The sequence below is a fragment of the Dromiciops gliroides genome, chromosome 1, assembly GCF_019393635.1.
Source record: "Dromiciops gliroides isolate mDroGli1 chromosome 1, mDroGli1.pri, whole genome shotgun sequence".
NCBI lineage: Eukaryota > Metazoa > Chordata > Mammalia > Microbiotheria > Microbiotheriidae > Dromiciops > Dromiciops gliroides.
In genome coordinates, this window is record NC_057861.1 from 198,204,797 (window position 1) to 198,276,885 (window position 72,089).

Here is a 72,089-nt window from a genome sequence, read left to right on the forward strand (position 1 = left end):
GCTCTCTAGGCAATAGGTAGAGATGGTACAGCTGACAAGTCATGCAGGGCTGGTTCAAGCAATGCACTAAAGTTTTCTCATGATTCCCATGAATGAATATTTTATTAAAAGACAGGAACTGGATTAGATCCATAATTGAACAGAAAGGGAACTGAGTTGTCTCCAGAATTGAGTCACAAGATGGAGTCAGTGTGGTTCACTCAATTCTCACAATTCACTCAGTAGTGATTGGGAAATTCAAGGAGAAATCAAAATTTCCCAGCTAAAAGTGGGTCATATTTCTACCTGAAAATTACAGATTTAGCCTATAGGTAAGTGACCAAGGATAAGTTTATACCTCTGTTGTTTTGACCCTGGAGTAGGATATTTGAATCTATCTATTTATAGGTGATCAGGGTACGGAATGAAGACTAGGAATATAGACCAAAAGCTACAACTATATCACTCTGAACTTGCATAGTCTAGCCAGTTGACAGGGACCAGGGCTAGCATATGTCTACTGGGAATTCAAGCATGGAGGGACAAACCATTTCCCAGAATCAAATAGAAGTTCAGAGCCTTCAAAACTTTAATAAGGATTTCTGTTCATCCTTCATTCTCAAAGAGGACAAATGACATTATAAAGTGATGTCTTAATTAGTGTAAAATTGTAATGATTGGAATGAAGCCACCTTCTGGAGACTTACTGTAGGAAAGCTCCACCATGAGGAGAAGGCGCCTGAGGGTAAGACATGCGGCTTTTCTTTGGAGTCAGGAAGTGATGTTTGCTGGTGGGAGGAAGAAGGGGCAAGGCTGGCTCTCTCACTCTTTTGTCAGGACTCTAGTGGCGAGTGGAGCTAAAAATGTGCTCTCCCTTTGATAGATAGATGAATCTAGGCCTTTCTCTCTCTTTTCCCAAATTCTTATTCTCCTTAATAAATGCTTAAAAGTTTAACTCTTGCTAAAGCTTATAATTTATTGGTGACCACTCATTAGATATTTTAGACAGACTAACTAGAATTTTAGCCCCTTACAAATTGAATTTAACCAAGGAAGAGTTGCCCAAAGTGGTCAGCCTCACTCTTTCTTCCAGAGACTTTGAAGTCCAGTGGCAAGACAAAAGTCAAGACAGGAAGTGGTATGGGATGGCATTTTCCATGTCTGGCCAAGCTCTAAGCACTTCACAGCGCAAGGTTGAATCACCTTCATGACCGTTAGAACAAATTGTTCTTGTCCATTCATTCTACTTGGGGGGAGTCTTCATATGCTTGGGGTAGACATCCCCCTAACTCACCAAATGGGTTTGAGACCCATAAATTACTTCAAACCTGGTTTAACCCATCTGTGGAAATTGTTTTACCAGGTTGTGGCTGCTATGCATACTACAGCTTCTTGGAACCACATGTGAGAGTGAGTGCCAGGTGGACAACAAAGCAAGCCCTCACAGGTGCTAGTTCTCCTTGAACACCACGTGCATTCCATACCTTAGATGAGGATATTGATCAGACTATGACTTATATCAGACAACTTGTTGTCTGATGTAACTTTGCAGTTATTGTCTGAACTTCCTGTGAGACACTAGAAGAGAACACAGTAATTTGAGTATGGAATGGTAGGAACCCAAATAAAAGAGAGCAGAACCATACAAGGCCCCAACAAGGCTTCCAGAAGTACGAAGGGCAGGTCATAATAGAACAGATAGTCCCAATTCAGGAAGCATGCCTGAAATAATGAGTAAACAAAAAAAGAAAAGACACTGATAATAAAGAGCTACTATGGAGACAGGGATATCCAAGAAAGTAAACTCATAAGGAAGTAATAATTCCACAATATCTACAAGAAAGAAAAGTCTCCAAAACACTTACAAACACAAACATGCACATACATACATTCACACACTCTCTCTGTCTCTCTCACACACACACACACACACACACACACACACACACACACACACACACACACACACAGCCTGGCCACAACATCAGCTAGAATATTTAGAATAAATGAAGCAAGGGATTTAAAAAGAAAAGAGTTTGAAACAATGTTATAAATGAAATGAGAGTTATAGAGGAAATAATTGGAAAAGTAATTAATCTTGGAGGAAAGACTTAGAAAGGTAATTAATACCTTAAGTCAAGAGTTATAAAACCTCACCCAAGTAACAGACACCTTGAAAATTAGAATGGACACAGTCCTCTGACTATAAATTGAACATACATTTCAAACTGTATGAAATTGTGGAAATGAGTGGTATTACCAATGGAGGAGAAGAGGAAAGGGGGTAGGAAAAGTGGAAAGGAAAAGAAAAGGAGAGGAAGAAAAAAAATCAATAATGAAAGTGTATCTGGAGCAGAACTTTCTCTTTCTTTTTTTCTGTCTCATTATGACCATTCCTTGATCTCATATTCCCATCTCCTTCACCTCTTCCTTTTATTGTCTATTACACCCTCTGCATGTCCCCTGCCACTACTATTCTATCATAAAGTTCCTGTCATCCTAAACTTCTTCCTCTATTAATAAATCAATAAACATTTAAGTGTCTCCTATTCACAAGGCACTATCTTAAGTGCTGGAGATATAAAGAAAGGTAAAAGACTGTCCCTGACCTAAAGGAGGTCACAACCTAATTGGTATTGCCCTTTTCCCAAACATCCAGATTGAAAGGCCCCATATATCCAATCAATTGTCAAGTCTTATTTTTTCTCCCTCCATGGCATCTTCTTTCCATGCACATGGCAACCACTATTATTTCTTTTTTTTTTTTTTTTTTTTTTTTTTGGTGAGGCAATTGGGGTTAAGTGACTTGCCCAGGATCACACAGCTAGTAAGTGTCAAGTGTCTGAGGCTGGATTTGAACTCAGGTCCTCCTGACTCCAGGGCCAGTGCTCTATCCACTGCGCCACCTAGTTGCCCCCACCACTAGTATTTCTTGATTGCACTATTGCATTAGTATCTTTATTGGTCCCCTGCATTGACTTGACCCTTTCCAAAACTATCTTCCATTCAGCTAAAAGGGGGATGTTATTTCTAAAGTATGCCTCTGCCTATGTTGCTCCTTTGCTCAATAAATTCTAAAAGCTATCTAATGTAATAGCCACACCCTAGTAAACTGTCTAAGCAGATGGGCTAAACCATGTTGAGGGTATCCAACAGACCACAAAGCCCATCAGTGAATTAGGGGGTTGTCTACCAAAGCATGTGAAGACTTCCCATTGGTGGATTGGGTGTATAAGAACAAATTGTTCCAATGACCATGAAGGTGTTTAAAGCAGGCACTGTGGAGTGCTTATAGCTTGATCAGACATCAAAGTCATCATGGTTATACACTGTATATGAGGTCACTGCCAATCATCCTGACTTTTGTCTTGCCACTGGACTTCAATGACTTTAGAAGAGAGCAGGGCTGACCACTTTGTGCAACTCTGCTTCATTTAAATCCAATTCATACACCAGTCAAGACATCACTCTTTTATGACATTAGTCTTCTTCAAAAACAAAAAAACAGGGGGCAGCTATGTGGCACAGTGGATAGAGCACTGGCCCTGGATTCAGGAGTACCTGAGTTCAAATCCGGTCTCAGACACTTGACACTTACTAGCTGTGTGACCTTGGCCAAGTCAACCCCAATTGCTTCAAAAACAAAAACAAAAACAAAAAAACCTCAAACCCAAGGACAAACAACAGCAAAAATAGTTGTCTTTAACCTTTAGGATCAAAGAAAAATCTGTTCTTTAAAGCCCTTGGAACCTGAATTATACTTTTTGGAACTGATTATGCATTGTTCTCCTTCAAAGGCAGCCAAACTGGTATATTTTCTATTCCTCACATCTCCATCCCTTCTTACAAGATATGCCCCAAGCCTTGAATATACTACCTCTTTATGCTCTGATTATTAAGCTACATAAATTCCTTCCATATTCATCCGACATGCTCTCTTATATGAAGCCTTTCACAGTGCAATTAGGTATTGATATGTGTTTGGACTGCTTTTCATTTGGATGTATTTAGATTGATTTCCACATGGGAAGGCAAAGGGGTTCAAAGCCTGGTGGGAAATCTTGGGGATTGTAGTTTGGAGGGAAGAGCCTGGGAAGATACTGGAGCTATCCTGAAAATGTCCATGCCGAGGAGTTTGAACAAGTTATTCTTCCTGTGGATAGAGAGGAGAGACATAATTGAAGAAAGAATCAAGTACCAAACTGAACTCCACAGAGCAATTGATAGTGGCCTCCTCCAAATACCTTGTAAATACTTTATTTGTCTGTCTGTCTGTCTGGCTAGCTAGCTAGCTATCACCAGTCTGCCATCTCTATCACTGCTATCATCTCTATATCTATCATCTTTTTTCTTTATATGTGTGTATTTAACATCATACACATAAGTGTAGTATAGTTATGTATGTATATGTGTATGCATATACATATAAATACACGCATATACAAATATATATACGCACATGCGCACACACACACATATATATACATATACATATATATATACATACATACATATAATATGCCTTTATGTTTACATATTTTCGCCCTTGATAGAATGTGTGCTCTAAGGACAGTTTCTTTTTTTCCCCATTGTTTCCCCATTGCTAGCAGAGTGACTACCACATAGTAGGTGTTTAGTAAATGCTTAGGATCCATTAATTGATTATGATGCATGCAAGTTGCTCATCTAAACCTATTTTCTGCCAAAACATTTTCCTAGCAGTTTCTGTTAAGCAGAGAATCCTTTTTCCCCAGAATGTTATGTTACAATTATAAAACACTGACTATTCATTTCAATTCAGTCTGATTCTTGCTTCTATAGTCAGTTCCCTTGATCTCCTTTTCTCTCTCTTTTAAGAATAGAAATGGGGACTAGACTGATTTTTTTGGCTCATAAGTGTGGAAGCTCTCTTTACCCATGTACCTTCTCTGCAGCTTAAAGTCTAAGAAAATTGCCTGGAGCACTGAGAGGTTAAGTGAATTTGCCCAGCCAGTGCTACATTTTTGATGATTACTGCTTTATAATATCATTTGAGTTCTAGAAGCATTATAACCCTTTTATTCCTGCATTTTTTCCTGATTTCCCTTGAGATTCTAGATTTTTTTCATTTCCCCAAATTAATTTTTTATCCTTTTATCTAGTATATAAACAAGTACTAGTCACTATAATGCAGTAAAAAGTATGCTGTATTTAGAGTCAGAAGACCTGAGATTAAAATTCTAATTCCTCCATTTATCACATATGTAATGTTTGGGGAAATAATTTAATCTCTATGGGCCTCAGTCTTTTCATTCATAAAATGAAAAGAAGGATTGGTAGGTTTCCTTGCAGTTCTATATCTCTGATCCTATGATCCTTTTTGGTACTTTTAATGATATGGAACTAAATCTGCAAAATGACTTAGGGAGCACCACATTTTTTCTTACATTGGGAAGATCCAACCATAAGAATGAAGTCAAACTGGCCTTAGGAATCATTGCTAACAATAAGGCTAGTGGAGGTAATGGAATTCCAGCTGAGCTGTTTAAAATCCTAAAAGATGCTTCTGTTAAAGTGCTGTACTCAATATGCTAGCCATTTTGGAAAATTCAGCCATGGCCACTAGATAAGAAAATATCAGTTTACATTCTAATCCTAAAGAAGGGCAATGGCAAAGAATGTTCAAATTACCAATTGTACTTATTTCATACACCAGCAGGGTTATACTTAAGATGCTGCAAACTAGACTTCAACAATATGTGAACTGAGAAATACAATAAGTATAGGCTGGTTTTCAAAGAGGCAGGGGAACTAGAGACCAAATTGCCAACATCTGCTGGACTAGGGAGAAAGTGAGAGTTCCCATAAAAGATCTATTTCTGCTTCATTGACTTTATTTTTTTGTTTTGTTTTGTTTTGGTTTTTTGCGAGGCAATGGGGGTTAAGTGACTTGCCCAGGGTCACACAGCTAGTAAGTGTCAAGTTTCTGAGGTTGGATTTGAACTCAGGTACTCCTGAATCCAGGGCCGGTGCTTTATCCACTGCACCACCTAGCTGCCCCCTTCATTGACTTTATTAAAGCCTTTGACTATGTCCAAGAAATTACCTTGTTGACAAAGGTCTATAGTCAAAGTTATGGCTTTTTAGTAGTAATGTATGGCTGTGAAATTTAGACTATAATGAAAACTGAGTGCCACAAAGAAAACTGAATGCTGCAGAATTGATGCTTTTGAACTGTGGTGCTATAGAAGACTTTTTAAAGCCTCTTGGACAGTAAGGAGGTCAAGTCAGTCAATACTTTAGAAAAATTAATTCAGACTATTAATTTGAAGGAAAAAAGGAAGGTAAAGCTTAAATACTTTGGTCACATAATGAGAAGACAGGACTCACTGGAAAATACTCTGATATTGGGAAAGATTGAAGCCAAAAGGAGAAGGCAGAGGATGAGATGAACGGGGAGTGTCATGGAAATAATGAACACAAGATTACACTTTTGGAGATAATATAAGAGAAGAGTCTGACATGCTATTGTTCATAGGGTCATGAACATTTGGACATCATTGAAGGAAGGAAGAAAACAACTATAATAAATAAAGATCTTTCCAATTAATTGCCTTCCTTTTTTCTTTTTTTAATAGTATTTCATTTTTGCCAATTACATGTCAATAAAATTTTTAGCATTTATTTTTACAATATTTTGATTTTCAGATTTTTATCCCTCTCTCCCCCCCTCCTCTCTTCCAAAAATGGTAGGTAATTTTATATAGGTTATACATGTGCTATCATGTAAAACATATTTCCATTTAAGTCACAGATATTTTAGATGCTTGAGCATTTACATATAATTTCTCTGTGTTCTAGCACATGGTTTATTTTTTGGGGAGAGGATATTCCATTTGTTTCTGAGAGTATATGTAAATACACAGAGATATGAATAATCCTATTAAGAAGATGCTAGAGGTCTTTCAAATCTAACTTTCCTCTGAATATATCCAGTGCTACATATTTTTTAACATTTTGTTAGATATTTCAAATTTTGAGTGAAATATATTAAATTCTTTTTTGATTATTTTATAATACTAGCTATATATGTTGTAGTGCAATTAGCTTTTTTTTTTAATTTATTTATTTATTTTTTTGCGGGGCAATGGGGGTTAAGTGACTTGCCCAGGGTCACACAGCTAGTAAGTGTCAAGTGTCTGAGGCCGGATTTGAACTCAGGTACTCCTGAATCCAGGGCCGGTGCTTTATCCACTGCGCCACCTAGCCGCCCCGTGCAATTAGCTTTTATTTTATAAATTTGCATTCTATTCAATTCAGTGTGCATATACACATATACATTTATAACTATAGATGTATATTGTATATCTTTTTAACTTATTTCTATAAATGTATATTTATATATCTACATATATTTAATTATAGTACTTTTTCATTGTCTTGTATTTACAAGGTATTTGGAGGAGGTCACACAATAATATAAATTCCTTGCGAGTAAGGTTTACTTTTGCTTTTTGTTGTTGTTACATGCCCAGAACTTTGTGTACTGTCTAACATTTAATAAGACCTGAATAGAGACAGTGACTGATGTTTTCTGTTAAACAATCTTGGTATTATAAAATTTTATTTTTTCTTTTCTCTGATAGCATAAAAAAATAACGTTTTTGAATTTCTTGTATGAAGCAATTTAAATGTTTTTCTCTTTATGTTTTAATTTTTTAAATGTTTCCTTATTAAACAATTTTGTGGTTATTTTTTATTTTTCATCTTAGTGGAGAGTTTAATGCATTTGCATTCAAAGGTATAAATATTAAGTAAACATTTTCCTTTATTTAATTTTTAAAAATTTCTTCTTTAAGTCAGAATGAACTTCCCATAATTAATTTTACTGACACGAATTTGATTTTATTTTTTTCCTATACCCTTGATGACTTTTCATATGTTTCTTAAATTTTCCTAAATTGTTACTTTTTCTTTATTTTTATTTTCTCTTCTCTTCTGACTCCTACCCCAACCTTGATGAGTGAAATTTAGTATTCTCTCTATCATGTCCTTCCCCATAAAAAAAAAAAAAATCTCAAAATTATCCAAGCTCCTACTTTAAGTGACAGGAATTTTCAATGTCCTTTTCTAAAAAATTTTCATTTATTTTGCCCCATTACTTATTATTTTCCTTATCAAAGCTATTAAGAATCTTCTTTTCTTTTGTTTGATCTATATACTTATGTTTACACAGTCCTTAATTATCTTTGTGTTTCATGAACTGAAGAGCTTCTGAAAGACAAAAGTTGGTATTCTTCCTCATAAGCACAATATAAACTTTAAAAAGGTTCATTGCTCATCATAACAGATATATTGTTATTATATGTTATATAATATTACATATAACAATATATTATATATAATAATATATCATATTTTAAATAATCTTGGTAATTTCATATATTTTCTCACTTCTTGTCAGATATGCTTATTATCATTTTTTTTTATAAAACCTAATAATGTGACTTAATAACTAGCTTATACTGGAATAAGGGAAGCATCATCGCTAATTTGCCAAATGAAGTTGTCAATGTTTATTTCTCTCTCTCTCTCTCATCTATTTATAACCTACCTAATATTAAATATTAGTAAAGGCAAATATGTAAAGAAGTTCTAATATTTTCTTTCTGTAGTTCAATATTTTATCTTGTATGCCTATCTCTGGAAACTATTGATGTATGGATTCTATCAATTAGTACTTTGCTGTTTATTTTTAAAATTTCTAGTACTTTAATTTCCTGAATACGATATTCAGGATTTAAATAATTTTTTCTGGAAATTCATTCTTTTAATATTATTTTAAAGTATCCTTACTCCAAGGACAGTCACACAGAGTCATAGATTATTCATGTTTTATTTCAAATATTTTTTTTGTTTCTCTTCTGGCAATTTTAAAAAAATTCTTTTTCACTTAGGGTCTGGTTAATATTTCTTTAAAATGTAATAGTTATTCATTGTGTTATAGTCTTTTCTAGAAGGCTTGCTCATTCTTCCTTTTTAATAAAAAAAATTGGTGTATTTGCTAAGGAGATGGATTTATTGCCACTGTTTCTTTCACAGCCTTTTGTCTTCTATTCTTGAAAGCATACTTCTGACTTATATCCTCACTGACTAGCTCTTCTCTCTTCCATTGCTATGGCAACATTTTTTTCCTTCTCAAATTCCTCAGGCTAGCTGACCTCAGTGTTAATAATTTGGTAATTGGAGGGGGCTCTTCTTAGGCCAATGTCCTATGTAAAATCAAGTAGAGTATTACAGCTAAGTTTATTGTCTTCCTTTGAAACAAAAACCTTTCCCCTCTAACCAGATCGCACTACTCCTTCTTTTAACAATTGTACCCCTTTTCATGTGACGAGGTGGTATCAACATTTTCTGTGTCTTCTAAAGTTTGTGGGGATAGGAGGAAGGTGGGATGCTGTACCACTGCCATGGAGAGTCAAAGTAAAGATCACCATAGGTAAAGTTTGGAATACAGGTCTTTTAGCTTGTTTGCAACCCAAAGGTAGACCGGGATGAGAATCCTTAGGGTAAGTGTGAGTTTTTAGCTAATTTGGCTCTAATATTATTTCAGAAGACTTTACATTATATAGAAATACTTCTACCTTCTCTCCTTGTGATTTTTATTATTAAAGATTTACTGCATATTTTTTGCTTCTTTTGAAGTTGTATGAGAGAAGACAGTTATGTTAAGAAAACCTGTGATGTTATCTTTCTAAATAACTGACTTTCGGGGCAGCTATGTGGTTTACTGGATAAAGTACCAGGCCTGGATTCAGAAGGAACTGAATTCAAACCCGGCCTCAGACACTTGACACTTGCTAGCTGTGTGACCCTGGGAAAGTCACTTTAACCCTCATTGCCCAGCAAAAATAAACAAACAAACAAATAAGTGACTTTCTCAATAAGCCCTTTTACCTGCATTCCCTTCTTTTATGTCTCTGCAATCTTCTTTCTCTTGCTTATTTCTAAAGTTTCTCATTAATTCAATTTTCATTTATGTAAAGTGAAGTCCTAAATCTATCTATCTATCTATCTATCTATCTATCTATCTATCTATCTATCTATCTATCTATCTATCTATCTATCTATCTTTTTATATGAGGACATTTATACAAACATAGGTATATATGTTTATATATTCCCCATTTATATTTCCATTATATATATATACACATACATGAATAAATCATGAATTATATGAATAAATTGTTTGACTCAACATAATCAACAGTAATATTCATTGCCACGGATGATAAGTAGGTCAATGCATAAGCAAAATAGAGGGTGGTTAATAATCGGGAAAGGTAGTTCCTATTTAATATATGTACCAATCACACAATATGCATTCTTTTAATTTGTTCTCCGTCCCCATAATTTACCCTTTACTTCCCTTTTCCTTGTCATCACTTGAGGCTTGCAAGGTTGACTAAAGAACAAGATATGATTCTATCCTTACTTTGAGTTTTTCTAATGTTCTTTATAGTTAATTCTGAGAGTAGACAAAGAGTAACACTTCCTTTCTATGTTCCTCTTAACCCTTTTTCTTTTCACTTAGATCCTTTAGAGAACTTGACATTCTACTTTCTTTCTCCTTGCCTTCAATGAAATCACCCTCCATGCCTTGAATGCCCACATTTCTCACCTTCCTTTCTTTGAATAGTTAGTATCCTATAAAATTTAGTTCAAGTGACACAAATTAAGGGTAGCTTTTTCTGATCCTTATTCACAGTTGCTAGAGCTCTCTCATTCCTCAAATTGTCTTGTATTTACCTATACGCTTACAATACCTATTGCTTCAGCAGAATGTAAGCTTCTTGTAGGAAAGGGCCAATTCTTTGTTGTTGTTGTTGTTGTTATATTCAGAGTGACTAACACAGTGCTTTGCATATTCTAAAACTTTAATAAATATTTCTTGAGTATGTAGGTGCTAGTGGTAAATGTTTGTACATAGGGCTCTGAAATGTCATTCATTTACATTTCAACCAGTTTTGAGATATCCTGGTCATTTTGTAATATGATAAAATGTTGTAGAAATAGAATGATTATTAGTGAGGTTGGTCATTGGAATAGTGATTGAAGAAGCAGTGGTAGTGGTTCTTAGGGGATATGGAGTACCAAGTACAAAGGGTTGTAATCTTCCTCTTCATTCTCATTCCTGCTATGATTCTATAGTTGGTCAGTTACTATAAAATCTCTGTACTAGGACTAGGTGAAATGGGAGTGGGGCCTGAATAAAAGGTTGAAGAGGATTCTAGGCAACTTTCAGCAAAGGAAAAAGAAGAGTTCCTTTTAGCCACTATTTCAGTGCATTGGAATATTTAAATCAGGGATTGCCTCCACCAATAATTACACCATATATTTTTGTAGTACATTTAAATTTTCAAAGTAGTGATACATAATTTTAAGCCAGAATCATTGGTTTAGAACCTGAAATGAACTTAGAGACAATTCTTTCTAACCTTCTAATAACAGGTGAGAAAACAAAAAGTCACCAAATGGTTATATGATTTGACAAAGATATAGTAAATGACAGCCAGGAATGAAAGATAAGCCTTCCTCCTCCCAAGACAATTTTCTTTCCACTGTACCTCATAGTCCTTGAGACGCTATCTCTTTTCATTCTTACAACTAAATCTGAGATCAGATAGTTTTTATTATCCTCATTCTGCTTATGAGGAATCTGAAGTGCAGAGAGAAATTAGGTATCCCACAGGCAACACAACCTCAACATATCTAAAATAGGATTCATTTTCCCCTCCAAATGCTTCCATCTTCCAAATTCCCTACTATTATCCAAGGCACCACTAGTCACCTAATCCAACAACTTCAATGTCATCATTGAATTTTCACTCTCATTCACCCCACATATCTGATCAGTTGCCAGATCTTGTCATTTTTACCTTTAACAACATTACTTGAATCTCTTTCCTTCACTCCACTCACCATCTGCTATCCTAATTCAGGTATTCATCTCCTCTCATATTGACTATTTCAACAGTATATATAAGATCCCCTCCAATCTTTTATTTGGTCTCTAATTCTCACCTTATTTAGTGCTAGTACAGAACTTTAATATTGACTGGACCCACAGTGAAAATACTGCCAGGAATGAAAGTGAAGAAAATTGCAGCCCCTTGTAGCACCATATATATGAAATAAGTTCTCCCTTACAGTGGGATAGATGACTTAGAAAGTTCCATTTGCTATTTAGGTCACTACCAGATCATTTCATCTCTCCCTTTATCCTTGATTCATGCTATCTGGCATAGAGTACTTAATAAATGCTAATTAAATGAATGGATAGATGGATGAATGGATTTATTTCCACCAAGATATCCATCTAGCACCTCATATTCCACATCAACCACATTGCCATTCCCTCAAAAACTGATCCTTTCTCTGACTTTCTTATTTCTGTTAATAGTATCATGATTTTCTCTGTCACTCAGGCTCAATGCATTAGAAACATCTATGTGTCTTTCTTGTCCTTTACTTCTTCCATCCAATCAGTCAATCACTAAATCCATCATATTGCCCTCATATTCAGTTCCTTTCACTGATACTTTTGAAAGAATCTCCTGCCTGATCTCTCTGATCGCTCAATCTCTTTTTTATCTAGTATATGAGACATGGGTGTCAGAAGTATTAACTTCCCACTGTATAAGTGTGACCCACTCTTCAAATTCTTTGGTAGGCCCTATATGGCATCCTCTATGAATCAATTAGTAAGGATATAAATAAATATAATATAATACAAATAAGTCTGCCATTAGTAAGTCATTGTGCTAGGAATTAGGGATACAAAAACAAATGATAGCATTTCCCTGCTCTCAAGGGGCTTACATTCTAATGGGATAAAATACATATAGGGGAGTAGTGGCCAAGTTAAGAGAGTTTTTTTTTTTCTCTTCTAGTTACAATGAAGCAATAGGATAGGTGATTACTATCCTTTCCAATAGAAATAGTTTTATTTCTTTGAGATCAGACTCCTTTTACTGATAATCAAGACCCTCTAAATTAGGTCTTCTTAAACTTTTTTTTTTCCATTTGCAACCCTTTTTTGTCTGAGAAATTTTTATGTGACTATGAGTATATGGGTATATAAGGTAAGTACACATAAGCTTTTACTACTGCCAAATTTTTGTGATCCCCCAAATTCACACATTACACACACACATTACACACATTACACATCACAAATTACACAACTCCATGTGGGCTTGTGAGCCATAGCTGAAGAAGTTTGGCTCTAAATCATACTCCTGCCTACCTTTCCAGTTTTTCTTTATTCTATTTTCTTTTTTGAAGAAATGATGTTAAAACAACTTGTACTTTTTAGTATAATAATAATATATCTTGATCTTCTGCAACATAATAGATTATATGAATACAGATCTGGATAATGTAGATGCAGATATAGAGATAGGATATATAGTCAATTTAGATATAGATGATATAAATATAATGTAGAGATAGCAATAGAGATAAGAGATAAAGATATGCTTTGGACCACAGATAACAGATAAGCAATCAAAGACAATAAGAGGTTCAGTGATTTGTCCCTAGTGATACAGTATTGAGGTATTTTCTCTCTACTATGCCAGGTTGACTCTCACAGATTACACAGAACAAAAATGTATAAGTGCATTTGGAGAAAAAGTATTTCAGAAAATTCAAATAGGATTCAGCCATTGTCCTACATTCATATGCCAGAGTAATATTTTTGTGAAGGATTTATCCTTTTTAACTTAAAAAAATGAAATGGAATATTGATGCCTTACAAATCCAAACTACATAACATTTGGAAATAACCCTGCAATGTCTGACACTGCTAATAAGGTAGTAGGAGTGGATATTTTACAAGTAATGGGGACTTTTGCTACCTTTTAGATGGTATCATATATATTTTCACAGGATCATGGAATCAGAGGGCCCTACAGAGGTCATTTGATCCACGAATCCACCCTATGACATTAATATCATATTCAAATATATATATATATATATATTATATAGTCTTTGCTTAAAAATCTCCAAAGGATTAGTGATTCTTAGAGTTGGAGCCAATTATTCTCCTTAACCTACAGCCTGAATGCATATATGAATTTATGTATGTATGTAAACCCTCACCCTAGTGACCTAGTGACAAATTATTTAAAGTTTAGGTTTTGGTTTATATTGAGGTGTCCCCTAAGGAAGGAGTAGAAATGTACTCAATGTACAGTATGAATGGCATACGTGACTGGTATGTATTTCCTATACAAAATGGATGCTTAAAACAGAAGACTCACAAATGTGAATTGGACAAATCAAATGTAAAACAGGATTCTGAATTCATATAATTAATGTATGTATTAATGTACATATCATTATAATGTGTACATATGAATTCATGTATGTATGTGAACTCTCACCCTAGTGATTGGCAGATAAATTATTTAAAGCTTAGGTTTTGGCTTATGTTTAGGTCTTCTCTATGGAGTGAGTAAAAAGGTACTCAATGTACAATATGAATCATATATGGGACTGATATTTATTTTAACAAACAAAAGAAATACTAAAAACAGAAGACTCACAAAGACGAATTTGACAAAATAATTGCCAATAGCAAACATTTATATGTATATGTGTGCATATACACACATACATATCTATATATTGCATAAATATATATACTCACAAACATATAGACATAAATATATATAGCACTTGCTATATGCTAATGGATAACATTTACATATGTGTATATGTGCATACATGTGTATGCATATGTACACATGCATTCATATACATATATGCATGTGAGTATATGCATCTAGATATACACACATGTTAACTATTAGCACATAGCAAGTGCTATATATATGCATACACATATATGTGTGTATATATGCATACACATATATGTGTGTATATATATGCATACACATATATGTGTGTATATATATGCATACACACATATGTGTGTATATATATGCATACACATATATGTGTGTATATATATGCATACACATATATGTGTGTATATATGCATACACATATATGTGTGTATATGTATATGTACACAGAGAGAGAGCACTTGCTATGTGCTAGGCATGTGTCAAGTGCTTTACAATTATTCTTTTCATTTGTTCCTCACAATAATACTGGGAAATAGTTGCTATTATCTTCATTTTACAGATGAAGAAACTGAGACAAACAGATAAGTGACCTGCTCAGGATGAGGCTGGTTTTGAACTTAGGTCTTCCTGACTCCAGGACCAGCACATTATCCACTGTACCATTTAGCCGTCCAAATCAATTTTAAAAGGATTACAGATTTGAGATCCATGTAATTCAAGTATATATGAACATACACATTGCCATACACACATATATGTTAATTAATATATACTTACATGCATGTATGTATATATGTATATGTAAATATGTGTGAATTCACATATACATATGTATGTGTATGTTTGTTCACTATGATGAATATTTTTTCCAATTTCTATGAGTAGTAGAGCAGAGGCACCAACAAACAGGGACTAGTATAGTGATAATCCAAATAAGGTTTTATTAAGGGCTAAAATATAAGAGTGAATGAGCTCAGAGGATACACATACCCCCCTTACTACCTCCCAACAGCCCTATTACAAAGAGTAAATCGGTTGCCCAGTGATCATTGTGTTGACATTTTGGAAGTTTCTGCATGCACAGTGTTAGGAAGAGAGGTCACCTGGGGCATTTTGTGGCTAAGAAATGGTTTTATCAGAAGGTAATTGTTAATAGTTTGGCTTGCGAATTGATTGATGTTCATTTAAATATATTAATTCAAACTCTATGTTAAACTAGAGCATATTTACAGGATTTGTATAAACCCTTGAGAGATTTACTCATCACTCAATTTGGTTTGCAACATGTTAATTCTATTCATGCAGTGTTTATCAGCATAGTACCTCCATGCCATCCAAACAAAAATAACTAAATAATTGGTGCACTGACATGATGTTATAATGAAATGATGAAAATTTGGGAATCTTATCAGTTATTTAGAAAGGAGCCTTTGGAAGGGAGAAATTGAGACTTCATGGATCAGATCACCATTGCTTTTCTTTCCTAAAGTGTATACACATCCCCTTTGTGTAGTAGATGACCACTGGATAGTAGCTGAAATCAGTCACTGAAAAGGGATAGATAGCCTGTGGTGCTCCTTTTTAGCAGGTGTTGTATCTGGAAGAAGACTACTAGGAAGTAGGAGAAATCAGTTCTAGAATCACATTTTTCTGAAGATACATTTCCCCTGGTTGGAAGGGTCATTGGAGATAGTGAAGCCATATGCCAATACTATTCCAGAGTTATTGGATCATCAATGCTATTATTCTCTCCAATGGTAAAGGGAACACACCCTTCTATGCTTGCCAATTGTTTGCAATCCCCATTCATGGCTCCATATGGATTCATTATAGGGGTCTTCTTGATGTGTTATGGGATTGGGGGGGTCTTCTTTATATTCATATGGAAACTGTCTATTCTTCATCTCTTTTTATGTGATTAACTCATCTCCTTCAACTTCACCTTAGAAATAAAGTTCTCTGACAACATATTGTACTGATTCTCTTGCCTTCTTAATTTTAAAGTGTTAGACTTTCCATGCCTTTCAACATTAGTCTTTGGGTAATTCTTTCCAAACTCTCATAGCTCTACTAGACTAATTTGAGCATTTGGAAATCCCCACAGAGTAGCCATTTTGTTATTATTTTAAGATTAAAAATTGCTAATGGGTCCAAAGGATTGGGGAACTGAATCCACTCATTCTCTCTAAGAGATTCCTTTGCTCTGGACACAGGCATATGATCTGAACTGATTTCATTTCTAAGAGGAGCCTGGATTTTAATGAGAGGGAGAAATAGGTATGTTTTTCTTTTGATAGTTAAACCCACACTCCAGTGACCTGGAGAAAAATTATTTAAAGCTAAAGTTTTGGCTTGTGTCTAGGTCTTCTCAGAGGAGGGAGGGAGTAGAAAGGTATTTAATGTATAATTTGAACCTAGTATAAGACAGGTATTTATTTCCTACATGGACAAAAATGCTAAAAACAGAAAGTTCACAAGTATGACTTTGACAAATACAAATGTTAAACAGAATTCAATAACCTAATATAACTTCAAGTACAATTGACTGGGAGGCTGATCTTTGAAGATTATTAGAATGTACATTAGTTTTGGAGAGTATTGATTGGATATTTTACATATTTCCACATCTTCCCACATAACTTCCTATTGTTTTCTGATAAAACAAACTAAACTTGTTCCATTACTCTTACTGGGGCTCTTTTCTCCAAAATCACTGACAAAATTGCCAGTAAATCCTCACCTGGCCACTAGTCAGCTGCAACAGAAACTTTAATCACTGGAATTCAGGAAAGAATAAACAACAGATGAGGCCCCAAACCCATACTCAGGCTAGCCTGTGTAAGACAAAAGCTCCTGGCTGCCATGGCTGGGGTATTAGGAGAGGGCTAGCTTACCCCCACCCACCTAATGGGTAGTCCTAGTGTTATATGATGCCACCTGGAGGGTGGAAGGGAGTCAGCCAGAAGCTTTCTCCTTTTAATTGACACTATCCTTTCCTCCCCTCTCCATCTCTACCACCACCTACCCCAATCATAGGGATAGGGAGGGATAGGGGTCCACTCAGGATTTACATGGCCACCATCACTGAGGAAGTACATCATCACAAAAGGTCTAAGCACTGAGTCACCATGTTCTGTCAGCCCCCAGAAATTTCTAGGAGAACCCAAGGCACATATTCCCTGAGAAGGCTCCTATAGAGTAATTCAACCCCTGCTGTAGCATTATTCTATTTATTATTGTATTACTATAATAATTCTAATAAATTATCTCTATCATCTTTCCTAGAAAAAAAAATTGCTACATGATTGGTATCTGGAAAAGAAAGGAATTTACCATGACAAGATATTTTCTTACGAATGTGTCTCCTTTGGTGTACAGTTAAGTGGGACTACTTCATAATGGTCTCCTGATGTTTGGCAAGATCTCTCTGTCACAACTGTACTACTGCTGGATGGAAAATTCTATCTCTGTCAATTTTCCACGTTTGGTTATATTTTGTTAATAAGAAATGTCAATATACTAAATACATTGTGTTGATTTTCTACTCTATTCCCCCTACCCTGGCCCACTTTTCACCAAGCTGGTATAGCACTATAACTTACGACTATTTTCCCCCTCCCTTATCACAACTTATTAATTCTTTTTTAGTATTTGGATTTTAGCAAAAGTTAGGCAGGTTTGACCCAGTTTACTCAAGGAGTTGTATATTCATCCATAGAAATCATATGCTTTGTATGATGTCTATTAATATGATATTGAAATAAACACTCACAAAACCTTTTCACGTGCCCTAAAATATAGTCTCTGGTCAAAGCAAACTGCTCATGAATCATTGTCTATTTTGGGGACCACATATTTTTATTTTCTATTCCCATCTTAATGAGTGGGCTGAATTTTAGCATTTTGAATATATGATCCATACTATTATTGTAGCTTGAGTAAGGTTGTGATTTAAGGGATATGCCTGGAGAAAGCTTCAAGAAGAAACACTATAAAGGAAGAACAATAAAAGTATTAAAGTTAACTCTGAAGAATTTAAACGGTGTATAGTCCAGTTTTTCATGTGACTTAAATAAGAAAAAAAAATCCTTTGTTTCTCTCTGAGTCCACAGAATGCCCTCTTAGGCACCTGGCAGTAAATAGGCTTTACTCCCTAGATCCAATTTACTTCAGGCCTGTCGCTTTCCATCCCTGAGAATAACTAAGTTTATAAAGATTCCCTAGCCTCCTGGGCTTCTTAATCATGATAACTTGTATCAGTCAGCCCCCCCCCACCTCCAAAGCAGCCCATTTCTCTTGTTCCCCCCCCAGGAAAGAATAACTTTTATAAGGCAATCTGTTGTAATCCAGTCAATTTTCCTTTGGTGGACTGAGGCCACAGAACAGTACATCCTCCGGAGGGGTCATTCTGAAGGATTTACTCCTGTAGTATAGAGGTTTAATGTACACCTGTAACATTGACTAGAAAACCTAACCTTGCCTTTGTTTACAGCCTCAATCGGTTTATAAGGTATACGAAGAGTATAGAAATAGCTTCCATTATTTCTCACCACTTCCATTGATTTGGGTCTATTACGTGATTGAAAAACAAAAGACTTTAAAAGTCAAGATATCCAGGTTCAATATGGTTTGTGATCTCTTTGGTTTGTCTTTAAGACAATATGAATTCATTAGGAACTACTTGACTCTAAGGCAATATTTTCTGCAAGGATAGGAAATAGAGGAAAAACAAGTAGAATTTAGTGGATATATATTAGCATTAAAATTTTAGCTATGTTAATAATTATTAGCTGTCTCTCTCTTTCTAGGCTTCTTAGTCAAATCTAGTTTTGTCTGTTTTCATCTTTTTTTAACCCCCTTTCCTCTTCAGGTTTGGTATTTAAGGTCCTCTAAGACCTGGCCCATAGTTTACTTTTTTAGTCTTAATTTTCTACTCTGTTTATATGAATGTGTCCTTCAGTGGCACTTACTCACCATCAAATTAAAATACCTTGCCTTTTCCTATCTCCATATTTCTATTTATACTATTTCATTGGCTCAGAATGTCATCTCTTTTCTCCTCTACTCTACAATTCCTTTAAGATTTGTCCTCTTTAAAACCTTCCTGATCAATCGAACCTGAAGGAATACTTCTTCCTCTATGGAAAATATATCCAGGATGATTAACTTATAATTAATCATAAACTACTTTGTGATATATTTTTTATTCTTGCCTTGAATTGTTATTTACATCTTTTATTTGTATTTAACTTTACACATCTATGCTTAATTTTCCCAAAAGGAGTGAGTGTATCTCCTGGGGGCAGGGTTAACATCTTATTCCTAAAATGAGTTCCTTTCATAAAATAGAAGCACAAAAGTTTTCTGATATTTGTTTTATCTGATTTCTACCCACATTATCTCAACTTATTTCACTTTAGTCCATGTTTCACAGACCCACATATTAACTTTTGAAATAAGCAGGCCATTTATCACTTGCATTTTTCACTCCTTCATAACCTAGCTTCTTTTACTTCTGTCACTTACACCACTGTCTCTATTTTCCCCTTAGCCCAAATTCTTTTCTCACTTCCTGAGCACAGATCATAATCGGCACCACTAGAGTGCTACCACGTATGTTGTTTGGAGCTTGGACAATGGTTGCTATCACTATTGCTTTGGCTAGCATTTAATTTAACTCAATAAGCATTCATTAAGCAACTACTATGGGTGAGATGCTGTGGTGGCTTCTGAGAATAAAAAGAGTAAAATGAAGCTATGATTTTTTCAAATTCTTGGATTTTGTTGAAGGGAGTCCTGGGTCCTATTTTCTAAGAATAACCAAGACTGCTAAAATGATAAAAAACCAAATGACTGACCTTTCAATATAGCAAAAGTATTAGAATTATGACTGACTCTTAGCCTCAGATAAAAACAGAGCCAATTAAAAAGTATACTTTATTTTTTCATTATGTCTACAGAATATTATTCAGAACATTGGTTGGCAGAATCAATTTTGCTGAAGCAAAAGGACAGCTGTTAGATGTTGGTGTTTTACAAAGAAATGTTTGTAGGAGAAAGACCACAAAGCCAAGATATAGTTAGTTTAACATAATTAAATTAAATATATTCATGCCTTAAATAAAATTATTGAAATATGGACTAGAATGCTACATAAAGGCAAATACATTTATTTTCCTATCACAGTATGGGCATGTACATAGCTAGCTGATGTTATACTGTTCTTTTTACATACTTTCATTCCATAAGCATTTACACATGTTAAAAACCTGAATGTATTTATATAGGGTGTATGTTAATATATTTTTTGCAGAAAATGTAAAAGAAATAAAATCTTGTGTCCTTTTCCCTGTATATCCTTATTTATCATGATTTCTACTTTGAATGTATTCATTTACTGTGATATAAATTTCATTTGCTATTATGTGTTCCATAGATCCTGGAACCCTGAACCTGCCTGGGTTTTCTGGAGACAAAATATAGCTGCATTACCTTTTCAGAGCTCTATTATTTAATGCTATTATTCTTTTTAAAAAAATAGGGAAAACAAATGTAGCTTGTACTTATGTCTTTGACGGGTCAACACTGTTCTCCTAGAACGGCCCTGACATCTCTTTTCTCCTTTTCACCCTGCCCAGCACAATCTTCTCCTAGACTCCTTGCCGGCCTTCAATAAGGACAGTATGTGTTGTGTAGCAGCTGCAAAAGGCCTCACAAATGCTGTCTGACGAGAAGTGACAGCTCTGTATATCTCTCACTGGCACTGACAGCTGACAGATGGATACCACTCACACACAGAAAAAAAAGCCCCCAGGATGATTCGCCAACATTACTCTCTGTTCATAGGGGCCACATTTGATTGAGTACTGCTCAGAATAATAAGCCCTTGTCGATCCACAGCAGAACCAGTTCTCTCTCATACAATGTCCTGATTTTTTGTCTCCTGAAACACGTACAAACATATACACTGAAGCACTGCACCCACCCCAGCCTTGTTTTAGGACTGGAAAACAAACAGAAAAGAGAAAGACTAGGAAAAGGAGGGAGGGAAAGAGGGAGAAAAGGAGGAAGGGAAGGAGGAAGGGAGGGGAGAGAGAGAGAGAGAGAGAGAGAGAGAGAGAGAGAGAGAGAGAGAGAGAGAGAGAGAGAGAGAGAGAGGAAAAGGAGACAGCTCTACCATATCTATATGATATCAGTGAGTTGTTAGAGACAGAAAGCTGTCTGTATATAACAGCTTAGTTTCTGTTCCTTGATAGTTCCTTCATCTCTTCAATCAGTTTGTTATTATCCTTCAGATTGTTTTTATTTCTTTCCATAGATCAACTCATCTTTAAAAGCTTTGCTGGTTGGTTAGTTGGATGACAGTAACATAAAAGTGGATGAGGATGCACGTTGATGTAAAGAGTGGAAGGGGAAAAGGGAGGGAAGGGAGAAAGAAAGAGACAGTGATAAACAAAAAAGAGACATCCATCAATATGGATAGATGGATAAAGACAAAGAATAAAATGAGAAAACAGAAAACTAAAGGATCTCCAGATAGAGAAATGGAAAATTTCCCTATGCTCTTTCTGTAGGTTAGAATTGGATAATTTTTCAGTCTTTTGCCATGGTTCTTCTATTGCTCAAAATGCTCAATTATGTGCACCTCAGGGGGCAGGTTCTTTGCCAAGAGCCATTTTCTCTTGGGAGAAAGCTTTCTCTGTGGTAGCACCCTGTCCAACTGCCAGAATATACTGAGAATAGAAGATGTATTCTCCATGACCAAAGAATCTGAAAACTAACAACCCCAAGAGAAGAACAAGGAAAACACACATCAAAATGGGGGTGAAGGCATCTTATAGTCTACAGAATGGACTTTTAGAACATTGGGATTAATAGTGTCACATTGCATGAAGATCTTCTCCTAAGTTACACTGAAACATTTCAGAATGTTTCCTTCTGTATTACAGTCATCAGAACTTTCTATTGGTAGGGCTGCCTGAGAGGTTGCATAGTTGGAGGTAGAGGATTGAGGTTCATATTTGTGGGAAGAGGGATCTGTGTGCAAATGGTGATTCCTTGGTGAAGTATAAGTTATTTGTCTTACTCTGTCTTATCTAGGTGCTATTTCTGTATTTCATTCTTCAGCATCTTGGTGGCTCTGAAATGCTGCTAGTTTAGGAACTGGTTTGTATGGCAGGAAAAGGGAATGAATTACCTGGTTTCCATTGGCTTCAATACTCTTTCATTGGCTTCTATACCTACTTTCATACCAGAAGCTCCATTGATCTTAGGTTTCTATGACACTTTAATGTCAAACCCCTTTGCTCACAATAGGTACTAAAATATTATGAACTCCATTTAACAAATGAGGAAACTGAGAATTGAGAGAGGACAAAGGATTTTCTCAAGGTAATTTACAGTGGGGAAGTGGTGGGGGGAGAATTGGAACCCAGGACTCAATTCCAAGTTTAGTATTCTTTCAACCACATCAAGAAATCTATTAGCTGGGATTCTTGGATAGAGCCCAATTTGAGATTGTAGGTAGGAGTAGGAAAGATAGCTATTACAGAAGCATATTTTATGGAACTTTATAAGCATTTATTGTATTAGGATAGAAAGAGAATTATCTGGCTGTGGACTGTGTAACAATCCATGTGTTGACATACCCTTGCTACCAACAAAAAATGCAATGCCAAGAGCATAGTTTGTATAGTATGGTAGAGATGCTTCTGCAGTGACCTTTCAAAGCCAAGCTATTCTGACTTAACCCGAATGGAGGGAACTCTTCTCTCATCAATGTGATTATAATTTTGATCTTGTCCAAGCAGCCTAAGGAAAAGCTGCCTCAGATTTACCCTGAATTTATTCTCCATCATGAATAAAGTTGTTTGGGGTGGCAGGAATAAGAGAGGAAGAAATAAAAGAAAGCAAATCACCAGAGAAGTTATTTAGCCAGTGAATTCCTATGTAGAAAGAGAAATAGGAAACTCAACAAATGTCAGTGGTGTTAGTAGTAATCAAATTTACAGTGATTAATGAATATATAGTGTTAGCAATCTTGAAAGTAAGTTCACCCACTTCTATTTTTAGCCAGATGACATACATATGTAGAATTACAAAGTATCAAGACATGTTCTATAAGTCACAGATCAAAATCAAGCTTATGATGCATTGTTATATGTAGGGGAAATTAGTGTACTCATATATTATGAGAATTGGTATATACATATTTTACTATCCCTTCCACCAAAAATAATAGGAATGGCCCTATAAGTTTGCTAGGAATATAATGGTTGAAGTGATCCTTTAACATACAGACATTTTTTTTCCTCTCTAGGAAAGACTCTTAGGGAAAAAAGCACCAAGAGCTTTACATATCAGAGATAATGAAGCTTCTAAACCCCGCTAGGAAAATGACATTGCTTTCCTGTGTCTTGTGCTATGAACTTCAAACAGAAATCACAATGTTAACTAATTCTAATTACCTAATTTATCTCAAACAATTTTATGAAAACTTCCTAGACCTGATGTATTCCAGGTGAATTTTGGAGGAGAGAATGCTTCATTAGGGGGAACATTGGAAAAAGCATGAGGAAAGGCATCCCTTTTATTCAATGTGTCCTTTTTGCTCCCAAGTAAATGAGAACAGGCTCTATGAAACTGAATTTTGGCACATTGCTCAACCTGGCATGAGGGAGGAAATTCTGTGACACTTGGTAAGCTAAAATCAAGAAAACAGGTACCATTGAGAAATTATTATCAGTCTATAAGTGCCCAGTATGTTTCTTCATAATTCCATTCAACTGAATGATTTAAAAAAAATTAGTCTACTATAAGCAGAGCACTGTGCTTCCCAAGAAACTATTGTCCTGCTAAATTAATATACTCAGCCCATGATTATCTGCAGATTAATTATCAGCATAATTCAGGGGAAAGATTGCTGACTTGAAAGTAAAGCACATGAATTTCAATCTTGGATCTGTCACTTACCACCTGTATGATCTTCTATGAGCTTCTATGAGCCTCAGCTCCATCATCTGCTATAGTAAAAGGTGTTAGACTAGATAACCTCTAATAATCCTTTCACCTCTAAATTCATAATGTTATAATCTTCTTCCTGAGGGCAGGGACATTTTATTGGCCTAGCTGTAGCAGTATTGTGAAAGAGTATTGAAGTTGAGTCAGAAAACTTGGATTGAAATTACATCTCACCCTTTACCAAGTTATATTGCTGAGGACAAAAGAAAGCATTTAACCTCTCAAAGCCTCAGTTTCCCCATAATAATTCTTAGACTTCATAAATCAATGGTGAGAAAAGTGCTTTGACAGATATAAAGCATATTCTAATGTGGAAGCTAATGTTACTATCATCTTTGTATACTAATAAATACCTAGCACAGTATTTTATACATAGCAAATCTTCCATAAACATGTGTTGACTAAATGAATGACCTATGACCACATTTTAGTTTCAGGCTAGTTTCTTTCCTTGTCACCCAACATGTTCTGGCCCACTTCCGTCTGTTATCAATAGTAAATACGTAGTAAGCACAAACCATTTTTCTACATTTCTCTTATTTTAATCATAAAAGTATTTTATTATTTTCTAGTTACATGTAGAGACATATGTTTTTATAAGATTTCTAATTTCAAATTTTTCTCCCTCCCTCCCCCCTGCCAAAGACAGGAAGCTATTCGATATAGGTTATATAGGTACAATCACATTAAACATATTTCTGCATTAGCCATGTTGTGAAAGAAGAATCAGAACAAAAAAACAAAAACAAAAAAGTAGAAATGGTATGGTTTAATCTGCATCTAGATTCCATAGTTCTTTTTTCTGGATGTGTAGATAATTTTCCATCATGAGCCCTTTGGAATTATGTTGGACCACTGTATTGCTGAGAAGACTTAAGTCCAACACAGTTGATCATCACACAATGTTGTTGATACTGTGTACAATGTTCTCCTGGCTCTACTCATCTCACTCAGCATCAGTTCATGTAAGTCCTTCCAGGTTTTTCTCTGAAATCCAACTGCTCATCATTTTTTAAGCACAATAGTATTCCATTACATTCATATACCACAACTTGTTTAGCCATTCCCCAATTGATGGGCATCCCCTCAATTACCAATTCTTTGCCACACCACAAAAAGAGCAGCAGCACAAACCATTTTTAAGGATCATCTAAATAAAACAGAAGTAGAAAAGTAAATTTGCTGAACAATAAAAATATATTACTTTTTTTTTCTTTTTTTGTGGGGCAATGGGGGTTAAATGACTTGCCCAGGGTCACACAACTAGTAAGTGTTAAGTGTCTGAGGCCGGATTTGAACTCAGGTACTCCTGAATCCAGGGCCAGCGCTTTAACCACTGTGCCATCTAGCTGCCCCCTAAAATATATTACTTTTGAAAAACAAATGAAAATGATCTAGGGGTTACCAATTGTTCCCTATTTTCCAAGCCACTCTTCTCTTCTGATAGTTATGGTAATATGCAATTGTCTCTGTATGTTGAAAGGAGATAATAATACTAAAAGCTGGGGGGAAATAACTGGGAAGTAAGGCTGCATGCAAGAAGAAGAAAACAGAAATGATGAACAAGGCAGAGTGAATAGGCAATAGAACAAATGTCATGTGGTCTTCCTCTTATAGAGAAGAAGAAATAGGGTAAAAGTGAGAAGTAAGGACATACAAATATTAGGGCCCTTTCCTCAAACAGGGAAATGAGTGATTAAAGGGGCTGGGAGTTCCCTTTCTTTGAGGGTAAGTTCATGGATTGCTTTATACTGAGTCCCCTGTAAAGCTTGTTCACAGGGATTGCCTTTCCAGCTCAACTTTGTCTATTTGGAAGTGCAAATTCAATGAGATGTGCATGCTCATTAAATTTTTTTATATAGTTTTTAATGATAATGCTTAATTAGAATTGATCCTGGAATGAGCCAGTATAAGAAAAGGACTCTTATCAAAATATAACACAACAGTGGAGGAAAGCCTTTCTTCCATGGGTAGAAACCATGATCAGACTTTTCCTTTGTGTCTCTTATGAAGAATGAAACATCAAGTTTGGGTTTTTCAGAAACATTTCTATTCCCTAGGCATTTGTATTTCATTCTCTTTTTTACTTTTAACTGATTCTAGTGAAAGAACACTGGACTTGGAATTGAGGAAATGTGCATTCAAATCCCCTTTTTGATACTAGTTGTGTGACCATGGTGAATCATTTCCCTACTTTGAGGTTTACTTGTTTCATCTACAAAATAGGGAGAAATCTACCTACCTCATAGGTTGTTGTGAGTAAACTGTTTCATGAAACCGAATGCTCTAACAAAATGGAAGTCATTATTATAATTTCTAGATAAAGGAATCACACTTCATCTGTTGCATTGTTCTCTGATTCATTTCGATTCAACAAACATCCATTGGGTGCATACTCAGAACAGGTTACTTGCTCATTCAATCATCCCCTCTCTCAACTTCATCTTAAGTCTTCTCCACTATTCTACTGTCTCATTTCTTGATGGCAAATAACATGCCCAGATTTCCAAATCCCCCAAATAAAACAAAAATCCTTATTTGTCTCTGCCATCCTTTCTGGCTATAGTGTTTTATCTCCCCTTCCTTTCACAGACAAATTCCTGGAAAAAAAAAAAACACAACAAAACTGACCTTTGTACATTTATGCCTCACCTCAGACTTCAGAATTTTTCATTTCTCTGACACTTTTGTTGACTGCTCTCTCACCTGAGCAATTGCTAACCCCTTGAGTTTCACTCTTTTCTCCGAATTATCATTATGTGTCTGGCTACTCCTTCTCATCCCCATTTTCTAAGTGTGAGTATCTCCAAAAGTTCTTTTTTTTTTCTCCAAAAGTTCTGTACTGGATCCTCTTCTCCAACTTCTCTCTGTGAGTGCATTAGCGTCCAAGGGTTCATCATCATCAAAGTATTTTATTATTTTCTAGTTACATGTAGAAATAGTTTTCAACATTTGTTTTTATAAGATTTCTAGTTTCAAATTTTTCTCCCTCCCTCCCCTTCTTCCCCCCTCCCTGAGACAGCAGGCAATCTGATATAGGTTATATATGTACAATCACATTAAACATATTTCTGCATTGGTCATGCTGTGTAAGAAGAATCAGAGCAAAAGGGAAAAAAACCTCAAAAGAGAAAAACAAACAAAAAACTAGAAATAGTCTGATTCCATCTGCATCTAGATTCCACAGTTCTTTTTTCCTGGATTTGGAGAGCATTTTCCATCATGAGTCCTTTGGAACTATCTTGGACCATTGTATTGCTGAGAAGAGTCAAGTCTATCATAGTTGATCAACACACAATGTTGTTGATACTGTGTACTATGTTCTCCTAGTTCTGCTCATCTCACTCAGCAACAGCTCATCATCATTATTATTATGCAGATGACTGGAGTCTAAATGTCTAACCCCAGTCTTTCTCCTGAGGTCCTATGCTGCATCACTTAAAATCCTTAGATTCTGAGACTTAGTTCAGGTTCTATCACTTATGGAAAAACTTTTCTGATCTTTTTAGTTATCAGTGGTTAGAGAAATAGGAAAACATTTTATATGTAAAATTATTTATAGTTGCTCTTTATTTAGTAGGTAAAAAACACCAGAAAACTAAAGGGATGCCCATCAATTGAGGAATGGCTAAATCAGTTGTGGTATATGAATGAGATGGGATGCTGTTATGCTCTAATTGAGAAAATAGATTATTTCAAAGAGATACAAAAAGACAAATGAACCAATCAGAGTAAAATGAGCATAGTCAGAACAATTTATACTATGGCATCAAATTTTTGAGGACTTTATAAACTGATGAAGAATGAAATAAACAGAACCAGGAGAACAATGCATATAATAATGCTGTAAAGACAAACAACATTGAAAGCTGTAAGAATTCTGATCAATCCAATAAGTATCCATGATTCTATAGGACCAATGATAAAACATACTACCTACCTCCTGATAGAGAGATGTAGGGTACCGAATGAGACATTTTTGGTGTATAGTCATTGGGAATTTGTTTTTCTTGACCATGCATTTTTTGTTATAAAAATTTCTTTTTTTTTCTTTTTTCCCCCAAAGGGGTGTGAAGTAAGAAGGAGAGTTAATAAATAGGTTAAATTTTTTAAAAAACACAGTAAAGATAGAGGGTTCAGGGTTGGGGAAGTGCTACAGATGAATATCAGATGCACTTTCATATGAGGTCACTATTATGGATTTTGATTCATTGATTTACTATATAACTTTGTTATTAGAGACTTTCCATTGAATAGGAATAATCCGTACATGTTATATGAAAACAAATAAAATAAAACTTTAAAAATTATTGGTGTTCTCTTCTTCCTTAAATGATGTGGTGAGTAAAACTATATGTGGTTGGCCTATTTCTGTCTCAAGTGTAAGGAAACTTTAGCTGGGGTTTATCATATATTTGTTACTTAGAAATTAGATGCTACTTTACCAGTTTTGGGGCAGTAAGCATTTATTAAAGTATATTAAATATTAGTAAAAAGAGCACATGGCTCTGAAAGATAGGAAAGCCCAGAGAAGGGAGAAAATGGGGAACCCTAGAGGGCTACATATGCACTCACCCACTTCCCGTGCCAAAACAGTGAGTGTCTGTGCAAGCTTCTTGAGAGCTGGAGCAGAGCCCACCCATAAACATTGTTCAAAGATAATTGGCTAGCATCACTAAAATCTATTGGTTCACTGGATGAGCAGTTGTGCTGAGGTCAGAGAACAGATCCTCTGGTAGGAACAAGGCTTTCAGGTAGGTGTGGTTTTGAATGAGGTAACTTCCTGACTCTGAATTGACCTTAAGAAAGGTGAGTCCAGGCTCTCTCAGCAGGGGGGCCCCAGGAAGTCCCAAATCCCCTATTATTTTCCTCACAATGAAGTCTTTACTTGTGTAGGCCTCCATCAGTTGGGGATGACCATGGATCAGCACCTTGAAGAGCCACAGGCCGCAGTGTGGTTGTGCAGTCCGATATGGGAGCCACAGCTCCTGAGTGATTTATAACCCAGTAACTGCCGCATCCCAAGTTGTATCTACCCCATGAGGAGTAGCTGGAGTGTCCTCTCCAGGGCACTGGCCTGGGCAGATCAATATAGAAAACAAGCTGTTGCCCATGCAGCAGGTTTTCCCTCTCCGCGACATTGGTGGATCCAAAGGAGAGGCCGAGCCAATACAGTTTGGCACCAATGCCGCTGCAAGAGTTGCCAGAGGGATGTGGTGTCCAACATCCAACTGCCTAAGGGACTCGACTCCTGATTTTTCCTCAGGGTTAACTCCCGAAGTCTTTCCCATATATGGGAATAGCCGCAAGTCAGCAGATGCTTAAAATCAGGGTTTCCTTCCCCTAGGCGGGTTGCCTGCCAAGGCTAACCAGCCCCACCTGCCTGAAGCGACTGGTTTTAAGGCACCAGTGACTTGCCTTTGCCCCTTCTCCTATTAGTGGAAACAGTTCCGCCACGAGAAGGCCAGGAGTTGGGCTTCAGTTGTCAGAGGCTATTTGAGACGCACGCTATTGGAGCATTTTATAGAGAGTGGGAGTTTATCCCCACTCCCATCCCGGCATGACAGGCCTTTGGAACCTGTCATTACTTAACTCATTACTTATTTGACAATAGAATGTGAGCATCTTGAGGAGCAAGACTACTTGTCCCTTTTTATTAAATCTGTCTTTATCAAATGACTTGCATGAGATATGTACCTAATTGAATTTCAATCAATCATTAAACATTTATTAGTCACCTAGTATGTGTAAGACACATGCTCTGTGCTAGGATATATCAAAGGGCAAAACACAGGCCCTGCTTTCAAGAGGATCACAGTGTAATTGGTGAACATAGTATTCAACAACTATGTACAAGTAAGATAAATTCAAGATAAATTGGGCATAATCAAGAGAGAGGAGGCCCTAAAATTAAAGGGGATGGGAAAGGCTTCCTGTGGAAGGTCGGATTTTAGCTGGTACTTGAGGAAAGCCAAAGGAAGCCAGTACATGAAGATGAGGAGGGAGAGAATTCCAGGAAAAAGAGAGTTGGTGAAAATGTCTAGAGCTGAGAGATGGAATATTGTGTGTGATTCACTTCCCTCTTAGGACACAGGCCCCACTCTTCTGGGAAAAGGGGAGACTGGAATTGAATGAGTCCAATTATGTAGAGATAGAATGATGAGAATGCCCTCTTAGGAGTCAACTGTTCATAGAAGAAGAATTAATTCCTCTAGAGACACTCATTAAATTCATAATTATGTACCTTGCAAAAATGAATAAAAGAAAAGCCAGCCACTTCCACCTACATGGGAATTTTTTGTTTTCTAATTCATCATAGAACCAATAACAATGAAGTTACAACATCATTCTGGGAGAATGTAAAGCGAGCTTAGAGATAACTGAAGACAGGTCTGGAGTCCAAGTACTCAGAAAAGTGTTCTTTTCATATAGATCACAAGGTCACTAGAATAATACCATTTAAAATAGCATATACATCTTGACATTAGAGATGGCATGAATAAATGATATTTGACTAGAGGGGAACATCTTGGGGTATTCATAGAAGCCTTGGTTGCTCAAGGCTACAGTCAGTCAATCAATTAGCACTTATGAAGTATCTACTATGCAGTAGGCACTGTGCTAATCACTGGAGATACAAAGGTCCTAAAATAATAAATAAATCCCTGTTCTCAAGGACCTCACAGTCTAATGAGGGAGACAACATTCAAACAACTACATAAAAACCAAGATAAATAAAAAAATATATTGGGACAGTCTCAGAGAGAAGGCACTAACATTAAGAGGGACTTGGAAAGGCTTTCTGCAGAAGGTAGGACTTTAGCCAAGATTTGATGGAAACCCAGGAAATTAAGAGATGGAGATGAGGAAGGAGATCCTTCTGGGCATGGGAGACAACTAGTGAATACACTCAGAGTTGAGAGATGTAGTGTCTCATGTGAGGAACAATAAGGAGGCCAGTGTCACCTGCCAGTGACCTGGGTACATACCTTGCCTCTAGTACCTATTAGATATGTGACCATAGGCAATCACTTAACCTCTCTGACCCTCAGACATTTCTCTATGACTATAAGTTATGGATGGGCTGCTAGTTCATGAAATAACAGGTCCTCCCTTAACACACCTGACGTGAAGTGTTGCAGAAAAGCTTAAATGATCCTTGTCAAGCATGTTGTAGTAGGGGATTCTTTTCTAGGTACAAGATAGATAGCCTTTGATGTTCATTCCTGAAATATAGAAATATCTGAGTGTGTGTGCGTGTGTGTGTGTCTTCATTTTACAGTAGATCTGAGGTCCTGAGAAAGGAACATGTTTGCAATCTGTTTATTTTTTATTAGATCTGAAATCTCAATAATGGACTTCTTCCACTGTACATAAATATATCTTCTACAACATATAATCAAAGAGAGTTACTGTTCAGGGCACTGAGAAATAAACAATTTGCCAGGGTTCGGCCAGGCAATTTAGATCAAAGACAGGACTTGAATCCAGTTCTTCCTGACTCTGGGTCCAGCTCTCTATCTACAATTCTTCTCCTTTTTGTTTATATGCTGCTTGCATGTGCATGTGTGTGTGCCTATGGTATGAAATGGGAAGGTTGGTGACAAATTACAGAGCACACTTGTTAAGCACATCAGCAAGCATAGCTCATTCACATGCAAAAGAGAGTCATCTGTATACAGTGGCTTAATCATTCACCCTGAATTGCAGTGCAAATCAGTGGTAAAAACAGATTCAGAACCTAGGTGATACACACATACATACATATACACACATATACATATGTGTGTATGTGTATATACAAACATATGTCTGTGTGTGTATTTCCCCCCACAGATCTGAGTACCTTTTATGTGCAGTTTTTATAGTTGCTTTAATTCACTTCATACAAAAATATATGATTTATGAGGATATCCACTGGAAGGGTTGGATTAATGCAAAAGAACTGGTTACTTGTGAAAAGCACTTACTAAACTGAGTATTTTCTTTAGAAGGCCTCACACTCCATCAGAAGGGAGGAATGTACGCTTGGTTTTTCTTGATACCTTATTAATTTTTCCCCCAGCATGCTCAATCATCATACCATTACCCATAAATAAGCCTGAAATCTGCAGTGTTCTAAACTGATAGCTTGGTTAGGGAAATGACTTCATCATGGTGATTTGGAGAAATTTGCAAGAAATAGCTTCCATTTGAAAACCCTTGCCATAGAGAAGGGATCACATGTGAAAGAGAGGGGAAATACAGCTTAATATTTCTCTGTAAGCAACCTATAGGCCTATGGATTATTCATAAATAATCATGGATTAATTGTGAATGTAAAGAAAGGGGCTTTTGTGCTAGTTTTTTGTCTTTTAAATCAAAGCTATTGCTTGAGGGCAGACTCCAGTGCCATGAAAACTCAAATGTTTTCTTTTATCAGAGTTCATTTTCTGGCACCTGAAATCATTTCTTTCATGTCTGATAGGGAACAACGAAGCAGCATAGTTCCCTAGAGATGAGGGATTGTTACCATGGTCTCATAACATATTGGCAGCCAATGTGGCATCCATGTACACCTGTCACTCAAATGGAGTGAAATGCAGATGTGTCAGGGAAGCATTAGTTCAGTCACTGGGAAGTCCCTGGCTGCCTCCCATCCCCTACCTCACAGAAGAAAACACCCTAACCCCCACCCTAGACCCTTTCAGGTCACACATGTGCCAGTGGATTCAGATGTTATCAGGTCTGTTAGTTAATGCTATCACCCTACACCATCATATCTGTAGAGCAACCCCAAAAAGGACAAATGTGCTAGAGAAAAAGAAGTGTTTCCACAGATATTCTTTTCCAAATCAAGGAAAGAGGGCACAGGATCTAAATAATCTCCATTCCTGTTTCAGTGAAACCTTGTAGGAACTAATACAAAATGAATTGAGCAGGGAGGGGGGGACAGCTAGGTGGTACAGAGGATAAAGCACTGGCCCTGGATTGAGGAGGACCCAAGTTCAAATCCAACCTCAGACACTTGACACTTACTAGCTTGTGTCCCTGGGCAAGACACTTAACCCTCATTGTCCGGCAAAAAAAAAAGGGGGGGGGGGAGCAGAAAAAGAACAATTTATACAGTAACAACAACATTGTACAAACAAACAACTTTGTAAGATTCAAAAACTCATCAACACAAAGACCAACCCCAATTCCAAAGAGTAAATTATGAAGCATGCCACCCTCTTCCTGAGAGAGAAGTGATGCACTCACTCCAGGCACTCCAAGTGCAGAATGAGACATGGTTATGGCCAATGCAAGAATTTCTTTTGCTTGCATATGAATATTCATGTACAAGGGTTTCCTTTTCTTTTCAATTGTTGTGGGGAGGGAGGGAGAAAAAGTAAATTTTTGTTCATTGAAAAAATAATTTAAAAATATTATTTTCCCTGTTTTCAGCTGTGAACTGAAATTGTTTTCTTTAGGGAGTTGTTTCCTGATCTATTTTTTTTAAAGCCTGGGAAATTTAACAATGAGTGCCTTAAAAGAAAGTTCAGGATAATCCCAAGTCTTGTTTTGAGTAGATTTTGTTTGCAGATAGTTGTAATGTTGTTCAAGGAATTAAGGGTTCAGCTATATCTTATGCCTGAAACAATTGGAAAATAAAATTTCTGCATTTTGATGGTAATTACACATATAGGTAAAGCCTCTGTAATTTTGTCGACATGAATTCTTGGTTTGGTATGGGAATTCTCTTTCGCAGCAAATTATAATGATTTTATGATTTTTTGGAAGATAAATCCTAATGAGTTCTTAGGTCTCATAGTGATGAAGTGCCTTGCCTAGAGTCACAAAAAGGAAAATTCTTCCTACCTCCAAGCCCAAGACTCTTATTTAGTCCCATTGCCTTTACTTAATGATAATGAAGATCTTCAAAATGTTTCAAAACGTCAAAGTTCAAATTTGAGAAAATGGACTGACTTTAGGTGCATATCCCCAGTAGATCAGTAGTTTGGTGGTGGTATATTATTGTTTATGCTTGTCTAGTATTTGAGGTCTTGAATCATAGGAGTTGGAACAGGAAGGGACTTTAGGGATCATCTAGTCTGAAGCCCTCATTTTACATCAAGGTCCAGAGAGGTTAAGTGATTGGAATACAGATCTCCTGACTTAGTTCTTTCAAGTATCTCACTATGCCTGTTATTGGATAGTGACTGGAAGTGATTTATGATATGAGAATGGTATGTAAAACAGAGATGGTTGTGGAGCAGTCCTTTACACTATGGCTTTGTAAATACACTAGAAAATTTTCTGTAAATTCTGTTGCTAGACTATATATCAAAGTTTCCAACATTTAAAATTGCTTAATATCATCTTGGTGGCAAGATGATGAATTTTCTATCCATAGCAACTAGAACATGGTGATAAGAACTTTATTCCAGGCCACCAAAAATGAGAGACTGTGGATATCCCCTGTACTCCATCAGAGTGAAATCACCAAGCTTAGTACTTTGTTAGAAAGCATAAATTGTTAAAATAAGAAACTACCAGATGGCACTCCCACTCCTTACTCCCTAATGTTTGTACCCCCTGTGAACTCCTTCATGGAAGGTATGCCCAATTTTCCCCCACCCTTAGTCTTGCAAGTGTCTCTGCCCATGGGGTTTTGGCAATGTTCCAGTGTCTCTGAATATCTCCTTTGGGAAAGAGTACCAGGGTCTTTCTTGCAACAGGGTATTTTTTGTCTCAAGGTCCCAACTTCTTGCCTTGGGTACATTTTGTGATGTATCTTGAACACTAGAATAGCTTAGTAGAGTGCCAGGATTATGGAAAGCCCTAAATTATCTATCTGTCTGTCTATCTATCTATCATCTACCTGTCTGTCTGACTGTTTGTCTATCTTCTAGCTAGCTAGCTATCCAGTTATAACCCTGATAGAAATCTTTGAAGACTATTTACTAAATTTTAGGATTGCAATCTATAACACTGAAGGAAGTGCCATGACAAATAAATTATAGATCACTGAAGTAAATACAATACTATCATTAAATCCCTAAGCTCAAGGACAACTATGCTGTTTACCTTCAAGCCCCAGGGATACTGCATCTCTAAAGGATGCATTTTTAACACCATTAGTCTCATAGTGATTCAATATGGCTAAGAAACATGAAAAAACATATAAAAAAAATTCAGCATTAGAGGTGACTGAAAGGGCTGTGGAAATATACACAAAAAAAAGTATGAGTAGGCTGCAATGTGTTACCAATGATTTTTTTCATATTAAAGAAATCATAAATTATGACATTAGTAACAAGAAAAGGATGTGAGGAAGTCATGTTTTCCCATCCATCTCTGTCATATCCCCTTCACTCTAGCATCCTCCTCCTCTTCCTCTTCCTTTGTATCCTCCCACTAGGAATTTCTTGTTTGTTTCACTTGATCTCCAGAGCTTAGCAAGGTGCCTAGCATTTAGATAGTACTTATTAAATATATTTTCATTCATTCTTTTATTCATCCATCCATTCCTCCAGTCATTCTTATGTAAGACTAAGAAAAAACAGGTGGACTACACAAATGCTGGGCTGATATTCACAAAACATCAAAAGATTTTCCCTAGATTGGTGGGAGGATACTCCTTATTGGTTTTATTAGGAATCTAAAAATAACAAGAATCACATAGAAGGAGAAAAGAAACATGAAAAGGTTGCAATGCAAGCTAAATTAAGGGAATAAACCAAAGTGATTAGATCACAGATCCATAAAACTACAGAAGTAAATGTGTACAACCCTTGGGTCAGAGTTTACCATGGCATCCAGGAGTCACACAGGTAGGAAATGTCTGAGACCAGATTTAAATATAGATTTTCCTGACTTCAGATCCAGTGCTCTATCCACTGTGCCCTAATGAGGTGTTTTGAGTAATTAATGATGATGATGATGGCCATGTGCCTACTATGTACTAGACATTGGTTTAAGCACTTTATAATTATTAATTCATTTAATCATCACAATAACCCTGAGAGATAGGTTTTATTATTATCACCCCCATCTTAGAAATGAAGAAACTGAAGCCAACAGTAGTGATTTGATCAGGGTCACACAGCTTGGAAGTGGCTTGAATTCAGGTTTTCCAGACTCCAAGCCCTGCTCTGTAGCCACTGCACCTTAAGAGATTGGGAGCAGATTTTGCAAAGCAAAAACATCAACAAAACAAAACAAAAACTGGTTCAAATAGACTGTGACTGAAAGTGGGGAAAGTTAATATAAGCTTTGAAATATTACTGTATATGGATAGAATTAGGGGATTGGATAATCATTAAATCAATGAATGGTATCAGTTTTCCTCTCTGTTTTCTATGAATGGTATATTCATTTGCTTCTATGTCCAAAGGAAAAAGGTGCTACTCAGGAATCTTATCAGTTAATCAACAACAATGAAGACCTAGGTAAGTATATTTGAATGATTTCAGACGGTATTCTGGTTTTTGCCTAGGGGTATATTTAGCACCATTAATAGGATTAATGAAAAGATTACTGAACTGGATGTCAGGAGGCCTGGGTTTTATTTATAGTCTTTCACCACCCATGAGGCTTGGCTAAATCACTTAATCTCTGGACTTTCTTTTTCCTTCTTCCCTTCCGTCCTTCCTTCCTCCCTCCTTCCCTCCCTTCTCTCTCTGTCTCTATCTCTGTCTCTGTCTCTGTGTGTCTCTCTCTGTCTCTCTCTGTAATTGCTGTAATTGCTAAGGGCCCTCCCCACTCTAAATTTCTCTGACTCTTATTAAATGATGACTCAAGAGTAGTTGACCACCGCCTGAATGCTCTTCTTCATGACATGGCATCTCAGGAATTTTCTAGCAGGCTTTTGGCCCTGGGTGATACTGGGTGAATGTGTTTGCATCTATAAGCATGTAGCTATATAGGCAGCTGCTAATGTTCGCAAGGCTAAAGTGAAGGAATTTCCCAGTTACTGCAAAAGGAAAATTGAATTCAAGATAGTCTATGCAGTGAATAAGTGATGTAAGAAAATAAAAGGTTTTAAGAAGCAAATCAAGTTTAGCTCCTGGGCTAATATCAAAATGGCATTTTTTTAAAAAGGGGGGGAATATGACAATGAGTTCAAATCCGTTCATCTTAAATTTGTAAATGAATCACTTTATTGGACCATTTGTCCATTTTTATAAGTTGATTTATGATAACTGTAATGTGATTCATCATGTCATCTTGTAAATAAATGTGACACTTCATTAAACACGGTAATCAAATTTAAGCAGTTCCACTTTCATGTTAACAACTGAGACCTTTACAATTCTATTGCTCCAGAGATACTCCTACAGTAATGAATGCAGCACAGAGGAGAGAGGAGAGCACTGGGGTATTTCCAAAGGGGTGGGGGGAGAACACTTTTGCAAGCAATCAGTAATGAAATTAATAACAACCAGCAATTTGGTGTAACTAAGTTTATTATTTTAGTATGACTAGACCTTTGGCGGGGGGAGGGTATCACCAGTTATGTTAATAACAATTAGACGGTTAGATCTCGGTATATCTGTTACCAGGCTAAGAGAACCCTCTTCGAGACTGCATTTCAGGAGGACATTTTTCATGCTATTTTTGTATTTGCCATCTGGAATGACACTGCAAGCTGGCAAACAGAAGAATAATGTGAGATATTTCCATCACATAGAGTTAGTTACGGATTCATCGGGGAATGTGAGCATCTGAACATCAGTCAGATAACCGTAATTATCCCAACTTTGACCTTCTTGGAGGGTTCAAGCAGCCTCCGTGTTATTAATGTTTGTTTCCTTTTGGAAGGAAGCATACGTCTCATGAGTGATATGCACCGAGGAGACATGTGCACCATGCAAAATGCAACAAAGAGCACTACCGTATGACTAAGGAAGCAACTTGGTACAGTAAAGGGGCCCTTTATTTAACTGTACCTTCTAGCAATGTCCCATTTTTACCTGTCTTCTGCATGATGGCATTCTGTGGAGATCCTAATTCTTAAAGCTTCAAGCATAGTCTTACCTGGCTGATGCCATCTATCATACCCATTTATGTATAGCTTATTTCAAATTGATAAATTTCCAGTAAGGACTCAGGAATGGAATATCTGAAAGATACTGGGTAAAATATTTAGCACTTCACATATACAGTAGTAACTTCACCATTCTGCTGACACCACATTAGAGTTTCAGAACAGAAAAGAGTATCAGCCTTGCCTTGAACTAACATTAGTTTTGTCTGTGAATTAGGAATAGATCAATGACAAATGAATCAGATACAATTTCAATAGCACCTTAACCTGAAGTCTTTGAAATTTTAAATACATTGGAAATTTCTGAGATTTATATTTTTTGAAGTTTGCTTTAAAAGACAAGCAAAAACAAAGAACAAGAGGAAAAATCCCAGAAGCTGTAACTATCTGATCCTAATCATCAGAGTAAAGAGAGGAAAACTCCTTCATTCTTCTTTTCATATAGAATAGAGACTTACTTATCTGACAATGTCTGGGAATGAACTATTACTCATAAGCGAATTTTAAATTAACTAAAACTTATCACTTTATAGATACATACACACACAGACACACACAGACACACACAGACACACACACAGACACACACATATATATATATATATGTATATATATATATATATATATATATATATATAATTTCATTTATTTATTTGCAGGGCAATGAGGATTAAGTGACTTGCTCAGGGTCACACAGCTAGGAAGTGTCAAGTGTCTGAGGCTGGATTTGAACTCAGGTCCTCCTGAATCCAGGACCAGGGCTTTATCCACTGGGCCACCTAGCTGTCCCACAAGTATATTTTATAAATTTGGGGTGAAAATATTTAAATCCATTTATGCTTCTTTATCTTCTTAAATTTGGAATCCTGAATGAAATTTCACTTGTTCTTGATGCCCCAGGATCATAATTGATACATGAAATTTCAGAGCTGAAAGGGATTTTAAAGAGAGATTAACTAATTTAAATCCTATATTTTATGAATGAAGAAACTGAGACCAAGATATATTAAATAATGTTCATCAAGGTCATGGGACTATTTTGAGAAAAGTTAGGATTATTATTTTTTTTTTGAAGGCAATGGGGGTTAAGTGACTTGCCCAGGGTCACACAGCTAGTAAGTGTCACGTGTCTGAGGTCAGATTTGAACTCAGGTACACCTGAATCCAGGGCTGGTGCTTTAACCATTGTGACATGTAGCTGCCCTGAAAATTTAGGATTATAACCCATCAATATTTCATTATAAGAATCAATAGCTTTGTTGTTTTATAGTACTATAGTCCATTCAGATGTGATTAGACCATTTTCCCCTATACTAAATGGCTCTATGCTGTCATATTCTTTAAAAATAAAAGATAATTTATTATCAATTAACTTTTAATATCAACAGTCAATTAAACAGATATTTACAGCTAATCACATAAAAATTAATTTCTTTTACAGAATGTCCATTACTATGATTTTAATAGGTTGTTATTGAATTCAGAAAACATACTAAACTCCATGAGAATGGAGTTCATGTCCTTTCTAAATTTCTTAGGCATTCTAGTACCTAGCATCATGCTGTTTTCAATTTTTGTTTGTTAAGTTGAACTTAATTGATTCTCTTATTAAAAGACCATTTATTAGGTACCTATTATGTGCCAGGAACAGTGCCAGGAACTAATTTCACCCTTTCTTTCCAGATCACCAAAATTCTAAAGTAGCCCTTGTCTAAAGTTTTGAAGTTATCTTTGACTTTTCCCTCTTCCTCACCTTTCATATTCAGTCAATATCATTATACCTTTTGAATTCATTGTCACTATCAGGTAATTGGTGTATAAAGAAGTCTGCCCTCTGCGCTGCTTGTTACCACTTTTTGAAAAAAAAAAACTATTACTTTATTTTTGACTAGGAAATAGTAAAGCTCATTGTGCATATGTAAGGAAAGAATTGTTACTTTCTTTTAATGATGATAAGGAACAGTGGCTGCACCACACCAAGCAAAAGGATGAGACATCTGGCTTTGGAAAAGCCATTGAACCTATTTGAATTTCTACCAGGTTTATCAGAGAATCCTCTATTGAGAATGATAAATAGTACCTGTGGGAAACCAAGTTGGGAACCACATGAAGCCCAATAGAGTAAGACAGAAGAGATGGAGAGTTCCTCTCATTGAATACCTAGACTTAAATTTACAAGCAGAAGTTCCTAGTTTTTATATTTGGATGGGGTCATTGGTTCCAAGATAGAGAAAAGATTTTGTCCTCTCTATTCGAACCTACAATACCCTAGAAGAGATCCTCATTATTCCCCAACTAAATATTTGCAATAACATATATAATATAATAATAATAACTTCTTCCCTCCACATTCTGGTCCTCAAATCTTCTGTTGAAAAAGATCATGTATGAATCCAAAGTAAAGTTTAAACTCCTTTTCCAGGAATTCAAGGGTTTCCACTATCTAATGATACCCTGATTTTCCAGTCTTATAAGATATCATTTTACTCTAGAAACTTGTGCAAATGCCAAACTGGACTACTCTGCATCTTCAGATTGTCCCCTATGAATTTTCTGCCTTCATGATTTTGCGTATGTTGATTCCTATTCTGAAAGTGACTTCCCTACACTATTGTGTGTATTCAGTCCTTACTCATTGTTTTCTGTTGCTATTGCTAAGTAATTTCAGCTATGGTTTACTCTTTGTGACCCCATTTGACATTTTCTTGACAAAGATACTGGAGTAGTGTGCCATTTTCATCTTTAGCTCATTTTACAGATGAGGAAACTGAGGCAGAGTTAAATGATTTGCCTAGGATCACACAGCTAGTAGGTATCAAAGGCAGATTTGAACTTAAGTTTTTTGGACTCCAGGCCCAGCTCTCTATCCACTAAGCCACCTATCCACTCATACCTATCAAGTTAGGCTCTACTTAAATGCCCTTTTTCAGGAAGTGTTCTCTGATTGTCCTTATCAATATCAATTTTTGATGAAACCACAAAGCCTTTGTTTTGCATCTTTAAGGCAATTATGTATAAACTGTTGGTAATTCTCTCTCTCTCTCTCTCTCTCTCTCTCTCTCTCTCTCTCTCTCTCTCTCTCTTTCTCTCTCTCTCTGTCTGAGGCAATTAGAGTTAAGTGACTTGCCCAGGGTCACACAGCTAGTAAGTATCAAGTGTCTGAGGCCGTATTTGAATTCAGGTCCACCTGAATCCAGGGCCAGTGCTTTATACACTGTGCCACCTACCTTCCCCTTTGTTGTTCTCTATGTGAGTGTCATATACTCCTACTAGCCTCTAAGCTTCGTGTGCAGTATAATCAGCAAGCTTTGTGTCTTGCTCAATTTCTATCACAGTGCTCTGTACAGCATAGGTTGTTAAGAAACATTCTTTGGAATGAAACATTGGCAGATCATTCTCCAATTGGTAAATTGTCAAAGCATATGAACAGGCAGTTTTCAGAAGAAATCAGAGCTATCTATAGTAATATAAAAATGCTCTAAATCACTATTGATTAGAGAAATGCAAATTAAAAGAACTGTGAGGCACCACACCATACCTATAAGATTGGCTAATATGATGACAGAAAAGGAAAATGATAAATGTTGGAGAGGATGCGGGAAAATTGGGACACTAATGAATTGGTGGGATTGTGAAGTGATCCAACCATTCTGCAGAGAAATTTGGAACTATACCCAAAGGACAAATTGTGATCCCGCAATATCACTACTAGGTCTGTATCTCAAAGAGATCATAAAAAAGGAGTAAAGGATCTACATATACAACTCTCTTTGTGCTGGCAAAGAATGGGAAATTGTGGGGGCACCCATCAATTGGGAATGGCTGAACAAGTCATGGTATATGAATGTAATGGAATACTATTGTGCTTTAAGAAATGATGAGTAGGTGAATTTCAGGAATTCCTGGAAAGACTTATATGAATTTATGCAAAATGAAGTGAGCAGACCAGGATAACATTGTACATGGTAATGGAAACATTGTATGATAATGAAAAATGAATAACTTAGGTCTTCTTAGCATTACAATGATCTAAGACAATTCCAAAGGACTCATGATGGAAAATGCTATCCACATCCAGAAAAAGAACTGAAGGAGTCTAAATGCTATCCAAAGCATACTATTTTCACTTTCTTCACCTTTTTTGTGCTCCCCCCCCCTTTTGGTTTGTTTCTTCTTTCACAACATAACTAATATGGAAATATGTTTTACATGACTGCACATATATAACCTATTTAAAATTCTTACCTTTTATGGGGAGGGGAAAGGGGGGAGAGATGGAGAAAATTTGGAACTCAGTATTTTGTAAAAAAAATAAATAAATGTTATATGTAACCTATATATGATTGTTTACTGCCTCAGGGAAGGGCCAGGGGAGGAGGCAAAGAGGATTAAAATTGGTAACTCAAAAGTTTAAACAAAAATGTTTATTATACAAAAGGTACAAATTATCTTTACATGTAATTGGAAAAAATAAAATACTATTTAAAATATATTTTCTTCTATCTTGGCTTTTGTGAGACTACTATCTCTTGCTTCTCTAATTACTGTTTATCAGATCACTATTTCTCAATATCTATTGTGATCATAAATTCTCTCCTGACCCCTCAATGTGGGTGTTTCTCATGGCTCTAGTCTTGTCTCCCTTCTTTCTCTAACACTTTCTATTTTGGGGAATAAATTTGTCTCCTTGGATTCAAACAACATCTCTCTGCAGCCAACTCCTATAGCTATATACATACCCAAGTTATCCCCTGAATACTATTGCCATTCCACTCACTTCCTATTAGGCATTTTCACATAAATGTTATATTAACATCTCAAACTCAATATGTCCAAGAAAAGAATGCTATTAACCTAGCCATTTTCTTTTTCTCTCCAATATATTTTTATTTATTACATTAAATATTTCATAGTTACAAGACAACATGTATACCATGTATATGCATGTATATATACATGCATATAACCTTGTGCTAAACCCATTTTCATCTTAGCCATGTTGCAAAAAAAAGACCCCAACAACCCTCAAGAACAATAAAGTAAAACAAAAAGTATTCTTTGATCTGTGTTCAGATTCCATAAGTTCTTTCTCTAAGGGTGGAAAGTATTTTTCATCATAGTAGACCTTTGGAATTGTCTTAAATGATTATATTTATCAGAATAGCTGTCATTTAAAATTGATAATCTTACAATATTGCTGTTATTATGTATAATGTTCTACTGGTTCTGCTCACTTCACTTAGCATCAGTTCATGTAATTCTTTCCAGGTTTTTTTTTTAAGCCTCCTGCTCATCATTTCTTTTCTTTCTTTCTTTTCTATTCTTTTTTTTTTTTTGGCACGGCAATGGGGGTTAAGTGACTTGCCCAGGGTCACACAGCTAGTAATTGTCAAGTGTCTGAGGCCAGATTTGAACTCAGGTACTCCTGAATCCAGGGCTAGTGCTTTATCCACTGCACCACCTAGCTGCCCCCATCATTTCTTATAGCATAATAGTATCCCATCACAATCAAATACCATTACTTGTTCACCCAATTTCCAAATTATGGGCATCCCCTCAATTTCCAATTCTTAAACAATGCATTAGTGTGCCAATTTTTTCACATCCTCTCCAACATTTGTCACTTTCCTTTTACTTTATGTTAGCTAACCTGATAGGTGTGAGATGGTACCTCAGAGTTGTTTTCATTTGTATTTCTTTAATCAATAATGATTTAAAACATGTTTTCATATGACTATAAATAGTTTTGATTTCTTCATTTGAAAGTTGCTTATTCATATCCTTTGATAATTCATCAATTGAGGAATGACTTAAATTATTATAAATTTAACTCTGATATCTGTATATTTGAGAAATGAAGCCTTTATTAGAGACACCTGTAAAATTACCCCCCCACACACACACTTTCCTATATTCCTTGGCTGCATTATTTTTGTTTGTTTATAATCTTTTTAATTTAATGTAATAAAAATTATCCATTTTATAACCTGTAATGTGCTCTATCTCTTGTTGGGTAATAAATTATTCTCTTATCCATAGATCTGACAGGTAAAATTGCTACCATATTTTGGTTATGATACCATCACTTATGTCTGTCCTGTACCCATTATCACCTTATCTTGCTATTATGATGTGAGATATTGAACTATACCTAGATTCTGTTAAACTCCTTTCCAGTTTTCCCAGTCATTTTTTTGTTGAATTGTGAGTTATTATTCTCAAAACTTTGATGTTTGGGTTTATCAGATTACTATAGTTATTTATTACTGTTTATTTTGTACCTAATTGATTCCACTGATAAATGACTCTATTTCTTAGCCTCTATCAGATTGTTTTGATGATTGTTGTGCTGTACTACAGTCTGAGATCTGGTCATACTAGGACACCTTCAGTCATCTTTTTCATTGATTCCCTTGATATTCTTGACCTTTTGTTCTTCTAAATGAATTTTAATATTTGTCTATCTCTATAAAGTAATTATTTAGCATTTTGATTGGGATGGCACTGAAAAAAATTTATTTTTAGAATTTTTTGTAGATTTTTTTGGGTAATTTTTGTAATTTTTTTGGTAGAATTATTATTTTAATTATAATGGCTTGGCCTACCCATGAACAATTAATATTTCTCTAATTGTTTAGACATGACTTTATCTGTGTGAAGTGTTTAGTAATTGTGTTCATATATTTTCTGGGTTTATCATGGCAGATAGACTTCTAAGTATTTCATATTATCTGCAGTTATTTCAAATGGAATTTTCTATTTCTTCCTCCTAGACTTTGTTGGTAATATGTAGAAATGCTGATGATGTATATGGGTTTATTTTATATCCTGCCACTTTGCTCAAGTTGTTAATTATTTCAATTAATTTTTAGTTGATTGTCTAGGATTCTCTGAATATACCATCATATCATCAGCAAAGAGTAATAGTTTTGTCTCCTCATTGCTTATTCTAATCCCTTCAATTTTTCTTATTTTTATAGCTAGGATTTCTAGTATAATATTCAATAATAGTAGTGATAATGAGCATCCTTGCTTTGCTGGGGGTGGTGTGGGAAGTTAGCTTATCTTCATTATAAATAATACTGTTGATTTTAGATAGATACTTCTCATCATTTCAAAGAAAGCTCTATTCTTATGCTTTCTAGTGTTTTCAATAATAATGAGCATTGTATTTCATCAAAAACTTTTTCTGCATCTATTGAGATAAACATTTTTTTGTTACAGTCAATTATACCATTGGTTTTCCTAATATTGAACAAGCCCTGTATTCTTGGTATAATTTCTACCTGATCATAATGAATGATCTTTTTGATGTATTGTATACTTTCTTCCTAGTATTATATTTACATTTTTTGATTTGTATTTATTAAGAAAATTCATCCATAGTTTTCTTTCTCTGTTTTTGTTATTCCAGGTTTAGGTATCACCACCATATTTGTGTTGTAAAAGGAATTTTGTAGGACACCCTCTTTGCCTATTTTTGCAAATAGTTTATATAACATTGAAATGAATTGTTCTTTAAATATTTTATAGACTTCACTTGTAAATTCATCTGGTCCTGACAATTATGGTTTTTAATCCATTCTGCTATCTACTTTTATTTTATGGGTGAGTTCATTTCATTCACATTTACAGTTAAGATTACTCTATTTTTTTTCTTTATTTAACCTCTCTTTCCCTTTCTCTGTCTGTCTCTGTCTCAGTCTCTTTCTTTTACCTGTCCCTTCTTAAGATTTTTTTTTGATTACTTCCTTAATCCTCCCTCCTTTCTATCACTTTTCCCCTTTTCTTATCCCCTTCCCCTCTTACTTTCCTGTAATATAAAGATTTATCTACCCAAGTGAGTTTGTATGTTATTGCCTTTATTTTTAATTTTTATCCTTTTATGCCTCCTTTATGTGAGATAATTTTCCACATTATTCTTTTCACTTCTCCTAGTATATTCCTCTTTTGCACCACTTAATATTATTTTATTTTTTTGAAATAATCCCATTGTATACAACTCATACCCATTCTCTCTGTTATTGTATACTCCTTCTAACTGTCCTAAAAATGATAAAGTTCTTAGGAGTTACAATATATTTCCTATTTAAGAATGTAAAAAGTTTAATCCTAATGTATCCCTTATGATTTCTCATTCATTTTTGCCTTTTTATGTTTCTCTTAAATCTTATATTTGAACATTAAATTTTATATTCAGCTTTGTTGTTTTCATCAGGAATGCTTGAAAATTCTATATTTCATTAAGTATCCATTTTCCCCCTGAAGAATTACACACAGTTTTGTGGGGTGGATTATTCCTGATTATAATCTTATCTCCCCTGCCTTCCAGAATATCATATTCCAAACCCTCTGATCCTAAACTGATAAATCCTCTGTAACGCTAACTGTGGCTTTATGATATTTGAATTATTTCTTTCTAGCTCCTTGCAATATTTTCTCTTTTACCTGGGAGATCTGGAATTTCATTATAATATGTCTGGGAATTTTCATTTTGGGACCTCTTTCAAGTTGTGATTAGTTGATTCTTTCAATTTCTATTTTACCCTCCTGATCTAGGATACCAGGTTAGTTTTCCTCAAAAATTCTTGAAAGATGATGTCTCAGTTCTTTTTTGGATGATGAATTTCAGGTAGTGCAATAACTTTTAAATTGTCTCTATTCAGTCTATTTTCCAGAGTAGTTGTTATTCCAATGAATTATTTCACATTTTCTTCTATTTGTTTTCATTCTTTTGACTTTGATTGCTTAATGTCTCACACACAAATTAGTTTCCAATTGCCCAATTCTAATTTTTAAGGAATTGTTTTCCTCAGTGAACTTTTGTATCAATTTCCCCATAAATAGACCAATTTTACTTTTTAAAGAGTTCTTTTCTTCAGTGAATTTTTGTGCTTCATTTTCCATTTGGTCAAGTCTATTTTTTAAGGCATTCTTCTCTTCGGTGGATTTTTGTGCCTCTTTTTACCATTTGGCCAATTATGTTTTGTAAGGTGACGTTTTCTTCAGTATTTTTTGTGCCTTTTAACCAAGCAATTAATTCTCTTTTCATAATTTTCTTGCATCAGTCACATTCCTTTTCCCAATTATTCCTCTACCTCTCTTATTTACTTTTTTTTTTGTGGGTCAATGAGGGTTAAGTGACTTGCCTAGTGTCACACAACTAGTAAGTGTCAAGTGTCTGAGGCTGGGTTTGAACTCAGGTCCTCCTGAATCCAGGGCCAGTGCTTTATCCACTGCACCACTTAACTGCTCCCTCTTATTTACTTTTAAAAATTATTTTGGAGATCCTTCTAGGAATTCTTATTGGGCTTGTGTCTAATTCATTTTTTTTTTTTCACTTTGAGGCTTTGCTTGTAGATGTTTTGATTTTGTTGTTTTCTTCTGAGTTTGGGTCTTGATCTTCTCTGTCAATATAGTAACATTTTATGGTCAGGTTTTTTTTTTATTCAACTTCCCACCTTATTTTTTTACTTTAAATTTTATGTAAAAGTTGGGCTCTGCTCCTGGACTAGAGGGGTTACTGTTCCAAACTTCAGAATTTGTGTGCTACTATTATCAGAGCTAATTATATGTGTCTGTAAGTTTTTGGAGCTTCCAAAGTGGTATTATTTAAGGAGAGGTGTGGTGACTGCTCTCCTAGCCAGTGTTCTGGTCTTTTCGCATGAAAGGACCTTGTTTCCCTGTAGCTCCAAGCGCTAGTATTCCCCTTGGTCCTAGAATTGTGACAAAGCCCCATGCTTTCCTGCTTCCACATGCAATAGTGCTTCTTTCTGCCTTGGAACTGAGACCAGGGTTCCTACTCCCCTGTGAATGACCCTAAGCACTCCTCTCTGCCCAGTACCTGTGACTAGGGCATCTGTTCTCCTGTAAACACAAGTACTATTGCTCCTTTTGGCCCTGTAATTGCTACCCAGAACTGTGTATGGACAATGAGACAGTGTCCTGTAATCTCTTTCTGACCACTTGATCGATCCCCTTGCAATCTGTAGCTCTCAAAGCTGCTGCCACCGTTGCAATCACATCCAAAGCCTGCTGCTGACATTGCCACTATGTGACCTGCACTATATTTCCACCCTAACCACCACCCCTATGAGGCAGACCTTTTCTGATGACCTCCCAAGTTGTCTTGCATTGGAAAATTGTTTTGTCCTGACCTTTTGTTGGGTGTGCTGCTCCAGAATACAATTTGAAGCATTATTTTAAAGTTGTTTAGAGGGGAATGTTTGAACAGTTCAAGTGAGTTGCTGCCTGTACTCTGCCCTCTTGGCTCCACTCAACCCACACATTTTCTAACAGTCTTTCTTTTGGTGGTATCATTATCATTGCAGTCACCCAGGTTTGCAATCTTTATATTATTCTTGAGTGTTCCCTCTCCTTTTCTTATATCCAAGCAATAGCCAAGTCTGACTAACTCTGCCTCTAAAGTATATTTCACATCAGTCCCCTTCTCTCTATTTACATACCCATTACCTAAGTTTAACCCTTATTTCTTTCCTGAGGTCTCCTACTTGGTCTCCTTGCCTCCAATAACCCCCTTCTCCAGTATCTCCTACACATAGCAGTCAAAATAATTTTAACAAGGCATATAACACTCTTGCCAAACAAAACAAAACAAAACAAAACAAAAACATTCAGTGACCATCCATTGCCTTCCTGATAAAATATAAACTTCTCAGTCTGACATTTAAGACTTTCCATAACTTGATTCCTATTAATCATTTCAAACATTGCCCCTCAATCTTCTTTAGGGCCAAATTAGAATATTAGCTTTTTTCTAAACAACATTCTATCTTTAACCTCCATGTATTGGTGCAAAATGGAACCCATGCTAAAATGCACTCCCCTTTCCTTTCAGCCTCTGAAAATCACTATTTTACTTCAAGAATAAACTCAGCTGTCATTTTTTCCCTGATGACTTTGCTTCTCTTCATTATTAGTACTCTCCCTCTACCCAAATTAATTTGTATCATGCTTTTATGTATACATATTATATCCCCCCAATAGAATGTAGGAACTCTAAGGGAAAAGACCGTTTGTTTGTTTTTTAATATCCCTAGCACATGTCACAATACCTGCCACATAGTAGATATTGTATTTTTTAACTGAATTGTTTAATTGACTAAAATTCAAGTCTTAGTACTCTGTGTCCTATGCTTTCACAGTAAATTAAATAGTAATGAACCACTGGTACACAGTAGGGATGATTTTTACCATTAGCAAATTTTTATTGAGTCCTTACTATGTGTCTGGTACTGGGTCTACAAAAGGATATATGTGTAGCAGGCATGCACGCTAGTTGCTCCCTACTAATTTAATGGGAATGCCCAAGGATTATATGCTAGAAGGACTCTGCTTCCAGATGTAAGGGAATGTGAAGACTGTGATGGGAAGTGATTGAGTCCCTGTGTTTTGTAGGATTTACACTGAGGAGTCAACAGCAGAGAACCAGAGGGAGAAGACGCAGAGCGATAAAATGTTAAGGAACAAACTTACAGACCTTGCTATTGCTAGCAACTTGGAACTCTGAAACTGAAATAGAGCTAAGGCATGGAACCATGGTGAGGAGGAGCAAATCTAGAGACCTTGCTTTTGCTTCCATAAGTGAGATTGGTAAGTCAAGGAATCATGAAGCCTAAGAAACAATGAAGACTTATACTTTCACCAATTTTTTGCCGTATACTGTATTTGTTCAGGAAGGAATGATGGAACCACTGGAAGGGAAAGGTGCCTCCCAGAAAGGGGAGGGGAAAAGACAGGGTTTGCACCTCTGGTTGAAAGACTGGGATAGGAATGAGTACATTTTGTGTTTGTTATTGTTGATGGATTAAATACCACTTGCATTACACTTCATGATTTGTTAAAAAATAAGTCCATGCTTGCAATGAGTGCCTTTTTGTGGGGAGCAAAAAGAGCCAGATACTGATGTTCCCAAAGTTTTCCTGAATGAGAGAAGAAGCTATAATGATTTCTTAAGTGATACTCTTGAACCTATCCTCAGTTCTGTCTTAAGTATCAAGGCCTATTTGACCCCCTGAATTTGAGGGAATAAGAAATTCTTTTTTGAGGAAGACTTAAGAATTGGATATTTGGCTGTTTCTGGGATGATTCAGATGAAGATAGGGGGATAAATGACAAAAAAAGAGAAATGGATCAAATCAGGGGCAGAGGAGAGTAGGGGGATAAAGAAAGATTTTTTTTTTAATTGGAGGCAATATAGGTCTGGAGTAAAAATTGTGGAGGAAAAAAATACTTTTTAAGAGCCAGAGAATTTGAAATAGTGGAGAGTGGGTAGACATAATGAGAGAACCACGAGTAATTAGAGATCTAAATGATAGGGCTATGACAGAAGAGTGGATGTGGGGTGTCTAATTAACTAAGCAGAAGAAATTTGAAGGCCATCATTTGGAATCGGAGTAGGTTGGTGTTTCTGCTATGTAGGAAGCAATTGTCAGAGTTGAAGCATCTTACTGTATGTAACCTTGAACAAAGTGATGATATGAAAAGTCAAAATGCTAAGGAAAAGGTTGCTACAAGGTCAAAATCACAGACTAGGGTATTTTGAGAAGATTATTACCATGTCCAAAGAAGGTCTTGACCTTTACATATCAGCCACTTTAGGGGAAAACTTGTTTTTGTTTCTTTTTGTTTGTTTTTCTCTTTCCTCTAGTTATAGTTGAGACTGTAGTTTGATTTGAGTTAAGCAAAAGTTATACAGAATCTGATTCTCTTACCTAGTGTTTTATTCAGTGACTCCTATTGCCCAGGGCATGTTCTGAATATGATTTAAATGAGGAAATTACTGTATAGATAGATTTCAAAACTGTTCATTTCTATTTGTGTTAATATTCCGATAATGAATTAAAACAATTTTAGCACTATAAAAGTAGGTCTCCGGAAGATCAGAAGCAAGTTAAAAAAATATTGAGGCAAGCCCATTAGATGTAAGTGTAAGAAAGGGGAGAGGGGTGGTAATCAAAGATGAAATATCTCCTACCCTCAGGAAACTTTCATTGTGGTCATTATCATCAAGTTATACTGAGGAAGTGGTAAAGTGAAAAGGACTCTAAACTTGAAATTAGAAAACCTGAGTTTTTGTTCTACCTCCTGTATTCATAAAAGTCATTTTAATAGGCATATATGGAATCAGGAAGACACCTTCTTGAGTTCAAATCTAGCCTCAGGCACCTACTAGCTGAGGAAACCTGGGCAAGTCATTTGACCCTGTTCACCTCAGTTTCCTCATCTATGAAATGAGGTAGAGAAGGAAATGGCAAACCACTCCAGTATCTTTGCCAAGAAAACCCCACAAGGGATCACAAAGAGCTGGACATGACTGAACAACAGCAATAATGTGTAGGGAGTTCCAGAGGTGAGTGGATTAAATCTCCAAGAGTAGGTAATCCTTAGATCCAATGGGTGAGGTGTCAGGTAAAATGGCAAGAAAATGGCTGCAATGGACATATAAGATATGGGTCTGGTCTTTTGTACAAAATTGTATTATATGATGTTCACCAGTACTTTGTGTATATCATTCTGTTTAGTGGCATAATTTGAAAGGATTGAATATTCTTAAATGGGGAAAAATTATAGCAGGTACATATGAAAGTTAGCTGAAAGCAGATTAATCTCCCTTTTATTAATTCTTTGGACTGCTCTTGCAAAGGATCTAATAGAGAGGCTGAAGGGTTCATATGCTCTAAGAAATAATGCTGATTTGGGGGGAGGGGAAGGCTCATTTTCCAGAATGTCATGGGCCCAAAGCACATAGCAAAAGTATTGAGCAAGATTGGACTGTAAGGCAGATGTTAACAGAAATAGAATGAAAGAAGGCAAACCATGTATACAAACTGGAAGATGCTCTATTTTTGACCAAGACAGTAAAACTAACTTTACTATCATCAAGACATAGAAAGTCAAATGAATGAAGACAACTGCCAAATGCCATTTTTGGTTAGGAGAAAATGAGCAAAGAAAAGAGAGGGACCCAGGGGGTATAGTGTCTATCCCCCATACTACCTTTACTGGATTAATTCATGGTTCTCTCCTTCACATGTTCTAAGGGTCCAGCTAGCTTGGCCTTCATGTTGTTCTTCTCACAAGACATTCCAGCTACCATCTCTGTCCCTTTGTACAGGCTATCCCTCATACCTGGCATGCACTACCTACTCAGCTTTACATCATAGCATTTTTCAGTTCCATCAAAGTTCAGCTTAAACACTCTTTCCTACAGGAGGAATTTCATAGTCTCCCCAACTGCTAGCACCTCCCCTATCCAAAATTCTCTTATATTTATTCTGTATAGCTAACATGTAGAGCTTTAAGGCTTGCAAAGTGCTATCTTTCTATCTATCATCTATCAGTCTGTCTATCATTATCTATCTATCTGTCTATGTCTGTCTGTCTATCATTATCATCTATCCATCTATCATCCTTATAACAATAGGCGCTATTAATAACTCCATTTTGCAACAGAGGAAATTGAAACTGACAGAAGTTACATAATTGCCCAGGATCACACATGAAGTAAGTGTCCAACACTAGATTTGAACTCAGGTATTTCTGAACACCAATTTATCACCCTATCTACTTTGCCATCTAGAAGCCTAAAGAAGTCCTCTGCAGACAAAATTGACCTTTTTTTGGTCTTTGTGTCTCCAGTGCACAGTACAATATCTGACACATAGGACACGTTTAATAAATACTTGCAGATTGATTGATTGACTGAGCCAAGCACTGATGAAACAGAGTCTCAGAAAATGATATGACTTTCCAACTCCAAATCCAGTACCTTTTCCATGTGTCCACAGAAACTTTTAAGTGAGTAGCAACTTATAAAGGAGTATATCTTCCCTATTCCAAAAAGTAGATTTTGAAAACCAAATCTTTTTTTTTAAATGGAGTACTTTCTGTATGATTTGTCCATTTCTCTTTTTAAAAAAGGCAGTTTTCTTTTAAGCCAATCATTAAGCAAGGCTGCAACTTAGTTTTATGTTCATTAAACCAGTGACTGGCACTGTTCCATGTCTGGCTGATGAAATGCTGAGAAATATGGTCCTAGGCTGGCTGAATATACATGATGCTATCAAGCATTGCTGCTTGGTGGCATTAATATTGCTATTATTTATTATTTACATATTTAATGACCTTATTGATATTATGCACTGTTAGCGCTACTAATTATAACACAATAAACATAATTTATAAACATAGTTTATGGTGATACACATAATCAACCATTAGTGACAATACCTGAAACAGCTGCAGAGGTTTTTTTTTTCCTTTTCCTCACAGACTATTTCATGTGAGGGCCATCATCATGGAAAAAACCTCTTTTAATATATATTTTCATGCACTAGAAACAGACTGTAGAAAACGAATTTGATTGTGTGTTCAGAACAGATTTAAGAGAACATTTGATGCGGATGGTATATTTTCTTCTTCCTGGAAAGTCACAAAAAAGTAATTGCTCCCCCAGCCCACTCCCTAATGTGGAAGATTTTCCAGAAATGTTAGGATCACATATCTGGGGTCAGAATGTGATCTGGGAACTGTGAGACACCCCAAATGACCTGCCAGTAACAAATGAGATTACCTTAAAAAAAAAGAAAAAAAGGATGCACTCTTGATCATATAAGGATGTGTGAGTGATATGGAACCGGGACAGTCAAATGTTGGCTTTATTAGACACAAATCATCTATCTGGAAGACCCATATTCAGAAAACTGGGAAGTAGTGGTTAAAACAAACCAGGGCCTGTTGGGCCAGATTTTTACATCTGCATCTCATTTATCATAGTCAAAGATATGACCTACAAGTCAGAAGATTTGTTTTAGCCCAAGTTTTAGTACTTGTTTATTATATGACTTTGGTCTAAGAGTAGCTGAATACCAGGAGATCTGGTTCCTTCCCTCCTTTCTTCCCCCTATCTCCCTTCCTGTAACCCTTCTCTCCTCTTTCTGTAGCCACTGGTCTCCTGGCACATGATAGGTGCTTAATAAATGTTTATCAACTGGCTAACTGGGTTGGCCCTTTGCAGCACAATCAGATATAAAAGGAGTCACCTGAAACAAGTCAGTCAATGGATAAACATTTATTAGGCATCCAGTACATGCCAGCCACTGTGTTAAGCAAATGGCTTACAAAATCTCCTTTCTACTTCTGACCTAATCAAACATTTCCTGGGACATACTCGGGGAAGTGATTAGCATATCAAATATTTTAGTTAGAGTCCTGAGGGTAATTAATTCTACACCCTTTTGTCCCTATTGCTAGCAAATCCTTTTAGCTAATCACCCACCCTACTCCTTTAATCCCTATCATCAAGGATTAGAATTTCTTTGAGTACTTTTTTTTTTTTTTTGTGGGGCAATGTGGGTCAAGTGACTTGCTCAGGGTTACACAACAAGTGTCAAGTGTCTGAGGCTAGATTTGAACTCAGGTCTTCCTGAATTGCTACCTAGCTGCTCTTTCTGGGTACTTCTTAACTCTGGGTTCCCTTCTCCATACCTCTCATTCTTTTCTTGCAAATTCCAATGCTCCCATGCCCCTATTCCCCTCTGCTTGAGTTTTCTATTATCTCTGTTGGAAAAGGAGTACTATGATTTAACAAATTCTCTTTAATATGTATTTCTTTGAGTTATACTCTTACTTAACTGTAATTATCTAACATCTAACTTTTTTCTGAGGGTCACCAAATCCAATGGCAGTATATCAGCTGGTCACCATCTTCATATCATCCCATTCACAAGATGACAGCAACCTTGTCCCCCCCCACCACTTTTGGACCTTTTCTTTGTTTCTATGATGTTATAATTATTCAATCTTCGAAGTTCACGTTCTCTGATTGTGCCACTCTTCTCCTTTGTTTGCCACAGCCACCTGCTGACCTCTAGTTCATTCTTCTACCGTCTTCAATGTTTCCAGCAAGTGACATAGTGTTCTCCTGTTTCAATTCTTCTTCTTCTTCTGATTATTATTATTAGTAGTAGTAGTCTCTGCAGTATTCACATCAATTATTTTGCTAATAATTGGTCTCTGAGATTATAAACTTCCTCATTTCCCATTGTCAGATATATCTGCTTAACCTTATTTTAAAGATTGAGAGCCTAGGTATAAGGAAGGTCATCAATGTGAATATTGAAGTAGTAACTTCTCAGACATCACCATCCTTAGAATCTGCTCACTTCCAGATTTTAAACTCTGAAATTTTCCTTTCAGACCACAATCTTGTCTTTCTATTTCTTTGGTCTCTCTCCTACTTTATTTATTTTTCCACCTAATTGAGACCTCCCCCCCCCCATCCTTCCATCCCTTCCTTTCTCTGCCTATAGAATCACCAACTACTCTCTCATTCTTAAATTTGGGATTATCTTTGATGCTTTTCTCTCCACCACCTTTCATTCTCAACTAGCTACCAATACTATTGGTACCATTTCAGGAAACCTCTCATATCTATTCTTTCCTTTCTATTTTCAGTTGAGTATTCTTAATAACCTTCAGCATGGACTAACTTGTCTTCCTTTCCTCCATTCTTCTTTGCTTCCAATCTATTCTTCACATCCCAGCCAATTCTTCTCTACTCATAATTCACTAAGAACTCCCTATTTAGGTCAAGTAAAATTCAAAGTCTTCTGCCTATCATTTGAGGTTTTATACAATGTAGACATATCTTACTTTTTTCAGTTTTATCTCATATTACTCCCCTTCACACACTCTAGGCTCCAGTTAAAGTGAAATCACACTTCATACTCATTTCTCCTTTCCTAAGAGTTCCCCATGCATGAAATGTCCCTTCTCTCTTATTCTTCTTGACCTGTTGGATTCTTTCCCATTCCCTAAAGCACAAATCTAATATTTTCATTTTTTCATGTAATTCATGATGCATTTGACACTGTTTACCATCATCTCTTTCTTGACACTCTCTTCCCTTGACTTGCATGACACTGCTCCATCTTGGTTCAACCTCCTATCTCTATAAATATACCTTTTAGTCTTTACTGTTCCTCCCCTGTTCTCTCTCTAAGGCTCTATCCTGAGTTCTTTTCTATTTTTTCCCTTTGGATTCCTTTGAAAATTTCATCTGTTCTGGTGAATTCAATGATAATTTCTATGTAGATTATTCCCAAATTAATATCCTTAGCCTAAGTTTGACTTAGAGGTTCCATGCCATATTTATGACTAAATATCACATAACTCTATCTCTATTTTTACTGACACTTCCAATTCAATATGTTTAAAAATGAGTTTCCTCTTTTCCTGTTATTTTGCCACTTCTCCTAATTTCTCTATCTACCCCAGTCAAGCAGGTTTGAAATTGAAGTTATCTTCAACCATCCTCTCTCTCTTTCACTCTTGACATTCAATCTTGACATTTAATCAGTTGCTAAGTTTGATCAGTCTTACCTCTGCAACAACTCTCACAATCTTCTCCTTACCTCTACTATTGCTTCCCTTCTATGTCTAGCCACCATTACCTTTCAAATAACCTATTGTTAAAGTTTTGTTACTGGTTTCTCAGTCTTCACTCTCTCCCTTTGCCAATTCATCCTTCATACTGCTGCCAAAAGTAATCTAAATTCACAGGTTTGAACATATCACTCTCTTTTACAAAGACTTCCAGTGGCTTTCTAAAAGGATTTAGAGATTATAGAATGAAATACAAGCTCCTTTTGCTGCCATAACATGCCTTCCACGAATAGTCTGATTACAGGTTCACTTTGCAGTTTTACTTCACATTATTTTGTAATCCATAATCTGAATTCTAGCAATATCATCTTGCCCTTTCCTATGGACTATTACCTGGAATGGACTGCCTCTAAAACGGTGCCTATTGAAATGCTTGTTTTCCTTCAAGAGCCAATTCAGGTGCTACCTTCCCTATAACACATCCCTGGAAATTCCACAACTGGAAATTATCATTTACTTCTATCACTTATGATATTTTAAATTATATCAGAGGGATGGATATGTGTTTTGCTGGGTTCTGATTAGTGTGAATGTTTCCTGTGAAGTGGTAGCATTATTGGGATTCACATTACATATTTCCATTGGGTTGGAACCAATGACCATATTTTATACAATTATAACTTGAATAGTGTGAATTTGAACATAGACCACCACTTCACAGGATTCATTATTCATGCTAATTAAAATATGATAATGTGTCTCCTCCCTCACCCTCATTATAGATGCCTTGAGGGAAGACTCATTTATTTCATATTTATATCCTCAAGTACGGTGCCTTGTACATAGTAGGTGCTTAATGAATATCTGTTGAACTCAATTGCTTCTCTCTTTCCTTTTATATAATGTGGGAATGAGAATAACTGTAATAAGCAAAACCAGGCAGTCACAGCTCTGCTCATTTAGTTCTCAAGTGCCATTTTATAAAGGGTTTGAGGCAACAGTTTTAGTGTACCAAATGTATCAAATAAATACACACTCACTCCCACCCTGCACATTCATGTCTAAATGACTTGTAGCAATCTTTGCAAACAATAACTCACAAAGTTAGGGTAAAGAGAATTCAAGTTTACCTGGTCTTATTTGCAAATAATCACAAATTTAGGATACTATTATATAATGGGTACCAATCAGTCTTTGAAGCCAAGAAGACTTTCTGGTTCAATTTCAGCTTCTGCTATATTGGCTTGTGTGGCCTTGGCCTATGATAGGCATGTGAGAAGGGTTGGGAAGGATTCTCTGCCTCTTACTTTCTTCCTTATTGTGAACTTTAAGGGCTAGCTATCTGAGAGCTACAAATCCCTAGTGAAGTGGAGGGTTGAGCCTGGAAATCCCTTTTGGTGTTTCTTACAGGATATAAGCTATCTGTAGATCAAACAAAATAGCCATAAATAAATGAAAGCTGTTTAGAATTGTGATTATAATTCTAAGAAACACTCCCTTCAATACAGGGGGGACATCCCCAAATGCTTCAGATAAACTGGAATAGAGATAGTTTCTCTTACTTCCATGAGGGACTGAAAAGTTGACATTATACCCAGAGTCCTTACTGATTCTTTTAATCCATTGAATAATGCCTCAACCTCTCAAGTACACTAATAGCTTTTTGAGATATATAGTCTAAGCTCTAATTGAATTATTACATCAACACATACTCATCCTTTTTAGCAGTCAACATGCATCTGAGTCTACTACATAGATATCTGGGAGTGAAGCAACACAGACATGGTACAATTACTAATCCCTCTTTACACCCCACCCTCCACCTACAGGCATGAGCTGATAAATATTTAACAAATGGCTTTCTCTGAATACACACTTCACACTTTTTAGTTTCATCTGAATTGTTAACATTTTTTCCATTACTTTCTTAAGTGTAGAAAAGCAACAGAACAATAAATCAAGGCCTGCTTTTTGTTGTTGTAGAGTTATATCTGACTCTTCATACCCCTATATGGGGTTTTCTTGGCAAAGATACTGGAGTGATTTGCCATTTTCTTCTCTCGTGGTTTAAGACAAACAAAGATTAAGTGACTTGTCCAAGGTCATACAGCTAGTGAGTCTGAGGCCAGATTTGAACTCAAATCTTTCTGACTCCAGATCCAGTCCTCTATCCTCTGAGCAACCTAGCTGTCTCCTCATTTATAGCATTTGCCAACATCTGAGCATCACACTGTGTATCAATTGACAATAAGAAGTACTTTTCCTTCCATTTAAACACATAAATTAAATACAATCTCAACATGAGTGAATACCAAGACAGATAGTGAGATTAGCCCTCCTTTGCTTCTCATTGCTCAACTGTATTCTTCTAATTATGATGCTAACAGCATCTCCCTCATATGATTATCCCACCCAAGCAAAATGATCAAGGTTATTCTGGGTACCTGTAGTAAAACCTCCTAACCACAGAGCGGGCATGAAAATCTATTAACTCTCATGTGTCATCCTTAGGCCACATCCTTTCCAATAAATCAAAGGGTAGCACCGTTATCACTTGTGTCTAAAATCCAAAATCTCTTGTACTTCCTTCTCTGCTCCTCATCTTATCCACACAGGAGCAGAATGTTCTCATTGCTGCCCTGTAAACTTATGGGAGACTATTGATTTGAGGTAGAAGGCAACAAAGACTTCATGAATCATTTCTGTTTTAGCCAGTCCTAACTCATAGATCACACACTTCAGTTACTTGAAGATAAGTTTGTAAGATGATAAGATCATAGATTTAGACAATCAAGTCCAACCCCTTCACTATGTAGAAATGGAAGCTGAGATCCATTCCCTGGAGGTTGCCCAAGGTCACAAGGTGGTATCAGAAGCAGGGTTGGAACCCAGAATCAGAATTGTCCAATAAGCCAATAAACTGTGCAGCCTCCCAAATTTAAAAATAATGAAAAAACAGGAAGATGTTTATGATCTAGACAGATTTACCAAAGTCCAGTGAGTAGCTCAGATTCCCATTCACAAATACTTTTCCCAATTCTTTGAGAATGTCATTTGTTGAATCTCTGGTATATTGATTAAGTACTTAGGAGAAACTCATAAACTCTCCTGAAAAGGTCAACTTTCAAATGAAGAATGCACATAGTATTGTTGTAGTGAAATGACATTGAAAGGAAGTGGGTCCAATCTTGTCATGGGTATGCAGTGAAATATTATTGAAACTATCTGATGACCTGATTAACATATGACTGGTGACCTGTGGATAGTAATCTGTGGTGAACTGAAAGTCTAAGATTTTTGGAATCCTTTCTACAATTTGATACTTAATTTTGGGGCTCTCTGTAACACAATACTGAGAGTTGATAAAGCTGAATGGTCTTCTGAAAGTAGTGTACTGTCTGTGGAACAGGTAGTAAGGAAAGGCATGGGTTATAATGGCCCATTCTGTAGAAATGATCTATAGCTTTGGGGATAGCAATAAATCATTTTTCAAAGTAACCCCTACCTGATATGACCATATAGACAACAGTGATGGTTATAGGAACTCCCTTGACTCCTAAGAGATCTTTACACATATTCTCCTGGATTTACACTGGACTTTCTCTACCATTCCCCAGAAACCTCTTCATCCTGGAAGCAAATTCAAGCCCTGGAATTCACACATCACAAGTACCCTACAATCCTGTGCCCTCTCCTTCTTATTGCATTGCTCCTTCCCAAACCCCCATATAGAGAGGAGGCCCAGACTTCTTGTGTTCTGATCAAAAGGGTGTGATAACCAGGTTTCATTCAAAAGGTTGTCTTACATTCAATCCCTGGTCAAAATTTTAAAGCTGTTATAAGGCCCTTTGTCAATTCTACTTGGTATAGATCCAGGCTCCCTGGACACTATCTAAAATAGTTAATATCAGCAGGATTGAGTAGTGGTTATGAATCTTTACTTCATTTATACCTCAGTAATTGATGCAAGGGCACAGCTTGGCTTCCTTTTGGGAAACAAATAATCCAAAAAAAAAAATGCCCCTGTCAGTAAATTCTAGATGAATGTATTAGAGTTCATTTTATAGAATACATCCTAGTAATTTATAAAAAAAACCCCTTCTAACTACTTAAAAAATAAATTTATCTGTTTTGTAGGAAACATAGTAGATAAAAAATCTATGGACTAAATAAAGGTTTGAATTCCACAGGAATCCCTTCCTTCCCAAGCCTCCCATCTTCCCCTTAAGGTGATGATCATAGTCAAAGTAGAAGCCATGCAAATCTCTTTATATCCACTCATTGCTAGCATTAGAGTACCTCAGTCACAGAAACTCAAATGCCACCTGATAGCTGTGTCAGTCAACAAGATCTTCTTAAGCACTTACAGGATCAGGTTCTGTCCTGAGTGATAGAGATAAAAGGAAAGGCAAAAGTTGTCCCTTTCCTTCAAAGTGCTTACATTCCAATGATGCAGATAGGATTTAAATATCTACACACAAGAGATAGGCAAAAGAGAAAGAAGACAATTGAAGAGGGGAAGGCATTAGTTCTGAAGGGTACCAGGAAAGGCTTCCTGCAGAAGGTAGGATTTGAGCTGAGTCTTGAAGGTAGTGCCAGGGGTTAGATAAAGTGTTGGTCTTAGAGAGACGAAAACTTGAGTTCAAATCCTGCCTCAGATATTTACTATATACCCCTGCATTATTCTCCCAGTTTTGTTCTCTATTTTGTAGATTTCCAAATCACACCTCTGTGGCTATCTTATCTCAAAACTTCCCTCAGCACCTGGGGCCTCCTCATTCCACCAGTTCTGCAAACAGTTCACCAGCAAGACCTATCCCTTTTATCCTATTAGTGAGTTCCTACTAGAGCCCCCATTTTGTGAATGGGCCAGGTCAGCCTGTCTTTGTTCTCTTCTTGCCCCTGACTTTCTGGATGTCAAAACAATACCTCATACACTGGGGACCTTAATCCTCCCTACTGATTTTTTTTTTTTTTTTTTAGTAAGGCAATCGGGGTTAAGTGACTTGCCCAGGGTCATACAGCTAGTAAGTGTTAAGTGTCTGAGGCCGGATTTGAACTCAGGTACTCCTGAATCCAGGACCGGTGCTCTATGCCCTACTGCTTTTTTATGCATTGTTTTCCCCCTTTAGAAAATAAGCTCCTTGAGAACAGGGACTATGTTTCTTTTTGCTTATGTGCTACATAATGTCAGGGTCATGGGTTCAATTCCCTTGAGGGAGGTTGAAGATCTGAGATGATTAATCATTGACACATCAGCATCACATTATGTGTGAATAACTAAGTGTGCTTTATTATCCGGGATAGCCCAGTATTTAAAGCAAAAAACCACAAAGTAATCAAATAAAGTCTCTGCAAGAATAATTCTAGAGAATAAGAATAATTTTTCAACCTTTCAGCCTTGACCTGGCAGAACTTGTTCCAGGCTTATACAGAGCAAAGTTTGTATAGCTGAGTCTCTCGGACCCTGGGATTCCAGCCAAGCATTGTCTCTGGAATCCAGGCCTTGACCACAAAGTTTCCAAGGAGACTTGCTGCTTTGGGGACCAAGGCCCAAGCCTGGGGAGGGGGAACTTAGTCAGAGGGGTGACAGAGAACCCCCTGGGTTCTCCAACAAGATAATATGCAAATGCTGAGGATTTAAATATCAGCAAAAAAGAAATATGGTCCCTGCTCTCAAAGAGCTTACTTACTTTTCTTTTCTTTTTTTTTTTTTTAGTGAGGCAATTGGGGTTAAGTGACTTGCCCAGGGTCACACAGCTAGTAAGTGTTAAGTGTCTGAGGCTGGATTTGAACTCAGATACTCCTGACTCCAGGGCTGGTGCTCGCTCCACTGAGCCACCTAGCTGCCCCAGGAGCTTACTTTCTAACGGGGGAAGACAATACATTAAAGGGAACTGAAAAGCAGAGAAGTGGAGAATTAAAGTACCCTGTATATCCAGACCACATATTCTCCTGGATTTACACTGGATTTTCTCTACCATTCCCCAGAAACCTCTTCATCCTGGAAGCAAATTCAAGCCCTGGAATTCACACATCACAAGTACCCTACAATCCAGAAAATTGGGGGCAGTAGTAGAGTTGAGAGACAGAGCATTCTAGGCAGAGGGTCTTCCAACCTGAATAAAGACATGGGAGTAGAAGATGGAATGTTATATGTGGAAAACAGCATGTAAGAAATGTTCTAAAGTACCAAAGAGTCAAGTCAAGTTTGGTCTCCAGACCAAAAATTCCTACCTTTTTCCTGGTCAGGTTCTTAGTAGGAAAACTTCATCAGGGTGGGAGGAAAAGTTAAAGAAGAGGTGGTAATTGTTTACATAGCCTACCTGAATGGTCAGAAGTACTCTTCTAGCTTCAAAAGTCAAAGTCCATTCACTTCTACTTTCATCCACATAGTCTCTGACCAGGACTCTGAAATCTATTTATTGGTCCAATCAAATGCTCATGAACCACTGCATCCATTTCTTCTCTTCTCACTAACCTTTCCACTCATTTCAACCTGACTTCTGACCTCATGAATGAAATCAATGAAAACCTCTCTCTCCAAAGTAGTCAATAATTTGGTAATTGTTAAATCAAATGGTCTTCTTCTCAGTACTTATCTTTCTCAACCTTTCTCTATTATTTGGTACTATTGATGATCCCTTCATCACAGAAGCAATAGCCCCTGTTTTTATTTTTTTGTTTAGGGTTACATAGTTATCTCTTAGTTTTCTTCCTACTTGTATCACTTCACTTTTTAAACATTTGTTATTTTTTGTTCAATCATTTCAGTCATGTTTGACTTTTTGTGACTCCATTTGGGGTTTTCTTGACAGAGATCCTGGAGTGATATGTCATTTCCTTCTTCAGTTCATTTTACAGAAGAGAAAACTGAAGCAAACAGGGTTAAATGACTTGCCCAGGGTCTGAGTCCAGATTTGAACTCAGACAGATGAATCTACCTGATTCGAAGCCCAGCACTTGAACCACCTAGCTGTTCACACACGTTAACATTTATCCATGTGTGTCTCTCAAGACTCTATTTTGGCCTCTCTTTTTTTACAAATAATATTCTTTCTTATTGATCTACCTACTGCTCAGTTCAGTCATCATCTCTGTATAGATAAACCTAGATTTAGGTTAAGAGGCACAGCTCCCAGTAATAAAGAGGAAATACCCTTACTATACTTTGTTCTGCTCAGACTATATCTGGAGAATTGTGTTCAAATCCCAGCATGACATTTTACAGAGTGTATTGATGAACTAGAGAACATATAGGATGGTGAAGGGCCTTGAGATCATGCCATTTGTAGATCAGTTGAAAAATCCGGAGGGATATTTACATCAAAAAGAGAAGACTCAAAGGAAATAGGATACTTGTGTTCAAGAATTTGGAGGACTTTTATATGAAAGCGGAGTTTTATTTACTTATTTTGTGCCCAGAGGGTAGAACTAAGAACAATGGATCAAACTGAAAGTAAGTGAATTTAGAGCTCTCCAAATTGCAGAATAAGTTACCTTGAAAAATAATGCATTACTTCTGATTGGGGTCTTTAAGTAAAGGCAGGAAAATGACTTATTAGGAATGTTTTCTAGGAAATTCTTGTTCAGGTATGGGTTGGAGTAGATCAGTGAGGTAAAACACAGATAGAAATGGGGGCCACCAAACTATACATGAAGATCCCTGGATGTGGCATATTGACTTAGAAAACTACAAATTAACATTGTCTATGTTTTATTGTATTTTATTTATTTTGTTAAATATTTCCTAATTATATCTATATCTATATCTATCTATATTATATATAGATAGATAGATAGATAGATATAGATATATATTTGGGGGGGCTGGGCAATGAGGGTTAAGTGACTTGCCCAGGGTCACACAGCTAGTAAGTGTATCCACTGCACCACCTAGCTGCCCCCTAATTATATTTTAATCTGACACACTTGAAAGTGTCTTGGGCCACACTCAGGAGTTTTCAACTACATGCAAGCTGTGGGCCACATGTTTGGCATCTCTGGAGTGGATAGCCACTGAAGTCCCTTATGACACTGAGATTCTGTGATTCTCTGTGAAATGTAAGTTTTTATTATAGTAGGTGCTCAGTGAAAGGTTTATGAATGTTAAATTAATGTATGACTCAGAATCATTGCCTTTGACACTTTATATACTTTGATGGATCTCTGATTACATCAGTCTAAGTCTGAAAAATGCATACACTTAATGAAATGAGCCCATTTATTCCTATATCCACCCCACCCTGGCTACTGCAAATGAGCATATAGTGAGGTAGTATCAGTGAAGGCATGTTGGGAGGAAGAATAATAGTAATAGCTTTCATTTAAATAGCATTTTAAAGTTTTCAAAGCTTTTTATATATATTATTTCATTTGATGGTAATAATGACACAGGTTGATATAGACATGAAAATGAATTTGGGTCTAAGAAAGTCAGACAATAGTCCTAAAGTTCTGAAAAAAATTCATTATGTTTTTCTTCTCTTTTTAGTTCTTTTTAAAAATAGTTATTCATGGGAACTTCTGTGTGAACCAAATTCAGAAAAGAATTCATAAGCAGCCTCCAAATCTAACTAGAATCAAAAGTTACATTAATCACTTAACTTTATCTACAAGCAAGTGTCTCTGATTAGTACTACCTTGCCAGTTGGTACAAACCATTGTTCTTGAATTTCTTTCTGTGTGTTTTTTTTTCTAATCAGAACTGTGAATGTATCAGTGCCAGACCTTAAAGATAGGAGTTACTGACACAATGCAATTAAATTTTACTCAATTCACTGACCACTTATCTAAATCCAGCCTCAGTGTCTGTTCATTGCAGGTAAATGTTTATATTCTTCTAGCTGACTCATAGGAAAGCACAAGGAAGTTTTGTTAGAAGAAAATATAGTGAAATGGTTAACTGTAGGTAATTACCCATATAGACCAAAATATGTATAGTAGCACTTTTGTAATAGTAAAGAACTAGAAACAAGGTAGATACCTATCAAATGGATGATGGCTAAACATATTGTCATACACAAATGTAAATGGTTCAGTAAGAAATGGAGAATGTGAAGAACACAGAGAAGCAAGGAAAAGAATTGATGCAGAATGATGTAAGCAGAACAAAGGAAATGTAAACTGACTACAGCAATGTAACTAGAAAGGACAACCACAAAAATGTAAAATATAAATATTGCAAAATTATAAAGAACAAAAGAAGAAATAAGAGAAAACACTCCCATGCCACCCATTTAGAGAGGTGGAAGCTCTGCTAATGGTATACATTGCATCTATTTTCAGGCTTTTTCAATGTATTAATCAATTGTTTTCATTTCCCCCCCTCTTCTTTTTCTTTCTTTTTAAAATAAAATTCTATTTGTATATGGTTTGGCTTTTTGTGAGGGGGAAGAGGAAACACTGGGGAAATTATGGTAATGTAACAAAAAGATGCAAACAAAACATATTTTCTAAAAATGTGGGTAATTCAAAGCAAATTTTATCATCACTACTAGCAGGAGCAGTAGTAATAATCACATAGTATTACCTTGGTGTTATTAGTATACAACCATACTTCCAGAATTTTTGATTCTTGAAGTATCTGCAAATAAAGGTTTCAAAAGTTTGCCCTCTACAAAAAACAGACTGTAACCCCTCTGTCTTGTATCAACTTTTTGTTGATGTGGCTGAAAACAAAAGTATCTCTTAGTAACAACCATTTGAATTTAATAGCCTGCCATTAACAATGGATGTAGAATATATTTCTGGGTCTCCAAGAGAAGCCTTATGCATTGAGCTTACACTTAATTGGAAGGGCCTTCAAGAACCCAAGGTCTCTTCAATGTCACAACAAGAAATGAGAGTCAAAATTTAGTGTAGATTAGCTAAAATTACTTTAACATGAATTAGCTAAATTCTGAAGCACTTAACATGAATGATGATGTGTCACCATCACAAAAAACCTTTTGGGCAGCCAGTATGAATATTATTATCACCATTTTATAGATGAAGGAACTGAGGTCCAGCAAAGTCAAATTTCTAGCCCAGGTTTGGAGAGATGATAGTACTCCCTCCATATGATTCCAGGTACCATTTTCTCTTGGCTACACTATTCTGCTCCATTTGATACGAAACTACAATTTATTGATCTATTAATTTAGGAGAAGGAGAATGGTAGAGTAGTGAATCAATTTGTGTTAGGATGATATGACTTCAAGTCTTGTCACTGATACATATTGATTGGGTGACTGTGGGCAAGCCACTTGACATCTCGGTACCCCAGGCTGTGTTCTAATACTCTCAGTAACAGAACAATTTGCCAGTCTACATTGGTAAAGGGAATTTTACTCTTAGAGAGCTCATTGAACTGCTGCAATCAGTGGTCCGGACCAAAATTATTTAGAACTATTAGGAGGATGAGACTGCATGTAGAATAATAATATATCTTTTCATGGATCTTCTTGGAATTTGGTAGGAAGTACTTGTGAAAACTCAGGACTGACAATTAGATATTTCAGAAACAAAGCAAAGCAAAATTTGACTAAGATAAAAATCTTGATTTATATTGGCCTTATGAGATATACTTGAATAAGCACCAGACATGTTACACATAAATTCAGACAAGGCCTCTGTTCTTATCATTAACTTCAGCATTCTGAAGGGATCACAGGAGAAAGGATAAATGAAGCTATACAGTGTCAATACTGAAGAGAAAGTATGGATTAAATCTGTTACAATCACTTTTAACTCTGTAAAAATTGATCTTTTAAAAAAAATCTACATAACAAAATCATTTCCAAATTCTTCACAATGAACCATTTGTTGAATGAATATTATATACAAGAGATGAGGTTCTTCTAAACTTAGTAGCTATGATCGTCTCGATTTGACTTTTCCTAATAATATAGATAAACCAGTTCTCACCTTCTTATCTTGTGCAACTCTTGTCCACATGTTCTCTTAAATCTTCTACCAGATGTGCACCTCATGGTGAAGATTCACATCCAACCTGTCTTTGAGAGGCAGCTAGGTGGTGCTGTAGATAGAATGCTGATCCTAGGGTCAGAAAGATCTGAGTTCAAATGCAGACTCAAATACTTATAAACTGTGTGACCATGAGCAAGGCCCTTAACCTCTGTTTCCCTCAGCTTTCTCAACTGTAATTTGGGACTAATAATAGAATTTACCTCACAGGGTTATTATGATGACAAAATGAGATGATAACATTTGTAAAGTGCTTAGCACTGCACCTGGCCCATAGTAGGAGCTATATAAATGTTTATTCCCTGCCTTTCCCTCCTTATTTTTCCTTCTAATGACATTTGTTATACTACTTCTCTCGAGCAATTCTTTGGCAATGTGTTGCAGCCCATACCTCTCTCCCATAACCTTTTACATTGCCCTTTCAATAACATAAAACCTGAATTTTTCATAGACTACGTTATTTAATCCTTTTCTACCAGAAAGCATAAAGTATTAGCATTCAAAAAGGAAAAAGTTTAAAGTTATTGCTTCTCATTACTGCATTATACAATTTCCCAAAAGCAACCCAGCTGGATCTCTTCTTCCTACTTTTTTTTAAGTCCAGCACCTTGTTTCTCTATAAGTGTCTGGTCAAGGCACATAGACTGATGACCCAGCCTTGTTGTCTGTCCACCAAATGGAATATACTATTCTAAAGAATTGATATTATTTATGTTTATCACATGTTGATGGTTTTCTTATATCTTTTAAATGCTTATGGATCTCATTCAGGTGTTTCTACATTGTTCTGGGCTCCAAAATGTAATGTTTTATCTACAATCAGAGGTATCTAGAGAAGTTCAACATCTATAAGAAAGTTATCTTTGATCTTGGCTCTATATTGGGCATTCTCCATAACTGGCAAATGGCTTTGGTGTATTTACATCTTGTTTAATGCTTCACTTGATACTAGTAATCAGAAATGTATTTAATAAAGTTATATCTTTATTATCATTAAATGAATTTTAATTATTGATTATTTTTAATTATTCATGAAAGGTCCATATTGGAGGACAGACTTTTATTATTCAATTGATTTCTTTCACTTATTTTTTTTATAGTGAGTCAACACACTGTAAAATCTCGAATCCCTACACTTCTCAGTCAATTATATTACTGTAAAGATGTGGTTTACCTTATAATACCACTTGGGAAAACCTACCTGTTTCCTTCTCATACCTTGGTTAAGGATACCCTCAAAGACTTTCAAGGATATCCCAGATATCACAAATTTCTGAAGTTCAAAATTATAATAACTAATAATCACATAATTATAATTATTGTGTTGCCTTCAATGACTAACACATAATGTTTATTAAAACTTTTGTAGAGATGCAAAAGTAGGCATATGAGATAGTAGTCATTTCTATTGTCTAGGTCACTTGTGGGGGAATAGTAAGGTTCAGGAATTTTTCTAAGCATTTTTCAAGTACCTCTCTCAGTTATATTGAGACTCCATCCCTCACCATACTCACAATTGTGTTGACTTTATTATCTTCTGTGTGATTTAGACAGCCGTTTGTAATCTCCCACTAAGTAATTTCATCCTTGATACTCATATCTCATGATAGGGAGAATAAGTGTTTGCTAAATAAGTCAGTTTCTAGGGTCTTTTGGTCTCCTTATTGTAGCAATTCATTTATTTCAGCTAAACTTCTTTAGCACATGGTGTTGCTCCATCCTGTCCTTTTATCCATCCCCCTTTTTATTTTTTAGCATCAACAGCTTGTAAAAACAGGCCCAAGTCTTCCTAATGTTTTTAATTTAATGAAATTAATTAATTAAAAACAACGCTTGTAATTTGTGCATAAAGTCATGTAAAATTTTGCCTCCACCCCATTTGTTTTGTTCTAGGTAGCTGCCTATCTTACTTCCTTCTCATGTTGGATATGCCTCCCACTTATTTAAAACCTCAAGCAAAATAGTCAAGGGTATTAATTTCAGATAACATGAAAGTACCACTTACCTCTGCTGAACAAATTTACTTAAATTGAGTTTCACAGATAAGGATCACTGAAAATAACGCATTTTAAAATTGCACTGAAGTTAATATAGAATGATTTCTTTGAAGAGAAAGTGTTGTAGGATCACAACTTTCTAAGCATTAAACCTAAATACAAAACTATCAATGAAGAAAAGAGAATTTCCCAAGATTTATGTCTTTTATATTCATGAGTAGCTTTGATTCAGGGTAGATTTTTTTTAACATAAGTGTAATTATATGTAAGTACTATAATTTAATTACCATGATTCTCTAGCTATTGATTTCAGATAGTCATCTAAAGCCTACAGATATAGTTTTGTGAAGCTTACACTGAGTATTATCTATTCAAATATCATTGGAGGGTGCTGTAAGGAGTTGGAAATGACATCACATTTGAAAATAAAAATGAAGATGAATAACACAAAAGACACATAAGCAATGCATTTTAATAAAATGCTTATAGGCACAAGATTGTACTTGAATTTATTAATTCACCAAACAAGACTCAGAATCCCAACTATTATGGACAGTAAGGGAAACTACATGGTTTGCACTGAGTGTGTGATATTTATATTTTTGCCACAGTTGAGTGACTGCTATATGAATTCCAACTGTAGGCTCATCTCCCGCCTTAAAGGGAAGGTGAAGAGACAAGAAAAAATATTTCTCTACCCTCTGGATCATTAGGGAGGATGAAGGGGGTTTTCCTAAAGCAAAGAAAAGCAATGATTCCAAGAGGGAAAAAGGGGTTCTGAGATGAAGGAGGAAAGACTTTATCTTTGTCAGGATGATAGAGAATGGAAGAGTGTTATACAGAGGAAGGGAAAGGAAATGGCACTGTATGATTGGAGTTTAAAAACAGATATGAGGTTCTTCCTAAAGGGGAGACAGCTGAATACTCTGAGGAGAAAGAAACTACTTGTCTTTCCAATACTGTTATAGTGGAGCCATTGAACCTATCAGATAAGAGCATGAGTAGAGTCTCAAAATAAAGGATAAGGATAAATATAACATTTGGGGCAGTTTGGTGAGGGTAACAAGAAGATCAAAGAAGAGATAGAATTCCTTGCTCAAAGTTGATAGGGTAATTATAAGGGAAAATAGAATTATCTAACTCTCATTTTGCTTCTCTTTTATTTCCTAAAGAGAATGATTTTCTGATTGTTAGCTGTAGAAAAAGATGGTTCACATTAAATTGAACCCCAGGATAGCTGAGGATGTAATAAGATATCATTTAGATCCCCTTGAATGATTCCAAGTCACCAGAACTAAACAAATGTTATCCCAGGATACTGAAAGGAGTTTTAGGTTGTAGTTGCTAAGTTGATAGTGATGATCTTTGAAAATTCATGGAGAATGGGAAAGATATGGGCAAATATTCATCCTGATTTTTTTAAAAAAGAGGGTAAATCCTTTATATTATTTGCCAACAATCTTGACTTTCAATTCTGCTAAGATTCATTATTAAAGGAACAATATAAGAGCACTTACAAAGGGGTTTATTAGAGTCCGGCAAGGGTTAATAAAGGTTAATGTCAGATTAATCTCATCTCCTTTTCTTATAGGCTTATCAGTGGGAATACCATAATTAGATTACAACTGGAGTTTAGCAAGGTATGTGATATAAGGCATTTATTGATGTCATGTAGCCAAGGTAGAAAGCATTGGGTGGGGGCAGCTAGGTGGTTCAGTGGATAGAGCACTGGCCCTGGAGTCAGGAGGACCTGAGTTCAAATCTGGCCTCAGATACTTAACACTTACTGGCTGTGTGACCCTGGGCAAGTCACTTAACCCCAATTGCCTCACTAACACACACACACACACACACACACACACACAAGAAAGCATTGGGTGAAAGTATTGGGTGGAATCAGAATGATTGGCTGGTTGGACCCCAAATGTGGTGATTACAAGATTGACCTCAACCTTGAATTTTAAGATCCCACACTGGGAGCTGGAAGGGACCTTTGAAGGCAATTGAATCCAACAGCATTTTATAGATGAGGAACATAGAGAAGGTTAAATGATTTTAAGTCTC